The 70,014-nt window shown below is 32.9% G+C and overlaps 10 protein-coding genes across 11 annotated transcripts; 7 read left to right on the plus strand and 3 right to left on the minus strand.

Annotated features, from left to right (window-relative positions):
• Positions 1–3,230: 3,230 nt before the first annotated feature.
• LOC126674993 (uncharacterized) lies at positions 3,231–5,207 on the minus strand. Its single transcript, XM_050369556.2, has 7 exons — positions 4,719–5,207; positions 4,334–4,452; positions 4,171–4,259; positions 4,031–4,105; positions 3,841–3,948; positions 3,674–3,769; positions 3,231–3,594 (listed from the first exon to the last, which is right to left on the minus strand). Exons 1-7 carry the CDS (start codon positions 5,144–5,146, stop codon positions 3,334–3,336), a joined length of 1,176 nt encoding a protein of 391 aa, XP_050225513.1. The 5' UTR covers positions 5,147–5,207; the 3' UTR covers positions 3,231–3,333.
• A 4,885-nt stretch (positions 5,208–10,092) lies between these two features.
• LOC126674085 (ethylene-responsive transcription factor ERF027-like) lies at positions 10,093–11,258 on the plus strand. Its single transcript, XM_050368459.2, has one exon. It carries the CDS (start codon positions 10,162–10,164, stop codon positions 10,816–10,818), a length of 657 nt encoding a protein of 218 aa, XP_050224416.1. The 5' UTR covers positions 10,093–10,161; the 3' UTR covers positions 10,819–11,258.
• A 3,190-nt stretch (positions 11,259–14,448) lies between these two features.
• On the plus strand, positions 14,449–18,065 carry LOC126673025 (uncharacterized). Its single transcript, XM_056105113.1, has 7 exons — positions 14,449–14,855; positions 14,965–16,058; positions 16,176–16,368; positions 16,520–16,714; positions 16,785–17,102; positions 17,186–17,285; positions 17,361–18,065. The coding sequence occupies exons 1-7, from the start codon at positions 14,449–14,451 to the stop codon at positions 18,063–18,065; spliced, it is 3,012 nt and encodes a 1,003-aa protein (XP_055961088.1).
• A 155-nt stretch (positions 18,066–18,220) lies between these two features.
• Positions 18,221–19,067, plus strand: LOC130015303 (uncharacterized). Its single transcript, XM_056105114.1, has 3 exons — positions 18,221–18,462; positions 18,538–18,682; positions 18,762–19,067. Exons 1-3 carry the CDS (start codon positions 18,221–18,223, stop codon positions 19,065–19,067), a joined length of 693 nt encoding a protein of 230 aa, XP_055961089.1.
• A 9,228-nt stretch (positions 19,068–28,295) lies between these two features.
• LOC126674041 (dehydration-responsive element-binding protein 1B-like) lies at positions 28,296–29,236 on the plus strand. Its single transcript, XM_050368408.2, has one exon. It carries the CDS (start codon positions 28,335–28,337, stop codon positions 28,977–28,979), a length of 645 nt encoding a protein of 214 aa, XP_050224365.1. The 5' UTR covers positions 28,296–28,334; the 3' UTR covers positions 28,980–29,236.
• Positions 29,237–48,830: 19,594 nt separating this feature from the next.
• On the minus strand, positions 48,831–51,920 carry LOC126674442 (uncharacterized). Its single transcript, XM_050368884.2, has 5 exons — positions 51,575–51,920; positions 51,119–51,380; positions 50,844–51,040; positions 50,340–50,527; positions 48,831–49,523 (listed from the first exon to the last, which is right to left on the minus strand). The coding sequence occupies exons 1-5, from the start codon at positions 51,670–51,672 to the stop codon at positions 49,237–49,239; spliced, it is 1,032 nt and encodes a 343-aa protein (XP_050224841.1). The 5' UTR covers positions 51,673–51,920; the 3' UTR covers positions 48,831–49,236.
• Positions 51,921–55,625: 3,705 nt separating this feature from the next.
• On the plus strand, positions 55,626–60,852 carry LOC126674639 (ABC transporter B family member 28). Its single transcript, XM_050369122.2, has 16 exons — positions 55,626–56,074; positions 56,148–56,335; positions 56,410–56,535; positions 56,721–56,811; positions 57,225–57,325; positions 57,514–57,564; positions 57,687–57,815; positions 58,202–58,264; positions 58,338–58,617; positions 58,790–58,938; positions 59,045–59,134; positions 59,583–59,717; positions 59,802–59,858; positions 59,967–60,023; positions 60,175–60,460; positions 60,566–60,852. Exons 1-15 carry the CDS (start codon positions 55,696–55,698, stop codon positions 60,409–60,411), a joined length of 2,133 nt encoding a protein of 710 aa, XP_050225079.1. The 5' UTR covers positions 55,626–55,695; the 3' UTR covers positions 60,412–60,460; positions 60,566–60,852.
• LOC126674642 (uncharacterized) lies at positions 60,745–61,872 on the minus strand. Its single transcript, XM_050369124.2, has 2 exons — positions 61,313–61,872; positions 60,745–61,227 (listed from the first exon to the last, which is right to left on the minus strand). The coding sequence occupies exons 1-2, from the start codon at positions 61,856–61,858 to the stop codon at positions 60,952–60,954; spliced, it is 822 nt and encodes a 273-aa protein (XP_050225081.2). The 5' UTR covers positions 61,859–61,872; the 3' UTR covers positions 60,745–60,951.
• Positions 61,873–62,482: 610 nt separating this feature from the next.
• LOC126674643 (uncharacterized protein ycf20) lies at positions 62,483–63,712 on the plus strand. Of its 2 annotated transcripts, none has more exons than XM_050369125.2 (2): positions 62,483–62,705; positions 62,933–63,712. In XM_050369125.2, the coding sequence occupies exon 2, from the start codon at positions 62,960–62,962 to the stop codon at positions 63,407–63,409; it is 450 nt and encodes a 149-aa protein (XP_050225082.1). In that variant the 5' UTR covers positions 62,483–62,705; positions 62,933–62,959; the 3' UTR covers positions 63,410–63,712. The 2 variants fall into 2 exon arrangements, with proteins under 2 accessions (XP_050225082.1, XP_050225084.1); XM_050369127.2 differs by lacking the exon at positions 62,483–62,705 and adding an exon at positions 62,716–62,806.
• A 507-nt stretch (positions 63,713–64,219) lies between these two features.
• LOC126674641 (zinc finger CCCH domain-containing protein 48) lies at positions 64,220–67,483 on the plus strand. The gene is made up of 8 exons (XM_050369123.2): positions 64,220–65,021; positions 65,093–65,182; positions 65,292–65,393; positions 65,709–65,855; positions 65,999–66,118; positions 66,215–66,274; positions 66,873–66,970; positions 67,081–67,483. Exons 1-8 carry the CDS (start codon positions 64,497–64,499, stop codon positions 67,226–67,228), a joined length of 1,290 nt encoding a protein of 429 aa, XP_050225080.1. The 5' UTR covers positions 64,220–64,496; the 3' UTR covers positions 67,229–67,483.
• Positions 67,484–70,014: the final 2,531 nt, after the last annotated feature.

Raw genomic sequence — 70,014 nt, forward strand, 5'->3', positions numbered from 1 at the left:
ACCAAAACCACTAACTCAATTTGAATTTCACTCTCCATTTACTTAACATTTGAGTCAACCAGGAATATCAGATTTTAGCCTATTCACCAAAAATAACTTGCCATTTCTCCTTTAAGTCGTCCTTATCTCTTCTAAGTTCTATGTAATCATAAACCTAATACGTGTGCACGCCACATGATACACCTTTCTTGCTTTTAACATAACTTCAATTTTTATTTTCCTACAAATATACATATTTGTGTTAATTATTAAGCTAATTTCTCTGATTTAAAAAACGCAATAAATTTAATTATTTTTCAAACATTTCGATTTTATTCTGAAAATAAATATTTTTAATCTCATTTAAAAAATTCATTTGTTATGAATAATTATGGTTTAATAAATAATTATAAATTTATTTGAATTTTTAATAATTTTTTAAACCTTTTTAAAAAATAAATAGAATTGAAAGTCAAATTAAACTTTTATTTTTAGAGAAAACTTTTTAATTAAGTCAATTAACATAGTTAACCGATGGAATAAGATCGTAATAAATTTAATCAAATTTAAAAAGGTTATCTTTTTTAAATTAAGAGCTCCAGTATTTATCCCTACATATAACTTAAGTTAAGATAATATAGTTTTAAATTTAAATTTAATTAGAGTTGATTAAAAAAGGTAAAATATCTTAAGAATTAAACACCTACCTTTTAGTCTTTTTTCAATTATATTATTATCTCGTAAAATCATCAATTTTGCTCAAATCTCCACCTTTCACTTTCAATTGTACCCAATTTCGTAAATTAAATTTTTTTTCACTCAAAAATTTTTAAAAAAATCCCTTATAAATAATTTATTTGAATTTTTTCCATTTGAAAAATTTAAAATGAATGAATTGAACTTTTTTTGGATAGAAAAGATGTCAATTTAGTAGTTGTGGGTGCAATTAAAAGTGAAAATATGTACAAAATTGGTAAATTTACATATAAGGTCAGAAAATAATTAAAAATGGGTTAAAATGTTGGTGTTTTTCAAGATATTTTGTCTTGAAAAGGATATTTAGCTCTATTTGTGGTAATGTATATAATTGCAGCAAAATGCAAATATATCAAAATGAAAAATTAATGATATATTTTTACTAATGGTATTCTATTTTTTCTTTCTATAGCAAATATGTAATACATAAACTTCAATTTCTAATTATATAAATATGAGGATTATAAATTTTTAACTAATAAATTTTTTATTTTTATTAAAATAGGCTAACATGACTATCAAACGCTTGCATTATAGTAATAATTTAAATCCTCTGATGATGTATTTATAAGATTAAAAAATAAAAATAATATCTCTCAGAAAATATGAAAATAATTGTTAGGTAGATATAAATATTTTTGAGGAAATAAGATTTGTTCTAAAATTACTGTTTTAATTATAATTTTCAATACATTTTAGTTATAAATTAAATAAATTTTGCTATGGAAAAGTCGGGAAAATTGTGAGTGAATATTTTCTAAAATAAACACTTACAGATGGACCAAACAATTAAATTGAAGGTTATTGGTTAGAAGAATAATTAAATAGAAAAAATATTAAAATTTTCTTCAGCAGCAATTTAATACAGAATCTTCAGCTCATAACAATTAAACATAATTATTTCTCTAATTCTATCATTACTTCTTGAAAATTTATAGCAAATTTTAAATTTAGTTTTCGATCCGCTCGAATTTTTAATTCGTAATCAGATTGCTTCAAATTTTCCTTCGAATTCAGATCTAACGATCATAACTTTCTTCAAACGGAAAGAAAACTATAAACTATTAATTTATTTATTTTCTAATTGAAAATCTATTAAAAACGGTTTTAACAATCTCAAAAAAGTATTTTAAACATAGTTTTGCAATTGTTTTGTTTTTAGTTTATACAATGGTTTCAAACAATTTACAAAAAGGTTTCAAACAATTTACAAAAATTTCAAACAGTTTACAAAACTTTCAAACAGATTACAAAAATTTAAAAACTGTTTATAAAAGTTTTTAAAATATAATTTATAAAAGGATTTAAAACACTTTACAAAAGCATTTGAAATAGTTTCAAACAATTTATAAAAGTTTTCAAAGAGTTAAGAAAGATTTCAAATACTTTCTAAAAACAAACTTAAACAGTCTCTACAACATTCTCTAACAACAATTTCAAATAGTTTATAAAGGTTTTAAGCAGTTTACAAATATTTCAAACAGTTTAAAAAAAACAGTTTCAAACAAATTACAAAATGTTTAAAATAGTTTTTAAATGTTTTTAAAATACAGTTTGTAAAAGGGTTTCAAACAGTTTAAAATTTTCTTTGAAACAGTTTCAAACAGATTTTAAAACACACAATGTGCAACGTTTATCTAAAACACAGTTAAAAAACAGTTTCAACACAATGTATAATGATTGTAAACATACAAACAAAATTATCAATTAAAATTAACATATAAAAAATAAAAAGAGGAAGAAGAAGATCCGAAATAAGAGGATAAGGTGGTGGCGACGGCATAATCGTTACTTCAACTCCTTTGAGACAAATATGATCGATTTTTTAATCGCAATTTCTTATTAGTTTCAGATTTGAGATTGTTTGTTTATATATCGAAAGTATTAGATGAATTATAGAAAATATAAATAATATTATCTAAGAAATTTTATTGAGAAGAATAAGAAAAAAAAAGTTACCGAGAAAAGAATAAAAAAGAAGACGAAAAAAAAGAATGAAAAAAGAAGGAAAGAGAAAAAGAAGAAAGATGGAGGAAAAATGAGAGAAAAAAGAAAAAAAAAGAGATAAAAAATGTGCTGGTATTAGAATTAGATATTTTTATAGATAAAATTTAGACACAATTGAATATATTAAAAAGAAAATTCAGAATTGAAGTATTGAGTGCAAATTAATTTTTGATTAAAATTTTTCTATAAATTCCTCAAGATTATTCCAACATTGGTCCATAGGAAGAACAAAAACAAACCTGTTTTTTTTTTATAACGGAAAAAAAAAATTAAAAGTAACAATAAAAGAATTTTAAAAAAATATTTAAATAACCATTGCAATTATAAGGGTGACTGAATGACATTATTATGTGCTATGACCAGTCAATTCTAAAATATTACTATATTATATAAGAAATATGCATATTAGATATTGTTGTAAATTTATAGATAAATAATATTTCTTAATCCACGTCTTGCGTATTAATACTAAATAATGAAATAATTAATTATAAATTAAACAAATATTTGATATTTAAAATAAATATTTGATATTAAAATTTTGAAAGTGCAATTTGCATAGAGAGAGTAAATTTGGAATTTTGTTGTGTACTATAAAGCAGCTGTGATCTGTTGATATAATACCCACAAGACAACACCAATTACAGTGTCTCTGAGTAAGCTTTGAAGAAGACCATTAACAATTCTATTTCCAGACGATGGTCTGTTTCCAACCAGGTCTCGAAACCTCAGGTCCCCGGAATCTGAAACCAGTGCATATATTACGCCATTCATGTGCCCCTTCCCTATAACCCCCACCACTCTCTTGCTTTTGTTCACTGCTTTGCTCCGTTTCAGAGACCACGCCAGGTACTATTCAATTACACACTCAACATTAACTTCAATTCAACTCTTTCTTTTATTTTTCTTTGATTTCTCAGATAATACTTACAGTATCTCGTTCGTGTATAAGAGGCTGCAGTAGTGCTGGATATGAAACGCTGAGCTTCTCATAGAGTTGAAAAGTCCCATCATCGCTGCCTGATGCCTGCAAATCAGTGGAAAATGCATTAGTTATTTCATGTAATTTGTCTGATAATTGGCGAGACAAATTTATACCTTGAAGTCTTTCTTTGATGTATCAGATGATGAAGTGATTCCACCAACAACCGAGGTCAGTAAATTGAGCTTCTCATTCCATTTCAGTGCAATCCAGGCTCTTTCAAGCTGCAACACCATATTCATCACAAAAATGCTTACTTATTCTGCTGAGTATATATGAAGTTATTAATCAATCAGGTATACGTACCGTTATTTCGATGGGCCGATCCCCTAAGACTATTTGAGCACCAATTTCTTCAGACACTTTTCGAGCAGCTCGAAACTGTGAATTCAACAAAGTTTTATAAATTGTGAAAAGACTTATTGTCATTGAAATGAAGTACCTACCTCATCCCCAAAAGGGCGATTGACATCAGAAGACAGTTTGGATGAGAAAACTGCTAAAAGGAGTCGTAAGGCTAGAGCAGTTTGTCCCCCTGCGGAACACAAAAAACATGTCTACTCTTAGAAGGTGATTCAAGAAAATTAGCTACTGCTTGTCATTACCTACCCAAGTTTATGCTGCGACCGATGGCACCAAAAAATCCATTCCCACTCAAAGAAAACATGCTTGATCTTAATTGTTGGTTATCCTCACCATCTTCATTGCAAGTGTACATTATCCCAGCTCTGTAAATTAACTCTGCAATAAGTGAACATAAGATGCGGCTTCCTCATACACACACACACCCCTTTTGTTTCTCCTAAATCTATCAAAAAAACTGATGTTCAACCGATTCTGAAAATTGGTGTTCTATAGCTCTTCTTGCCGAAAACTATTAATTATTTTAGTTATTATGCTTTGTCCCAAAATTCATGCACAATAAATTTACAGAGCAACATTTTATAGACCAAAAAATTGAAACACCATCAAAAAAAGCGTAACTTTTACTTGCCTGCTTCTACATAGCTCAACGACTACATTGTCAGGCTTGACAGTCCGCACAACTCGCTCCACTTCAGCAGCGGATTCACTTGAAATATGAGTGGTGCCGACCAGCCATATTGCCTCTGGTTCAACAAACTCCGTCCTCCAGGCCGGTACGGGGCCAAACAGTGGCCTTTCGATCAGAATTAAACTGCCCGTATCGGCCAAGTGAAGCAATTCAGGGTGGATTTTGGCGATTGTGGCTCTGGATGCTTGCAATATCTCCGATCTGAAATCGAAGTCTGGTGGGGGGGCTTTTATTGAAACGTTGGAGGGTTTGATGTGTTTAGGTGTGGCAATATTTAGAAAGCCGGAAAAGATGGGGAATGTTGATTTTATCAGAGTCTCCATTGAAGAAGAGATTGGTTTTGTGTGCTTGGTCAAAATTTTGAGCATTGCTTGCCCTGCTTAGTGTTTTAGATAAGATAACTACTCTTAACGGCTACCAAATTCTTCCTTTTATTTTTTTCCTACAATACATTAATTTTACTAGTATTGTTTTGTATGTGGCTAATATAATCTCTAAATGAATATGTTTTAATAAAAAAAATTGGGACCAAACGCTAAAGGTGAGAATTTATAGTAACTAATCGTATATCCAATTGCGCGAAATCAATATGATGATACTTCTTAAAATATTTTTACCATAATAAATTTTATAGAATATATTAAGAATTTTTAGAAATTGAAAATAGATTAAAAAACTAAAAGAAAATAATTTTTTTAATGTAAATCAAGTTTATTATAATTAAATAGAATAAATAGTTCATACAATATAATCATATACATTAGAAAATTTATATAACAAAAATTATTAAAAAGTAAAATTAAGAATTAATCATTCAAATATACTTGACATTTTTTTACTTTTTATTTATATTTTAAATTTTTTAAAATTGTCAATATTATCTAATTCGATTTTGGATTTCAATCATACCCATTTTTCAAATTGAAGTGAAAACATATTAGAATATGCTTTTATGTTTGACATATAGTGCAGGTGAGTCTTTTTTTGATATAAAGAAACAAGACAAAGCCTAAACAACAAAAAAACTACATATACTACGGTTATAATATTTTAAGCGAGTTATTAATATTTTTAAAAAGTGCTAAACCTATAATACAACATAAATTTGATGATGAATTTTCTTTTTCGGTATAATTTGATTTTGAATATAAGAAATTAGTTAAATAATTTTAAATTCTCTATTTTAAACCGTAAATGAATCTTAAGTTGAAATCTAACAATATTTAATTGTAATTTTAATTTTAAATTTAATTTTATAATGTATATCATTAGCCATAAACTCTAATTTCCTTTTGATTACTTGTATCTTCTGAGATTGTACACTGAAATCGAAGACGAGATCAAGTGGCGAAAACACTGTGATATTCGATTATTGTTTGTATTTTTTTAAACTATGAATTCTATCTTTAATATTATTGTGTTTTCTTGGATTATGAGTTATGTTTATTTAACTGAATTATGTTATTGAGTATTTGATTAAACTGCGTGTTGATTGTTGTTCTTTATTGTTTGAATTTATTCACTATCATGGGTTTCGACTTTGACTTGAAAGATTTAAATTTAAATAGATCATAAATTAACAACGTATGAGTTAATTACGCGAGAGTGAATTAGCGAGGACGTGTTCTTCGGATTTGCTTAGTAAGCGCCAATTGGTAATTAATTAGGTTGATTATTGAGATATGTGTTTTCCAATAGTATGAACCGTGATTTATCGATATTATATTAATATTGAACAATTTGTTTTTTGGTGTAGATGAGGTTTTCTGAATGGATCTCAACTATGAGATGATACTTTTAAGTCAGAGACGAATCTGAGGTAGGGTCAGGCAGGGCCTGGACCCTACCTCAATTGTTTTGAATTTTTTTTATTAGCCGAGCATAAAAAATCCTTACTCACATAGTGATTGTATTCCAATTCCTTTTAACATTCAATTTCACACATAATGAAGAGCCACTGAATTCTTATTAAAAAGGTCAGTAATCTCCATCTTTCGTTACTTTAATAATAATATTAATATTTAATGACCATTTTAATTTATTGTATCCTAATTTTTTCAAAACAATTAAATTTTAGAACAAAATAAAATAACCTATTTGAAATTTACGTATGACAAATTTGATTTCTGTTCCTATGTTTAAGATTTAAATTTGACATGGAACGTGAATGAGTTCTTTTTAAATATGAAATTTAGTAGTATCAAAGCCAAATAATTTTTATATTAGCGTTTAAAAGTCAATTAATACAACTTTTTTTAATAATTAGGGAGAGGAGCGCTTGTGAAAAAAATTGAACCCACGACCTAGCAGTTAGCTGCCTGGCGCTTACACCGCTTAAGCTATAACTCATTAGAGTGCTATTAAAACTAATAGATGAAAAATGCCAAATTAAGTACAATTGCATTTTTAATGTTTTTGTAGTAATAAAAATCTATGTCTAGTTGTATTTTTGATATAATTACTAGATATGTAGTAATGTTATTCTATTTGGGTTATATTATAACATATGTGTTAAACTTTTAATTAGTAATATAGTATTGATTAATTATTGTGAAATTTTATAACTATGTAGATAATAGATAAATTTTTGATAAAAAGATTACGACCTCAATTGCGGAATCGTTAATATTTCTAATACGGATAATTGAAAAAAAAATCAGTATAGTTTAATGCCAATGATATAATTTACAATCCCGGTGAACAATTCCGGTGAACATAAACTTACTAATGCATATAAACCATGATATTAAAGATCAAGTTTGTATGAAGTGTTTGTTAATCCAAAATACATGAAAATCTTAAAAGACAATTTGAAAAAAAAAACAAATTTAATAGAAGGAAATATAATGCGTCCAAAAATAATTCATATATAGAGGTGTTATCTTTTCAAACAAGTTTAATTGGCAGGAATACGTTTGTTTTTTTATTATGTGATACGTTAGTTTTTTTATTTTTGGTGGAATTAATTTATATTAGAAAGTTTAATAATTATACTTTTTCGTGATATGATATTTTTATTTTATTGACTGAATTGTGCCCTACCTCAAATTTGAAGTTGGCTTCGTCACTGTTTTACGCCTTACACAATCAGACTAATTTCTACTCGAATAGTGTAGATCCTTTGCGAGAGACAGACTGTGGCTCCAAATTTTAAACGGCTGCATATATATGAGTACGGTTCGAACCCGCGACCTCATTTAAGTGAAAATAATGCTTTTTAACTTACATACCCTTTGGGGTTAAAAAGTTTTTTTAATTGATAGTGTTGTCTTTTTTAAATTGCTCAAATCATAAACACAATCAAACCAAACTATTATTACTCTATTCATTTTGCTTTAAAAAATGGGCTTTTTACATAAACATATATCTTGTGTAAAAATATAACTTTTATACGGGTCACAGTTTTCAATATGAAAACTATCATGAATGCTGAAGATTATTACTTTTTTACGGACATCATATATATACTGCTTCAAGTCAGACCCCTCATAAACCAAATAATTTTCTCTCTCCTCAAATTTCTCTCTCATTTCTCTCTCTCAACTCATCTTTTGTTCTTCGCACCAATCCGCCTCCGTCGTTCCATTTTCATCGTTTCTCTTCTATTTTCCACCTCTGCCATTCGACCGTTCCGTTTTCGTCTCGCTGTCATCTTTCTTTTATCGTTTTGATTTCAGATCTGGAATTTTTTGTTAATTTTTTCATTTTCAGATCTGTAATTTATTAATTTTTTACTGTTTTTTCACCATTAAACATGTATAAAGAGTATCTTTAAAGAATTTAATACTCATTTCATGTTATGTAGAATAATTTTGCGATTTTATGGAATAAAATTCTGTTATTTCTGCATTTTTCTTGTGTTTCTGCGTTTTTTTATATTCTGCAGAACGATGTGTTGATGATGATTGATTGCTGAATTATTGTAATGTCACAGTGTTGTAGATTTTATGTTGATTTTGTGTTGATATTATGTTGATATCAACCTTTTTTTTTTATTTTAACATTGGCAAATAAGATAATATTGCCTGTGAAATAAAGTAAAAAATTAAATTAAATTAAATTGAGACTAGATAATGATATGATAGTATCGGGGAAGAAGACAAATAATGAAGTTGAATTATTGTAATGTTACAGTGTTGACATTGTGTTGATTTTCGGTTGATATTTTGTTGATTTTAGTATTGGTGAAGAAGAAAATAATGATATGCAATGTTACAATGTTGATCTTATGTTGATATTGTGTTGATATTATGTTGATATTTAGTTGATTTTATCATTAACGAAAAAGAACACATTATATGTGAAATAAAATAAAAGAAATTGAAAAAATATTAAAAATAAAAATTAGTGTAAAAGAAGATTGAAAAATTTAAATTAGTTAGTTTATTATATATGTTGATTTCGTGTTGATTTCATGTTGATATTAAAACTGGCGAAAAACATCAATAGTAAAAAAAAGTCCAAATCCAAAAAAAATCTTAAAAATTAAAAAAATTAAATTTAAAATATGTGATAAATATTAAATACAGGAATATAATGGTGAACAAAAAATGATGAAAAAAAATGTTGGAAAATGGGAGTTAATTTAAAAAGTAAAGTTTTTTTTCAAAAAGTAGTATAAAAGAAAAGAAAGTTGGTATGAAATGTAAAGATTTAGAAGGGATGGTAAAAAAGTAAATGTTGGAGAAAAAACAGTATTTTATATAAAAAGCCCTTAAAAAATAGAGTCAAACGATTAACATAGAGGGATAGTGAAACTAGATATTTCAATACGCGAATCTGTATTTTGAACATTCAAAACTATAATCAAATTTAAATTTTGAAAATTTATTCTCAATAGTAAAATGCAATTAATTTTTTTAAAATATCAGTGAATAATATTGAATAGGGAAGGGAGTAATAAATAATATAAGTATGAATCTTTAATATTTTTTGTTTCTGTGTGTAATAAAATGACTTGTATGTAAAGGGAAGGGGGAGTGATAGCAGAAAACACACAAGAGTGGTAAGCATGATCGAGTAGGAAGAAGATGTCAAAATTAAATTAAAATAAATTTCATGTGCAGATAAGTTACAGCAAGGCTGCATACTAATACGTGTGCCCACTGTAACCTCATATCCTCCAATCACATCAACCTTTAAGCAAGCTCTTAAATATAACAATGTAACATTCAAATAAAAAAACATTAATAATTGTTTGCATTAGAAAAAGTCCTACGAATTCCCCACGCTTTATCCTCTCTAATACTGTTTCACTTTCTCCTTAATATAAACCTACACGTTCAACTTTTGCTATCATAATCATAATCAATTTTTAACTTTGTTTTATCCCCAATTAATTGTAGTATTATATATTACTATATAAAATTCCTATTTACATTTTATGGCCAGTCCAAATACGACCCCGCCCCAAGAATACCAACCACCACCACCACCAAATATTCAAATACCAAACTACCCACTTGTTGAGGAACCATCTCCACGCTCCACGTCACCGTATCCATCTCGTGGAGCGGCCCGATCACCAAGTCAGACAGGAAGGCACCCAGAGTATAGAGGGATACGCTGCCGGAGCGGGAAATGGGTGTCAGAGATCCGTGAGCCACGCAAAACAACGCGAATATGGTTAGGTACGTACACTACACCTGAAATGGCAGCCGCTGCATACGACGTCGCGGCGCTTGCTCTGAAAGGCCCCGGCACCGCTCTTAACTTTCCAGACTCTCTTTTTTCATACCCAATACCGGCATCCACTGCTGCTTCTGATATAAGAGCTGCTGCTGCTAGTGCAGCTGCTGCCAGACAGCTCAGGCAAGAAAGCGGGTCAAATCCGGACAGGGGTCAAAATGAACTGCAAGCTGTTGAGAATGCAGTTCCGGAAGATCATTTTATTGATGAAGAAGATATTTTAAACATGCCGAATTTGCTAGTGGATATGGCGGAAGGAATGATGATGACTCCACCCAGAATAAATGCGCCATCGTCTGATTATTCGCCTGAGAATTCTGATGCAGATGGACGTCTATGGTCTTATCAGTGACAAAACAACAACAACAAAAGTTGAATCCCCAGTTCTATAGAAAGACTGGGATCGAATTAAATGGAGCAATGTATATGCTTTTGTTGATTCTACGAACTGGGTTTTGCATTAGATTACAATATAATTAAAGTAGCAGAAAAACTGGTGGGAACTCCGTGGTTGCAGTGGCTGGTAGCTTGCAAGTGTCCATTTCATGTTTGTAATTTCTGTCGAAATGGACTTAGATGAGTCTTTCTTGAGCCATTATATTCTCCATTACCAAAAGGATGAAAAGAATGAGCTTTTATAATTTCTGTCGGGAATGACGGTTTTAGAAACTTGTATTATTTCTGTATAACTTATTAGTTCCTGTATGTAATCTTTTTAAGTTTTTTTTTTTTTGCTTTCCAATGCGAGCTCTGCAGTTGACCTAATGCTATCTATCTATTGATTTCTACGTACATTTCGGTGTGAATAACTTTTGTCTATCGATATATAACTTCTTTTTTGAAAATCATATCTATGTTTCATGTTTCTAATTTTTGACATTTTCGTTTTGGTGCTATAGGGTTTTAGTACACAAATTGACACTCTTGTAAGAGGCTGAGCTGACTGCTTACTCTATCTTGTTTGGCTTCAAATATCTTTGCTGTTAGCTTTTGAATCACATGTACAAAACCAACATATTAGTGGTCAGTTGATAAATCATAATCTGCCAAATAAAATTAGAAATTGGAAGCAACTCACATGCAGTATTATTAATTAGTTGCTGGTAGGGATGCTTTTTTGGATCTTCTATGGCTTTAATAGCTTAATGTGCAAAACCAGTTGGCTTCCTTCACTTCAAATCATTAATTTCCTTCTTGATGTTGTTGCAGTCGAGAAGAGGCTGCCAATTCTTTTTTGTTTCCTTGTGAGTAATTCAGACGAAGTTACGTTTACGCCAAAACCCAAGATTTTGAGTTGAAGAGTTTAACATCTTTTATAAATTATGCAGGAAAATGAATAGAGTAATTGAATACTTTTTTATAAGAATTTAAATCTCTGCAACGGTTTAATTAAGCGAGATCGTTAATCAAATTTCTTGTTCAAACCTAATATTTTTCATGATTATTGGCTCATATTGTACCTTCACAAAAAATACGGCTTGATTTATCTTCTCCGATTAATAATTTTATCGTATTTTTTGAATATTTAATTACTGAATTTGAATTTAAAAGTTCATGTATTAAACTATATATAAAGTAATATCAATGGTGTCTAAACTTTTTCAAATCGTTTATTTTAACGTCCAAACTTTTATCTCGCTTATAGTATTTTAATTTTTTTACACTACTAGAAATCCTTCATTTTGCGACGGAAATTAGCGACGGATTACATTTCCGTCGCTAATTTCCACATTTACGACCGACTTGGCGACAGGAACGGCAACCTGTCGCCAAATTGGAGGGAAAACGATTACCGACGGACTTTCCGTCGGTAATCCGTCGGGGTTTTGGCGGGCTGATGGAGGGAAGAAATGGCGCCTTATTATTTTGGGATTAGCGACGGATATGAATAATCCGTCGGTAAAATTACCGACGGATTGTGTAATCCGTCGGTAAAATTACCGACGGATTGTGTAATCCGTCGGTAAATCCTATGGAAACGGTACGCACCGTTTCATTTAAGAATTACCGACGGACACAATCCGTCGGTAAATCCTAACCTAAATCACTCAGCGCCGGTTTCTTTCTTTCACTTTTCTCCTTTCTTCAGCAGCCTTCTCTTCTCTTCCTTCTCCGGCGAATCATCCTCCCATTCCGGCGATTGGTCCTCCGCTCTCCCTCTCCGGCGATTGCTCCTCCCATTCCGGCGCCACTGCTCCTTCGCTTCTCCCACTCTTCTCCAGCGCGGCTGCTGCCCCCGGCGCCACTGCTCCTCCACCGTCCCCCTCCGGCGCCACTGCTCCTCCACCGTCCCCATCCGCTCTGCTCCGGTAAGTAAGTTTAGGGGTTTTTATTAATTTTTATTTGTTTTATTTATGTGTTTTTGTTATTTAATTATTTTATTTATTTAAAAAAAATGAATAGTTGCTGCCTGCTGCCACCTCTCCGGCCGCCGGCGCTGCTGCCCTTCTCCGGTCTCCGGACACCCTCCACTGCCATTCTCCGGTCAGGTCAGTATTTAATTTAATTAGTTTTGTTTATTTTATTAAATTTAGGTTTAAATTAGATTAGTTAATATTATTAAAAATTAGGTTTAAATTAGATTAGTTTTGTTAATTGATTAGGTGTTTTTTTTAAATTAGATTAATTGATATTATTATAGATTAGATTAGATTATTGTTTATTAAAATTTATAAGTTTATTTTAATTAGGTTGGTATTATTTAAATGAGTATATTTTATTTGAATTGATAACTTATTTTAATTTTAATTAGGTTGGTAAAATTTATAAGTTTATTTTAATTTTATTTAAATGAGTATATTTTATTAGATTATTATTTATTAAAAATTTTATAAGTTTATTTTAATTAGGTTGGTATTATTTAAATGAGTATATTTTATTTGTGTAAATCTATTAAAATTAGGTTAGTCAAGTAGACTAAATTATTAATTGAAAAGATTTGAATTAATTTTTTTTAATTTGCTTGGTAAAATTAGGCTATTTTATTAATGTATTTAGTTAATTAGGTTATGCATGAAAATAGGATAGTTAATTTTTTTAATAGTTAATTAATTTGGTTAAGTTTTATGTGTTTGATTTGAGAATTTAACGTATGTAGTTAATAATAACCGTAACTAATATAATATTATATGTCATATAAAATAATATAGATGAATGGTGTTGGTTATGTTCAAATGTGTATTGTTTGATTGCAGGATTTCCCTGAAAAATGGGTGATGCTCATTTTTAGGGGAAATGCTGCCGTATTTTTGTTAATAAGTAAAAAAATATTTCATTAGTACTCAAATTAAGTAGACATTCAATTTGTTAACTTGTAATCCTATAACAGACTTATTTCAAACTATTATTGTAGGTTTTGTCCTTATTACGGTTATTGCTTTTGTCGTCCGTTCGCACCGTTTTTACCATCCCTATTCTCTTCTCTCTTGCGGTTCTGCTCTTCAACAAGTAAGTGTTACTGTATTTTTGTATTTTATTTATAAGTTAGAGTAATTTTAATAACAGTCAAATTTAATTAACAAAGATTTTATTCCCACCGAATAAAATCTTACCTAGCCGTAGAAACCCGTCCCGTGAGTTCAAGCGATTGAACAACACGGGATTGTACGTGTGTACAGTTCGTAAAACTGCCGTCGTCTGCGTAATTTGATCACGAAAAAACATATATGTATGGATATGGTATAAAAATATTTGGTAGCTTTCTGGCGTATGTTCTCCGGGTGGCTATTTAATATAGGCTGTGTAACGCTTATTTCTTACGGAATATATAGTTAGCGTTACACACCCTATATTTTATAATGCACCTGGGGAACGACGCCGGAAGGCTGCCGAATATTTTTTCCGTATTCATGCATATATCGTGATCAAATTATGGGGCGCCAGTTTTGCGAATGGGATAGGACCCTACCCTTTTAGCAGTCAATTACATTGACTTTACTACGTTGAGTTTACGAACCATAACCTAATTGTACGTCCTCCAGAAATGAATGTAGACCGCAGTTGGATGTATACGAGGCATGACAGAGGCTTTCTGCCGCCGGATTTTTTCCCTAATCTTGAAGATTTTGTGAATTTTGCTATACAACATCCAGAGTGTATGAGTGGAGAAGAGATAAAATGCCCATGTTCTAGGATAAAGTGTAGAAATACGAATTTTCGAGATGTAGAAGTTGTAAAACTACATGTCTTGCAGTCTGGGTTTGTCCCAGATTACTATGTCTGGATTCACCACGGTGAGGTGAATGTCCCTCCTGTTGTTCAGGAGCCGGTTAATGAATACAATTACTATAATGAGGGAGGGGGAGATTTAAACTCCGGTCAGAGAATGGTTATTGATGCTGCTGGTCCTGAAGTTTTTGAGGAAGAGACCCCGAATGAAGAAGCTCAAAAGTTTTTTGATTTGATGAGTGCGGCAGAAGAAGAAATATGGCCCAGAAATAGCAGACACTCACCCCTGTCCGCATCTGTTGAAATTTTGGATATTAAGTGTCGACATCAGGGGGTCGATATCTTTAGTTGACGACACCTGCCGTTTATTACAAGAACTGCTTCCAGAGAACAACAAAATGCCGAAAAATTTTGCTAATATCAAGAAGCTGGTGAAAGGTCTCGGGTTGCCGGTTGAGGTTATTGATTGCTGTTTCCACAACTGTATGATTTACTGGGGGGCGGACGAGGATTTAACCCACTGCAAAGTTTGCACATTTCCTCGGTGGAAACCTGTTACGAAAAGCAATTCGTCCAAAAGAAGGGCTAATGTTCCTTATAAAAAAATGTTTTATTTCCCTTTAACTCCGAGGCTGCAAAGGTTGTACGCTTCCAAAGCCACGGCTAAACATATGACATGGCACGCTGAACATGAAATGGAAGACGAGAAGATGTGTCATCCTTCTGACTCTCCGGCGTGGAAACGGTTCAGTGAGTTGCATACAGATTTTGCATATGAAACAAGAAATATCAGGCTAGGATTATGTACTGACGGGTTTCAACCATTTGGTAGTTTTGGGAAAAATTATTCTTCCTGGCCAGTTATTGTGACGCCGTATAATCTGCCTCCTGGAATGTGCATGAAGGATGAGTTTATGTTTTTAACAATACTTGTCCCGGGACCTGGAAATCCAAAAGACCAGATGGATATTTTCCTACAACCGTTAATAGCAGAGTTGAATCAATTGTGGGAATCTGGAATTCAAACGTATGACATTCAAAAGAGGCAGAATTTTCAAATGAGGGCGGCGCTTATGTGGACAATTAATGACTTCCCCGCTTATTCAATGTTGTCTGGGTGGAGCACATCAGGAAGACTGGCATGTCCGCATTGTATGGAAAATACCGAGGCATTCACGTTGCCCGATAGTGGTAAACAGTCCTGGTTTGATTGTCACAGAAATTTTTTACCTACGGGCCATCATTTCCGTCGGAACGTTACTGAATTTCGAAAAGGCAAACAAGTAAAGCACAAATTTGGATGTGTGAGGACTGGAGATGAAGTATTAGCAGAGGTGGACGGTCTGGGGCTTAAGAGGGCTTATGAGACAGATGCTAAGGCTACGAATGATGAACTATCTAAAGGCCGTGGTTGGAATCGAAAGAGTATCTTTTGGGATTTACCATATTGGAAGACAAATGTAATCCGGCATAATCTCGATGTCATGCATATTTAGAAAAATGTATTTGACAACGTTTTTAATACCGTACTCAATGTACCAGGTAAGACGAAAGACACGGCAAAATCTAGGGCAGAGTTGAATAAGATTTGTGATCGTCCCGGCCTAGCGCAAGATCAGGAAACCGGTAGATATCCAAAGGCTTTGTATGCTTTGGACAGGGATTTAAAAAAGATTTTGCTCGAATGGATTCAAAAGTTAAAGTTTCCGGACGGTTACGTGTCCAACTTGTCAAGGTGTGTTGATTTAAACAGTTTGAAGATGATGGGCATGAAAAGTCATGACTGTCATGTCTTCATGCAACGACTTTTGCCAATTTCTCTTCGGGAGCTTCTTCCGCCCGAAGTGTGGGAGCCTTTAATTAACAGAGCTAAGTATCTTCTTCAGAGAATTAACTGCCACATCGTTGAAAAAGGCAGATCTTGAGAGATTGGATCTTGATATCCCGAAGATACTGTGCAAGTTGGAACGTATTTTTCCGCCGAGTTTTTTTAATTCGATGGAACATCTCCCCGTACACCTTCCGTATGAAGCTATGATGGCAGGACCTGTTCAGTATCGTTGGATGTATCCGTTTGAAAGGTACATTTACAGTTCTATTTCATCGCTCGAGCGGTTGGTACATGCGTGAACTAATTATTTGATTATGCAGATACCTGAGAAAACTTAAAAATAAGGTCTCGAATAAAGGCAGAGTGGAAGGAAGCATCAGCAGCGGATATTTATTAGAGGAAACAGCAAAATTTGCATCTTTCTATTTCAAGGATGGTGATCCGATGCTACCATGTCGGATGCAAAGAAATGAAGTTTGCGAAATGGACGTTGATGAAGATGTCGACAGATTATCTATTTTCGCACCGAAAGGGCGACCTATAGGTGCTTCTCGGAACAGATATCTGGATGATGCTGAATATAATGCTGCCCGAAGCTATATCCTTCTGAATTGCACTGAAATCGAACCTTTCAGAGAGTATGTCTTAATATACACATTTAAGTTCAATATTGAAGAATGTTATACAAATTGTCTTATTTCGCTCGTATTCTTGTAAATAGAGTTTTTGAATGCGAGTTGTATGAAATCAACCCCGAAATCACACAGACCGAAGTTGTAGTCAAGTTGGAGAGTGAATTCACCGTTTGGTTCGAGCAATATGTAAGTATTTCTGTTGTTTTATCGTCGTAGTTGTATATATTATCGTGTTGATCCGTATAAATAATTGTGCTACAGGTGAAAGACCCAACTGTCTGTACCAATCCCTATATTCTAAGTCTTGCAGAAGGACCGCTTAGATCGGTCAAAACATTTAAGGGGTACTGTGTGAACGGGTTTAAATTCAATACTGAAGAATATGGGGAGGATCGGGTTACAATGAATAGCGGAGTTTGTGTAAAAGGATCGCTCTACGGCCCGGCTGAAAGCGACTTTTATGGAGTGTTGACTGACATTATCGAGTTAGAGTATCCAGCTCTACCGATAAAAAGGACGGTCTTATTTAAATGTAATTGGTTTGATCCTACGAAGAAAGTTGGTATGTTAGCCCATCCTCGGTATAACATAGTGGATGTTAATCACAGAAAGAGGTACAACAAATATGAGCCTTTCATTTTAGCTGAACAGTCTGATCAAGTACATTACTTACCTTATCCTAGCAAAAGGCGAGACAAAAAAGACTGGTGGGCAGTATGCAAGATAAAAGCTCGCTCTGAGATAGACATGCCTGAAACAACTGTTCCAGCTTTCCAAGATGATAGTGCAGATCATCCGCTCAATGTTATAACAAATGAAGAACCGACAAATTTAGTTGATCCGAATGGCGAGGCGGACGAGGCGGCATTGCACAACCCTCCATTAGTAGAGACGGAAGATGATTATCCACCATCTTCATCCGACGATGATGACATTGAAGCGGCAGATAATATAGAAATTGCATGATTCGTTTAAGTGTCATTTCTGTAGAATTTTGACTTTTATTTACGTTTGTTGATGTGGTAACTTTATTTTGTTAATAAATTATGTGTTATGTTTTTTATAATAGCTGTGTTTATTTTTTTCTTGTCGAATATTTTTTTGTAATCTTTTTTGCAGATATGAGAGGTTCAGGTGGTTCTTCTGCCGGCCGAGGCCGGGGTAGGGATACAGGTCAGGGACGCGGACGTGGACGCGGCGACCCAGAGCAGGATCCCCCTGAGGACTCGGATCCAGGGGCTGAGCAGCAGGTGCTAGCTGCTAGACCTGCACCGCGGAGAGCGGCGAGACAGCCGCAACCACAGGGCCAGCCGCCAGCGAGGGACGAGACTGGGAGGGTTAGAGTTACACCAGATGCTGCAAGGTATGATCGACAACTTTTTTTTTTAAATAATTTTATTTAAAAAATGTGAAAACTAAGTGTTTTTGTAATGTGCAGAGAAAGATTACTGGATAGCAGGAACGACAGCGGGACAGCATCTAGGGCGATCTTGCCCATTTTCCGATCTAGATGGTTTCTTGAGGGTTCTTCGTGGAAGAATATTACAGCAGAGCATAAGGGCTTCTACTTCGAGGAGTTCAAGGTTGTTAAATTAAAATTTTAAATTTATGTTTAACTTTCTTTTTGATTTCTAATTATATTTATTTTTAAATAGTTTGCAGAAGGGTTTTTGCTGGGACTCGACCTACCCTGAGGATCTGATTAGAGGGGTCTTCTACCGACATGCGGGCAATCGGTATAAAGATACTCTCCACAACATGAAGCCGGATAAAAAAGAGGGCAGTGTTAGTGCTGATACTTGGGCGTCATGGAAGCGAGACTGGGATACTGCTGAGGCTAAGAAGAAGTCCGATATAGCACGAGCTAATCGGATGAGTGAGCCGTCTGGAGCTGGCACCGGACCTGTTCGACATACCGCAGGATCGCGATCGGCTACGAGACATAAGACAGTTATGGTATGTTTTTAATATTAATAATCGTGTTAAATATTCTATTTATTTACTAATTAATTTTTTCATTTCATATGATAGACTGAGGAGCTTGGTCGAGAGCCCACTTTGGTTGAGTTGCATGTACGGTTGCACCTGACCAAAGCTGATCGGACTGTCTTCGTTGACAAGAGATCAAAGGATAAAAATGTAAGTTTATTTTAACCTTACAAGTATTTAAACTTACATTTTTAATTACATAGACGTTTATAGGATGTTTACGTGTTTGTTGTGGGTGTTGTGATTGCTGTTACTTATAGTTGAACAGAGTGTCTGTAGTTTTTGCAGGATGTCCCTGAAAAATGGGTGATGATCAAATTATAGACAAAATGCTGCCCAATTTTAGTTACAAATGTAGGTTTAAATTATATTTGTTAAGTATTTTTAAAACGTTTCACTAAACTATGAAAATGTAAGTTTATTTTAACCTTAAGTGACTGTTGTGGTTGTTGTGATTGCTATTACGTATAGTTGAACAGAGTGGTTTGTTGTTTTTGCAGAATGTCCCTGAAAAATGGGTGATGATCAAATTTTAGAGAAAATGCTGCCGAATTATATTTAGAAATGTAGGTTTAACTAATCTATAAATTTGTATTTTTTTATTCTCAGGACCGTTTTCAGGCAGAGCTTGCTGCAGCGACACAGTCTCAGGCAGCTGGAGAAGGGAGTTCGTCGACTCCAGAGCCGATCGACGAGAACGAGCTGTTTTTGTCTCTCGAGGCAAGCAAGAAGCAGCGAGTCTACGGTATTGGATCGGCTTCAGCATCCTACGTCGGCCAGAGCAGCGCTAGCCGATTGCGCCGCGGCGGATCATCCCAGCAGGGGAACGTTAGTACTGAGGAGATAGAGCAACGTATTGCTAGGGAGGTTGAGGAGCGGCTCGAGCAGCGGATTCGTACTGTGGAGGCTGGTTTTGAAGAGCGGGTCGAGCAGCGGATCCGTACTGTGGAAGCGGGTTTCGACTCAATATATATTTAATTAAATATATCAAAAAAAGTATTTTTTTTCATTTCTCGGTCATTGATGTTCTAAAAGAAAAATAATTATAGTGTGCGCAGTTATAACGATTGTATATCTAGTGATACAGTTGTATACGTAGAACTAAAACGATAAATTATATCAGCAAATTAAAATTTATTTATGCCTTATTAGTGTTTCAAGTAGAAAACGACAAAAAAAACACTTGATTTGAAACTTAAATAAAATAAATAAGATACAAAAACTGAAATAAAAAAATTTGGAATTTAAACATCAATAATCATTGATGTAATTCATGTTACTTTGTCTTTGTCTATTTAGCCAAAATTATAAATATTAAAAAAGAGTTTTTTTGTTTTAAATTTGAAGAATAAGTACTAATATAACTCTATTAATTAATAAATATTTGACTTAAGTTGTAATTTATTGCCCTTTCAACTTGCAAATATTGGACAATTAACATATATATTAACTTTATAGACAAATTTGTCTTAAAATTGGTGATTATGGTAAATTACGGCAATTTTGTAATTTGTCCTCTCAAGTTGTTAGTTAATTGTCCCTTAATTAGCAATTTGCCGCCTTAACTTGTAAACTAATTTGCAAAAGTGGAGTGACCATAACCACAGACTGATTTGCCACAAAATGAATTTATGTACTAAATTGCTTCTGAATTGAGGAGGCAAATTGCTACTTATATTAAGTCATAAATGTTTATAAATATTGAGTCGTAAAGATACTCCGTCTCATAAAAATAGAAAAAGTGAACACTTTTTTTTATCTAAGTAAACATATTTATTGTTAATTTAAAATAAAATAAATAAACTACCTTCAAAATTTTATTATATGAGCATTTACTGTAATAGTTCTATAATGGTTCACTCTTAGAACTTTTAAAGGGTATTGTATGAATATTTTAATATAGTAACCATAATTAACGAGTTTCGTAATTATTGTAAAAACATTTTTTATGGGACGGAGAGAGTATTTATTAGAAAAGGATAAAATTAAAAAATAATAATTAAAATTATTCTAATAGCAAAAATAATCATAAATAAATACTGATATATAGTTAAATGGAGAAGTGAAATAAAACAGAGGAGTATTAAATTTGGTAGATTTGGATGATTGTACTATTTTGATGAATAATAAATTGTATGGTTTGGTTAAAAAGGAAAATAAGTGCTTTTGTTTCTGCTATATATTCTGACCCTCAAATTGGACCACATTGCTGAAACCTCAGGCTTTCTCAAACTTCTTCTACCGTTCACTACTTTCCTTACTTTGCTCTAACACCTACAATTCCAAAACTCAGGCTTACTTTTACCTCTCAAACGTTTGACCTATATAAAACATGTTTGGTTTACATTGGCTTTTCGTCATAGTTTCAAAACATAACTGTTAAAATCAGCCGTTGGATTTTATCTAATATATATAACTTCTTTCGTATTCTATGCCAAGTTGAGTGAGAAAACTAAAAGTAAGTACATTACAAGACAAAAACTGAAACATAAGTAAACGTACAAAAATAGAGCAAGTCGGTGAGGCTTTGAGTTCTGAATTCTGACGTTAGTCCGACCCCTACCTATACGCTGCCAAAGAAGAGAATTGACTTAGTATTGCTGAGGCAAAAGGTATCATAAACCCCGCCTTAGTACCAAGCTTTATTGATGCTGGTGTGGATTTAGTTTGGATGATTAAAGCATTTTTAAATGCATTAAAAAATTGTGGGTTTAAATTCTATTTCTGTAATTAATAATTAATAATTGAGATTTTAAGAGTCAATTACCATTTTTAACAAAAAAATCAGAAATATTTAAGCTTTTAAGATTATTATTTTCTTACTCAAAACTACCAGTCATAAAATGACTGTACAAATTAATTCCAAATACTCTATAATCTTTAAACTTTGCCAATTTAGTTCGTTATTTATTTGATGTTTGCCAAATATCCACAAGTCTTGGGTATATTTGGCAAAAAAAAAAGTCTTGGGTATGTTTGACAAATATTGAATAAATGACAAATTAAATTGGTAAAATTCATAGATTATGATATATTTGGCAAGAAAAAAACTATAACACCGTTTGGATCGAAGGATTTTGAAATTGATTTTTTGTGATAATAGCGGCATTAACTGGAATTCAGTTTGGAATTGGCCTGGGGCTCATCGAGTTAGGACCTTTCTGTGGCTGGCAGCAAAAAATAAGCTGCTCAAGAACCAGGAACGTCATAGACGCCACATGACTGACGACTCTTCTTGCGCTATTTGCGGTGCCTTTTCGGAAGATGGCGACCACATCCTTCGTTCTTGCATTTTTTCCAGGGAAGTGTGGCGTAAATTAGTTGACACTAACTTTAATCGTATCTTTTTTAGTTTGCCGTTTGCTAATTGGTTGTTTGGGAATTTGCAGGGATCAGTTGCGCAAGATTCAGATCAGTGGAGCATTACATTCGACATCACGTGTTGGAGTCTTTGGAACCACCGTAATTGTTTCATCTTTCAAGGAGACAGGAAGAGTTCCGGAGAAGTGGTGCAGTCAATTCTTTCAATGGTGGAATACACTTCTCAAGCTCAACATTTTTTTCAGCTCGCAAATCCTGGGCTCACTCCCAAGACCACCTCCTTTATAGGCTGGGATCTCCCTCCTCTTGGCTGGATCAAACTGAATTCTGATGGTGATGTCCGTTCGCCGGTGAATAATGCTACTTCAGGTGGTGTTGCAAGAGATAGAGATGGTACTTGGATGTTTGGCTATAGTAGAGCTATATGGAGGTGCTCAGTCTTGCAAACAGAATTATGGGGTGCTCTTGACGGGCAGAAGTTTGCTTGGAATAAAGGCTTTCAGAATGTGATTCTTGAAATGGATATCAAGGTTGCGATTGACACGCTTATGTAAGATGAAGTCCGGATCAATGTCAATGCACGCCTTTTTGGTGCTATTAAAAACCTGTTGAAAAGGAATTGGAACGTTCAACTTCGCCATACATTTAGAGAAGGAAATCGTTGTGCGGATTGGATGGCCAATTATGGTTTTTCTCACCTGCTTGGTTTGATTCTCTACGACGTTATGCCGAATAGAGTCTCTAGGATCATCATGGATTATTTAGCTGGTGTTTCTATTCCTAGATTGTGTAGAATTTGTTAATCTTTTGGCCTTGGCCTCTCCTTGGCAGCAAAAAAAATCAATGGATTTATAAGGATAATTTTGAAAGAATAAAATATTTTAATAGTCCATCATGTATAAAAAATGATGGATTTTAACTTTCCAACCTCCTAGGTGGGAAATCAAAATGAAGAATTTTAGAGGATGGTGGATTGTAACAATCCATCCATTCTAATCACTTTTTATTATACCAAACGATGGATTTTATTCAAATCCATGGATTGTGTAAAATTCTTGGATTTTGATCATCCGAATTCTCTCAATCCAAATGGTGCCTATAGTTGTGAGTAGGTAAGTTCATTTTGCGTAAATAAAAAGATAACACATATTTTCTATTTTCCATTTAAAAAATAATGCTATTTAGCTCTTTTTTGTATTTATTTATATTGTACCGCCTCAAGTGATAATAAAGAAAGAGAGCGATAACTTTTTTTAGCTATGCATTTTAAAAGAAAATTGGACAAAAAAAATTGTCACATTGGACAATATGAAGTGCTAAAAAAGGGTTAAATAAAATTTTTTCGTTCGAAAAGGGACTTTTTCCATTTTTACATGTCTCGATTAAGAACTTTTTTTAAAAAAAATTCACCAAACTTCATTAATCAAATATGAAACAGTTACATTTGTAAGAAATTCGGGAAAATTCAAAAATTAAACCCGATGACCTGACATGGAACAGACAACATGCTGTCTGATTCGCCGATCTACTTACAAAAATAAAAAATAAATTATCTAACTGTTTCGCCAATAAAGTGCCGTCTTCACTCAATCTTCACCATCACCTGCAAACTGATTTATGAAATCAAAAACTACAGCTATGACATCGCATACAACCAACACATGAACACCCTTCGTAAAAAAGGGACAACAACCTTTCACATAGAAAGGACAACAACCTTTCACATAGAAAGGACAACAACCTTTCACATAGAAAGGACAACAAACCCTTCATATAGAAAGGACAAAATAGAATTCTCAAAATAAAATACAATACTAAAACAATAAAGAAACTACTATAGCCCATGAACGATTTCATCTTTGTTGTTGAAAGATTTCCAATCTATCTTCGCTTCTTGATTTATGAAAATTTGAATTGGATTTACTCTTCGTCGATAAATGTTAATCCCTCAAGAAAAAAATGAAAAAAATTTGGCTATTTATTATACTATATGAAATTAAAATAACATAAAAGAAAAGATGGCTACCGTTAACGGCATTACCTAAACCATTGACGGCAGCCGAAGAAGAATCGAATAAAGAGCTATAGACGGCTAGGGTATTTTCAGAAAAAAGAGGAGAGAAAAGAGGCTAGGGTTAGAATTTTTTTGACTTCTTTGATTAAACTTCATATATCATTTTTAGTGTCAATTGATATAAACTTTCTCTTATCTCTCGTTCTCTTTTCAAAATCAATTACTATAATTCTAAATAATTTATAAGAACTTCATTAATAAAGGTAAAATGAAAAAATTAAATTAATATGGTCTTTTTAAACAATGGACATTAAACACCCTGGATTATTGGTGTTACCGGCAATTATAAAAAAAATTACTATATTTCATTTGTTACAAAAAGTTTATTGAATTTAGCATTTTGTTACAGCGGCAGGTCACCTGTATAAAATTCACCGTCACAATTAAACTCACCGTTTTTGCTTACGTGGCAAGTTGTAATTACAAAAACGAATATAACTCAGTGATCTTTTTTTAATTTACGATAAGTTCAATAATTTTTTTGTAATAAAATTTAATTGAATCTACCACAGTGACGTGTCCTAATATAATGCTAAGTTCGGTAATTTTTTTGTAACAAATAAAACTAATGAATTTTCTATAGCTACCGCTAATTCTGTTGATCCAGGGTGTTGATCGTGTTTGCTTACATATAAATTTATAAAAGGTGTTTTTTTTGTTAAACATAGTGAGAATAAAAGCTAATATAATCCTATTAATATTGATTAATTAATTAAAATTTGATTCATTATATGAGAAGATGTAACTATGAGCAGAGGTAAATTTAGAAAAACTTGTAAATGGAGAAACAAATTTATTCTAGTTTGGAATTTGAGACTTGTGTATTAGAGTGTTGGGAAGAGAAAAGGAAATCCGTAGAGTAGCGCTAACTTTTGCATTGCTGACTTGTGGAGTCCAATGAATTGAGTATGGGAGTTAGCGGTGGGACCCAATTCAGTAATAGTGAGTGCTGTGGTGGTGTGGCCTACTGTTACTAAAAGAGAGGGAGGGCATAAAAACGCACGTGGTCTACGCGGCTACACTCTAACTGCTGGGCAGTTGGATTAACTAACCGTGTTTTGGGATCGAGTGACGTCAGGCGCTATTTGGTTCTCTGTCACCTCACCCTAACAACTTTCCTGCCTTAATTATCTTCGAAGATTCATCGAAATCTTATAGTAGTATTAACATAACTTATCATAATTCTATTCATTATAATTATCTTTATTTTTAAACTACACAATTAAATGTTCCGTGTCGTAAAAATCAAATGGAGAGGCAATTTTTCATGAAACAGTTTCTTAAGGTTATTACTAGCATTCATTTTTTTTAGTAAGACAATTAAATGATTTGTCAAGTTAATCTTCAAAACTTAACAACTTAAGTCTGTCAATACATGTTCATAGAACCGGAAATATGTTAGCGCATAGTTTAGTTATAAATGAGATTACAACATGGTGTTGATTTTATTTCTCATAGAATTATTCATAAGGCTTAACCCATCTACAGGTCCCTGTACTTTACACCTTTTTTTTCGTAGGTCCTTATACTTCATTTTTGGATTATATGGTCCTTCTACTTACCTATTTTTGATTTTCAGGTCCTTTTTGAGTTTTTTCCAGTCCTTCTACTTACAATTATTTTTTCCTTCAATCCCTATACTTACAATCTTTTTTTCCTCCTGTCACACAAAATGATTGAAAAAAATTCAAAAAGGACCTGAAAAATAAAAATAGGTAAGTAGAGGGATCATATAATACAAAAATGAAGTATAAGGACCTACGGAAAAAAAAAAATGTAAAGTACAGGGATCTCTAGATGGGGTTGGCCTATTCATAACTTTAATTGCGTAGTTGTAATTTCTGATTTTATTGTAATGTAATAAAATCATCCCCGTTTCCTTTAAAAAAATTAAAGCCTGTTCATACATGTTTACTTTCAATTGCTAGTGACTAATAAATTGAGTAAATAATATTTCCAAAACGCTGGTGAATAGTTAATACGTTTTTCTAGCTTAAATGAGGTTGCATGTTCAAATCGTACTTATATATGCAGTTGCTTAGAGTTTGGAAATAAAACTCTGTCTTTCGCAAGAGACTTATCCGGCTCAAATTGAAATTAGTTTAAACATGGAAAATTTGAACGTGTCATCTCATAATTAATACAATCCAGAACATCTCATGGTTAAATTAAAAAATAAATAAATAAATTCCAAGATGTAGAGGAGTTGGTAAGGCACTCTTCTTACTTAAGTGAGTTCGCGGGTTCGAACCGTATTCATGTATGTAACCGTTTAAAATTTGGGGTCAGAGTTTTGCCTCCCGCAAGGGACCTATCCGGCTTGAGTGGGGATTAGTCTGAATATGGAAGGTTTAAAGGTCCCGTCTTATAGTTGGAACCTGTTCAGGACACCTTATATACCGTGTATCAAAAAAAAATTGGATAACTAATTATATTTTTTCATAAATTGTATTGAAAACTTATTTGATTATGTTTTACCTTTAAATAATAATTTTCTGTTTGCAATGGTCGCTATATCCAAGTCCAATCAGTTTCACATCTCCTCATTGATGATGGACTTCAATCCGAGCGCACGTAAACAATAGATAAATTTTGTAATAAATTTAAGAATTAAAAGAAAGTTAAATTATAACCTTTGAAAAATTGAAAGGTTAGAGATGAACTAAAAGTTAAACACATATATATTCGCCACTAGACCGCTTCTCTCAATGTTAAAAAGTTATGCTCCTAAGTTTTAAAGCTCTAGTCACTTATAAATTTCGACTTTTATAACAATTTTTAAATTTAGATTTGCAGTTTTTCAATTTTAACATAAGTTTTAAATTTCAACTATTAACCTTTCAAATATTATTTATGTTGAATTTACAAATCAATAAATTTTATATTTTATATTAAAAATAAATTATTTAAAATTTTAAAGTTCATTAACAAAATAAAATAAAAGAACTTCAAAATCAGAAATTATTACATCAACTTACTAAGTTCTCGGCATACACTTGATTTAAGTATTTTGATATCATCTTCGATCCATCATTAGTTATATATTTTAAACACAAATTCTTTCGTGGGATTAAAAAAAGAGAGGATTGAAATGAACCTTTACCATCCTCTATAAATGAACCGGACTTGGCTAATTATTCATTTAGCAGCTTTCAGTAAGAAAATTCAATTAATTTGTCATAATTTAGTTTGTTGATAAAAATCTAAGAATTTAAAATATTTAATTTTTGGCAGATATGAAGGTGTTCGAGTATATTAATTTTTCCAATCAGGATAAATAGTATACAAATAAAAAATTATTAATTTTAAATATTAAAATAGTGTCTCTTAAGTCTTAGTATGAATATGTAAGTTACTAAGTACTTAGTTACTTATATTTTAAGTGCAGAGACGTGCAGTTGGCCCTAATTCAATGTAAAAGTAGGATTGGGGAAAAAAAGGCCATGATTTGAGACATTTGAGGTGTTGTTACTCGTAATAGAAACGGAAAAAACTGAAATTGTGTGCTGACAAATGACAATGACTGTTGACCCGCAGCTAAAGACAGGTATTTTGTTTATAAATAAAATAAAGAACTGGTGTGAGAATAGTATAATTTGATGATTTTGACATATTTGAAAATGAATTTGGAAGTCAAATAGTAGAAGACAAAAGAGGAAGGTCAAGTAAGGCCATGAATGTTGTGTCCCCAGTGAAAACAGCTGGTATTGGTATTGGTATTGGTATGAGTAAATAGCGTGGGATAACCAGCCTGGCTCCTTATCACCACTCTTCTCCGTGTTTTCTCATCATATATATATATATATATATATGTATTTTCAAATTATCCATTCACCAACACCATATTCAAAATGGATATCTTCTCTGACCCACTTCCTTTCGAATTTCATTCTTTTTCATTTGACTTTCCTAATTTAGTATCCTCTCCACTTTCTCATCCTTCTTCATCTACTACTCCTCAGTTTTCTGATGAAGAACCCATCTTGGCTTCCAGCTATCCCAAGAAGCGTGCCGGCCGAAAGAAGTTTACCGAGACTAGACATCCTGTTTACCGCGGAGTCCGTCGCAGGAATTCCACGAAATGGGTTTGCGAAGTTAGAGAACCTAACAAGAAATCAAGGATTTGGTTAGGCACTTTCGCCACCGCCGAAATGGCTGCTCGGGCGCATGATGTTGCGGCTTTAGCACTTAGAGGACGGTCTGCTTGCTTGAATTTTGCCGACTCATTATGGCGGCTGCCAATCCCAGCTTCCAGCGATGCCAAAGATATTCAAAAGGCGGCGGCGGAAGCAGCAAAGGCGTTTGGGCCAGCGGCAGAGGATGGGTCGAAACATAACTCGGAAAATGTGTTTTATATGGACGAAGACGCAGTTTTTGGAATGCCACAACTGCTAACGGATATGGCCAAAGCAATGCTACTGTCTCCGCCTCCATGCCTTGCCGATAGCAGGGAAGAGGATGCGGAAGATGCGTCATTATGGAGTTTTTCCATATAAGTTATTACAAGCGTTCCGTACTTAATGTTTTTGACTAGTACGGCAAGAAAGGACAAAGCTTTGCCATTCTTGTAATATGAAAAAGTTAGCAGTTAGCAGTTAGTGCAGTTAGTTGTGAAGTGAAACCAAATTAGAGACTTAGTAGTTTCCTACTACTTACATATTTGATGTGGATGTTTCTTGCGCGTAATAATAGGATTGGATAATGTATGTACATATTTCATCATCCAATACTAACTCATTGCCACCAAAGCTCACTTTTAAGCCCATTCAAATCATGACATTTTGATGAGAGACTCATTTTTTTTGGTAAAAAATACCGAGATTATATTGAAAGCTCCAAATCAAAGAGCACTAATTACACAAAAATATCAAAACATGTGCCTATACTCAAAATCTGTATAATCAGTAAAAAATCAAACCAATTCCATGTTGGCCATCATCGCCTAATCCACATAATAATATCAGCACTCTTATCAAAATACTGTTAGAAGTGGGAAATCCCACATTAGTTGTGTGTGTGAATGGACATGTGTTTAAATATTAGTTGAGCACCTCCACTTAATACCAATTTGTTTTAAGATGGAATCTAACATGGTATCAGAGCCTTGTCCATTCACACAATTTGAATTTGGCCCGGCCCACGTGAGTTGCGCGTAAGGGGGGGATTGGTTACTTAGCTCATATTGGTTGTTTGTGTGAATGGACATGTGTTTAAATATTAGTTGGACACCTTCACTTAATACCAATTGGTTTTAAGATGGAATTTAACAAATACCACATAGCGACACAATTTTTAATACTCAACAAAAAAAGAATAGAATTTATTAAGTTTAGCCAATAATGCCTGATCTTACTTTTTACAAATGTTCCGCCATTTATCTTTCAGGTCTACAATTGTACAATATTCCAAAATACTAATCTGCCATATTCCAAAATTTCTGTCCACGGTATAGTTGAGGAGCCAAATATTTCTGAAAAGACTTGCAATCCATGTTGTAATTCATATGTAGAATTAGAAAAATTATTTGCTAGATAAAATTTATACAATGCTATAATTCTGAGCTGTTAAATAACTCTTAACACAATTTAGACAAGTGACACTCCTTAAATCAGACATGTGGACTCTTGAAACTAACGAAATTTAAATATTCGAAACGGTTGCTCAAAGAAATTACATCAAGTGGTTCTCTAAGTATTTTCTTTTTTTCATTTAAGTTTACATTTTAGTGTCATTAAACACATAAATGCAATGCCTTCATTTTTATGACTCTTTCTTCAGTTGCAGTCAATTTTTGTTTATCCTATTATTTTCATCATTTTATTTTAATTAATATTTCTATTTAATTGAACACACAAATATTATGCTTTCATTTTTGTGACTCTTTTTTCCATTGCCATTAGTTTTGTTTTCTCTTACTTCTGTTTTCCTTAAACGCTATTTCTGCTGTGAAAGCACTAAACTTATAGTCGACCCTCTAATAATTAATATATATGGTGGATTAAAAATTTATTAATTATTAGAATTATTAATTTATAGAATACTTTATAAGACGTAATATTGAAATTGGATTCTTGAAATTTGATTAATTATTAAAATTATTAATTTATTGAGTATTAATTATTAGAGAGTCGACTGTAGTTTAATAGTGTCCTGAAAATCAGTGACAAAATGGCGAAAGTAAACAATCAGCCTATACATTTGTTTTGTTTCAATCATACGGACCAATTGATTAAGTATTAACTTATAAATTGTACCCAAGTTACTTTCAAGATCTACGAAATATCAAATGCAAGCTCAATTCCTATTTCACCTTTCACAAGCTTGATATTAGAATCTACTTTATTTGAAGATATGTACAAGTAATAAAATGGCTTGGTATTGTCCTTGCATACCTACCTTAGTGGAGAAATGTTTTATTAAAACTTGAATTCTAAGTTCTTACAGGCCTGTTTTTTTTCCTGGTTAGTCCATCCGGTTTCTAATTAACTAGTTTCTGGAAATTTATTTCACTTATTCTAGTCTTTATTAGTTTATTGCTTTGTGAATCGAACCCTTTTTTAACCGCTAATTCTTACTTTCTCTCACGAAAAATATATACTTATATAATTAAGAGGACCAAATGAATGTTATCATGAATTTTAAACTTAGATAAAAAAAATCATTTAACTTTTAAAAATTGTTACTAACAGATACTCCTATTTAACTTAAATAAAATATTTAGACCAAATGGACATTCTTATAAATTTCAAATAACAAAATTAATAATAAATTTTGAGAAAATAACAAAAAAACCACAATATGAACTCTCTTTTTCACACTTTACAATTTCTTTTTAAAAGTTTACATGGATAACATAATTATCACTATTCTTTCATTAGCACCATTATAATAGAATAGGGACACGCATATCATTTATGATTTCCCCTTCCTTATCTGCAATTTTTTATATTCGTCCTTTTTACCCTCACTTCCTTCTTTCTTCTTCTTACATCTTAAATCCAAATTCCCACCATTAAAATCCTTTTCAATCACTGCATTAAAGAGAATTTCATGATGGAAATGGCTAGAGTCGGCATTCAAACCAGAGCTAAAGCTTTAGCCGTCGTCGCCGCCTCCGCAACAAGAAGCGGAAAAGAAAAAGTTATTATTGAATTCACAAGACGAAAACGACGAGTTTTAATTAGTAGTGCGCCGGAAAATTCAGTTTCAGCATCACCGGAGTTACTTAATCAATTTTAAAATAAATAATGTAGGAAGTTATTTGATTACTTTTGTACAACAAGAAGCGGAGAAACAGATCTAGCCTTTTTTTTTATCATTAATATACCCAGAACTTTTTAGATTTTTAGTGGGTTTGTTTTCATTGCCTATGTAGCTATGTAGGAAGTTTTTTGATTAATTCATATGATTAGAATTTTTTTGACTTCTCTGTTTGATTCTTGAAAATGAGGGAAAGAATGCATTTTTTAAAATTGAAAGAAAAAGATAAAAAAAACGAGTGATTGTTAGAAGAAGAGTTGAGGAAGAAGGTGGGTTATTACACTAATTAGAATTGGTACTTTAGTAGTAATTGATGTTTTAATTCACTGCAAGTATATTGAAACTTTCTAATGAAAGACCATTTATTACCCCTCAAATATATTGATACATAGTTGATACGTACGTGATACATTCTGATACATTATTTGATATATATTCAACCGTTTAATTTTTTTTCCTTGTTTTTTATACTTTTTATTTTTATTTTTATTACATATATTTTTATACATATTTATTACATCTCTGATACATCTTAGATATATTAAATAATTATTGATTTATTATTTAAAAATATAAATACTTAAACGACGCCTAAGTGGGTTAATTTCTCTTTTCCAAAATCTTGAATCGAGAAAGTTAATTAGATGCGGTAAAATTGGAGTTTAATTAACCGAATTAATTATTATCTTTTATTTTTATCGATTTAATTGAATCAATCGACTAATTCGATTAGTTTATTTTTATATTTATACATTTCTGATACATAATTTATACATTATAGATACATTGTTGATACATAATTTATACAAGTTAAATATATTTTTAACTACATAATTTATCCATGATAGATATATTTTTATTTTTTAAGTTGTATATAATATGTATCAAAGCTGTATATTAGATATATTTTCGGTATATTTTTGATACATCTCCAATACATAATTTTTATATTTTTAATAGACATTAGATACATATCCGATATATTTTTAATACACTTCCAATATATTTATGATTAGTTTGTAATTTATGCTATAAATAAATGATGTATATATATATATATATATATATATATATACACACACACACACACATTTAATAGACACATCTCTAATTATACATGATAAATAAATTATGTGTACTTCGGACCCATATTCGGTATGAGTAAATTATATATTTAATAAATAATTTATGAAATTGTATTTTTTAAAATTGTATCATTTGTATATTTGTAAAATATTTTTATGTTTTTAAAAATTAAAATTAACAATATTTTTAAGATTTATATAGATAAATTTTTGATATATTTTAAGTTAATAGTTATATAAATAAATTATTATTTTTATTAAAAAAAATAAAGACACAAGTGAGCAGGTGCACCACCCGGGTCATTCTTTTCAAATGAGCAGGTGCCTAACGCGTCAGCAATTGTAATGAAGGGCAAAAACATGGTATTGATGAAATTATTTTGAAAAACGTGGTACAGTTGTAATGAATGGCAAACAAATTGTATCTGATGAAAAAGGAGGTCTTTTTTGAGGTATTTTTGTTATCTTCTCATAAATTTTTCATATGTATGAAGTTTTTTTTAAAATTAATGTTTAAACAGATAGAGATAATTAGATATTTTTTAATTAATTAAATGCAACTCCCACTCTAAAATGAGATCTTTTTTTAAGTAGAGAATAAAGCGATAACTAGGTGCTATATTCATTGGTCGTGATCATTAAAATGTGTGTATAATTATAAAGCATTAGAGAATTATAGACTAATTTAAGAAATAATTCAAACAAATGATAGTACAATTGAAATATTAGTTTTTTTATTTGGAACCAATAGTGAAGAAGATAGTGTTTAGCTTTTTCTATTTTATCTGATATGTTTTATTATTTCATTTTAATTGGTTAAAATTGTTTTTAATTTTTATTTTAAATATTATATCATATTATTGATTTGTTAAATATTCAAAATAAAAAAAAATCGTCATAGAACACTTTAAAGAGATGAAAACTTATCACAAAAATGTTTTAAGATACTGAATACTTTAAGATAATTAGACTATGAAAAACTTATTATAAAAATGTTTCAGTTGGATTTGAACCAGAGACTTCCACTTATACTTCAAGGTTAGAAAATTTGTAAGAGAAAATGTTAGTTACAAGTTACAACGGAGGCTTTGGCTAGACTCTTACCAAGTCATACACTTTCATATTACCATCAATTGCAGGACAGTGAGCATATGCAACTAGCAGACTCTTAAAACGGGGCTCACTTAACAAACTAATAGATTTACAAGGATTATAACAACTAAAATAGATTTTCAAAGACTAATTAGTTACAAATGTATAGTATATGGATCCCAACATGAGTTTAGCCTAATTTTGCTCAAATAAACATGTAACATGTTGTTGTTCATTCATTGGATCTTAAACTTGATGAAGAGAAAAAAATAGGCAATTATTTTATAGTCAGAATTTACTAATGGAAACTGCAGCTTTAACTCTTCAATTGATTATGGCAAATCTAAGTAAACATCTGCTTATCTAAGAAAAGCTATACATATATAGAAATTAAAAAAGCGGTGAAAAAAGAGAAGAAATGATAAAAGAGGATGATTTGTAGAAAAAGGTCACATTTAAAAAAGTAATTTTAGGTCTAAAGCGGCACACATGGTCGTGATGAAATATATGAGTTTTCATGTTTGTTTTAAAAGTTCTGAACAACTAATCGGAATAGAAGACGTGCTCCATATTGTGAAAGGTTTGGTGAGAAAGTATTTATGTGAACAAAGATACTCCCACAACATTATCACATAGCATTAGATCTATTTCAGTGTTATATTTTATTTTTAATTGCATCCTTGAGTATAATAATCGACTCCCTAAGGCGTAAAAGAGATTCAATTTAAAAGTTCAAGCTATAATTATGTTCATGAATCTTAACTACACTAGTTGTTTTCAATGTCAAGTGCATATTAGCTTGCTACTTCAATGACTCAGATTGTCGTGAAGTATTTCATGTTATGAATATCGCAGGGTTTTTGATATTTGTATTCTACATTTCATTTTATATTTTTCATTTTGTGTCCCTAGATAAAATATTTTTCGTTTTATGTCTGGGGGCCACCAGCCCGCAACATTAAATTACGGCTTGATTATCACTAATCAGGGAGAAATTCTTGTATGAACCTAGTTCGTCACGTAAGATTATGAACTATCCATTAAATACATGACACGTGGCGTTATTAAATGTTGTATCCAATCGATAAAGTGTATTTAATTCTAATTAAAATATCATTAATTAATGTGATATTTATTGATTGGATACAACATTTAATAACGCCACGTGTCATGAGAATTTCTAGTAATTTGGTAAGCATTTCAATGCTAAAAAAATAACCATGCGCAAATCGTGTAATATCTTTCTGTTATTAAACATAATTTTTGCAAATACATTCTTAACATAAGTATTGTTTAGAAGTGGATAGCAAAAAGAATTCTCTCCTTCCTCTCTAAACAACTTCCTCTCTACTTCATCTCTTCAAGGGTGGGAGGAGGTGATTTTCCGATCTCAATCGGAAATCGCCTCCTCTCCGCCCATAAAAGTTTACTATTTTATGGACTTAAACTTTATTTCAATAAATTTATTCGTTTAATAGTTCTTACGGTATGGATTTTAGTGTTTTTTATGCTTGAAAGTTTATGTTTTTATGTTTTTATGGTGTGTTTTCTTAGATCTATCAAAAATCTCAAGTGATTGTTCAAGCTTCATAGTCAATTTTTTGTAGATCTAAGATTTTTGAATGGGTATTGTTCTAACTTTTTAGAACTTCTTTGAAAATGAGGATCGAAATACTTAGCTTCAACAGATCAAGCGGTTTATCGGTCAAATCGGAAGGACAAATCGAAGACCCGCTCCAACAGAACTTCGCTCTTAAGTTCTCGTTCGGTCCTTTTATGCGGAATCGATGTCTAGATTTGTCTAATTTCGATTTATTTTTTACTTGTATCTTGAGTTGTTTGTTAGTATTTTAGATCAAAATTGAAAGATCATATATTAACTTTATTATATGACTTTCCAATGTAATTTACTCTTCATCAATGAATTCTATCTTTGGTAAAAAAAAAAAAAAAAAGAAGTGGATAGCAGCAAAGCATAGCTGAAAGTAGTAATATAGTATAGCTTAAATGAAAGCTAGCGATAAGGTACAACTCGAAGAGGCTTAGTCTTATGCAACGTCAGACCAAAACTCTCGCTCATGTTCATACATAGGGTATCGATTTTCGCACTCCATGATTTCTTGATATTGACCACAATATCCTTAAATTTTATCCTTTTTCTGTCCTCTCCTTTTTAATATACTCTCTCTATTTCCGTTGGCAAAATTTGACAAAAATACACTATTTTACCTCTTGCTATGTCGTTACTTTCAAGTTTCAATATTATAATCTGTATGAGAACAAAAGCAATAATTAAAAAAGATATCAATTAGACTGTAAATTAACTAAAATGAATCTCTTTAATTAATTTTTTGAAATAAAATCTCTTTAATTAATTTTTTGAAATAAAATCTCTTTAATTGTTATCTGTATCATTTACCTCCTTATATTTTATTTTTAGTCAATTAAACTTTTTAATCTAAAAAATCTAAAATTATTATATAGGTCTAAAATTTTGAATAAATTTTATTTAATTAATATGGATATTATATAAATTTATATATATATATATATATATATATATTAAATATTTAATTGTTATATTAAATAGGTTGAATTGCTTTTGATTAGCTTCATTTTTTGTTAAAAAGGAACTTTCCCAACAATTATTATAGAATTTTAAACCTTTTATATGTTCATAAGTGTTTATAAAATCAATGTAAAATTTATTTTAAAAAATATATATTAGCAGTGTGTATATATATATATATATATATATATATATATATATATATATATATATATATATATATATATATATATATATATATATATATATATATATATAATTTAAATAAAAAACAGAAATTTCTTAATTTTTTGAACACTAAAAATTACCAAAATTATAAAATATTATTCTAATTAAAAAAAATAAACATATGTTTATAAATTAAATGGAGAATATCACAAAAATACAAGAAAGGAGCCTACCATTTTCAAACTTTACAAAAAAAAAAGACTTATTACACACGCACCACAAATATTTCATAAATACCACCTTGCTGACGTCAGCAGTGCGTCAAGCCCGCTGACGCGTGAACAATGCACCAATTGGTGCACTGTTATGCGCCATGAACAGTGCACTAGAATGACCTTATATATTTTTTTTGTTTTTTAAATAAGATAAATAATTTATATAGCAACTAATTTAAAATATATTTAAATTCATCTAAAATAATTTATCTAAAATATATATAAAATAATTTAAATTATTTATGCAGCAACTAATTAAATATAGTCTATTAAAGCACTAAAAAAATTTATTTTAATTAGTATACATATATATAATTAATTAACTATAATAAATAATTATGTATCAATGATGTAACAAACAAATATATGTAAAAAAATATACAGTGTATAATTTAGTAAAAATGTATCTATCATGTATCTATTTAAATACATTTAAAAATATATCTATCGTGTATAAATTATGTATCAGCAATGTATCTATTAAATACATGCCCTGGTTTATATCCCGGAGTACTCCTATGGCCGATCTGTCACCCAACCTCCTTAAACAACCTAAAGGCTTGGCCCCGTCCCGTTTGGAGTTGGAGAATGGGCCTTATGGCACGGCTTAGTCAGTTATTCTCGCAGTTCAGATAAGATTCGGACCGCAACTTCTCTGAAAGCATGGTTTTTGCCTCCCTCTCTCCTACCTCCTTTGAGCTCGTCTATTCGTTGGGTGATCCCTTGCTCTCACAAAAGAAGCTGATAGAGTCTTAAAGTGGCAACTACAGCCCTTTTGTAATAACTAAACTTATCAAAGCAATCGCTTGTTTTGTCACACTGGCGAAGGGCGGTCAAAAGAAAAGATAAGAGCCACCTAACTAACTTAACTTAAAAGATGAACTTGCTTAGACCGAGCATTGAAAATACGATGATCCATCGAGGTAGCATGGCCGCGGCGATGGAATCTGGGACGGAGGACTCGTAGTATCTCTCTAGATCTGGCAAAAGCGAAAGACCCCCGAAATTCGAATGGGGGCTGACTGCGGAGCCCACTCTGGCCTCGCAGGGCGGGCCCCTGTGGTTGCCAGCTGGAGCTGCCATAGCTTATGGCTAGAGCAATAGGGGGCCCCAGCAGAGAGAACAGTAAGGTTAACGAGCGCTCCGCAGAACCAACCTTTAGTCAATAGGAGCCCTACTTCCCTCTTTGCGACCTCATCACTTCAATTCAAGCGCAAACCCATTTCTTTCTTAGTCACCGGGCGGAGCGCACCTTTTCTACTTCAGTAGGGCAAGCTGCTTGATAGTGACTTCTTTCGTTTGGTAGGGCGACGAAAGGCCAACTTCAATCTAGGAAAGAGCCGGAAACTCGAAAGGGTCGCCTTTTGAAGCGTTCGCCGGTAACCAAAGCGTAAAATGTGTCCATCATGTTTATATTTTTTTTTTATAGAATTTGACGATGATGTATTTGAATATATCAGATTTGTATCCACTCTACAAATAATACTCCAATGATGGCAGTCCTTGAAACTATAGAACTTGACAAATCAAAAATGTGTCAGCGATGTATTAAATATGTATCGTATATGTATCAGAGATGTATCAAATTATATGTTTGATAATTTTTCAATTTCCAACGTAATTTGACAATAGTCTTTTTAAACACGTATAAATTATGTATCAGAAATGTATCACTGTAATATCCCGTAAAAACTTAAAATTTAAGTTGCGAGTTCCGATAACATTTTTAGTCGTTTACATAATTAAAATTTGTTTTGTGATTTAATTCGAGTTTGGTTTGATTCAAGTCCGGGTTGGGCGTGGTTCGACCAGTATTGGGTTGAACCAGGCCTCGTTTGAACCAAAGGTCTCAAACGAGACCTGGTTTGGTTCGGTGTTGGACGAGAATTGGAAGTCTCGTTCGAGACTTCACAATTTTGGCAGGTCTCGAACGAGACCTGCAAGTCTCGTTTGAAACCTGCTTTAGAATCGTGTAGAGGCTCGATTCTGAAGCCCCTTCCCCCTTGTATCTCGGCCCCAAAATCTCCAACTTCTAACTTCACGATCCAAACTCTATTTATTCCCTTGAATTCTCATAAACCCTAGCCGTATTTGTGTTCCTTACATCTCTGAAATTCATCAAAACTCCATCGCCCTCATCAGTAAGCTCATTCCTTCACAAACCCAGTTTTGTTCAATTACGTTGCTTCCATTTGAAATTAATATCTCTCTCGTTTCAGCACCAAATTGCGTTCCGTTTGATTCTAGAGATTGTAGACTCAGCCCTCTACAAGTCCGTGCTTAGTTTTCAGATAACAGTACGTTCTCTTTTCTGTTATAGATGCCGCCGTCTCACCGTTTGGTGTAAATTTCTGTTTTAATACAAAAATCGACAGTTTACTAATTCAACCCGTTCCACAGCCGTTTGAAGATCGAAATCAGTTTTGTTTATTTCCAGCGATAGAAGACTCACGTATCTACAAATCCTAACTTTTTTTCGTCAAACGGTACGTAAACGAACCCGTATCAATCGCCACCGTTTTACCGTTTTCAAGTTATTTTATATTTTGGCTCTAAAACGATACTTTCGTTTTTCAATCCGTTTCGCAGCCGTTCGGAGATCGAAATCAGTTCTGTTCATTCCCCGTGAAAGTAGACTCACGCCTCTACGATTCTACACTTTTCTTTCGTCAAACGGTACGTAAACGAACCCGTAGTAATCGCCGCCGCCTCACCATTTAGTTTTGTTATTAACAGTCAACGTGTAAATCGTTTTCTGCCGATTTCTTTTCTTTCTCTTGGATTGATTTTTGTTATTCAAGTGATTATAGACCTTTGGAAATGTTAACTGTCTACTGTCTAAACTCAGTTTGAAGTTGTCTCATCGTTTTAAGATTATGTGCGTTGTTCTTAAAATTCTCGGCAATGATCATTTAGTTGTTGTCAAGGTGTTGTGTTTCAGTTTATTGATTAGAAATTGTGATCTTATCAAATGTGGGATTATGTTGTTGCTTTGATTAGTTTGGATTTCATGGTTGATTAACAAATTTAAGTTCTGAATATAAGCTTAAGGGTTGACGGGTTTGCTATTTGAATTCTGTTCTGAAGTGAGGAAGATGGTTAATGTGCATGGTTGATCCTTAGGTTATTTTGCTTAAAACCTATAAATTCCTTAACTTATTTATTTACTTCTTTATAAATGAGTTTTGAATTTAATCAACGGATTTGATTTCGACTATTAATTAGCGATTTAAATAATAATATTATTTATAATTTGATATTTTCTTTGGGCACTAATATTTTAAATTTAAATTAATATTAAACTTATTATGGATTATATATATGATTTTATAATCGAATATATTAAATGAGAAATTGGAGATTCCATTTAATTTGAAAATTTGTCAAATTAGTATATTATTTTTAAGGCCTAAAAATAATATTTGAATATTTAAAAATTAAATTAATAATTATTATTAATTATTATTTAATCGATAATTTAAGATTTTTTGTCTAGACTGTCTTTGGGATTAAAGTTAAATTTTAGCTTTATTTTGTTGTTTAATTATTTGAGATATTTTGCCGGTAATATTTAATTACTTGGGTTTCAAGCTATTGAGTTCTATTTTAATATGGATTAATATTTTATTAAATATTAAATTATAAACTATGGTTTATAACTCTGGTTTATGGTTGGGTCGGGTTAGACTTGGGTCGCCCGACATGTGGGATTATTTTGATAGTTTTAAGAAACTCGGCTATCTCACTATTTGAGAAAATGATTTTATTTATTAATTAAATATTATTTAATTAATATTTCAGATGAATTTTAAATATGAATTCAATAGGCTTGATTTATTTACGGCATTATAATTTAAGTGAGATTGTATTTCTCTGTGATTCTATCTGACTTATTTTTTGTGCTAGTCCTACGTGGTGTCTAGTATTCTTAGAGTTAGGGGTTGGAGCGATTTTAACGTATGATTTATTTTTAGACTATTCAACTACTCGCGCTCCGGAGTCGAACCAGGGTTAGCTGTTTGCCGATCAAACCATGAAACCGATCCGATCAAACCATGAAACCATGGGCTTCTGATCAGACCATTAAATCGATCCGATCTACTCATTTTTTCCCTTTCTTCCACCTTGGGCTTCCGATCAAACCATGAAACCGATCCGATCAAATATAAACAAAACAACTCGTTTTTATATTTAAAAAAGCTTATAAACATATATGTATTTTATTTTAATTAGTATTATTACATATATGTTTATAAGCTTTTTTAAATATAAAAACGAACCAATCAAATTAGTCAGTTAATTCAATTAATGTATCAAATTTGTATCTATCATGTATAAATTATGTATGAGAAATGTATCATATATGTATCCGAGATGTATCAAATATTTATCTAATATTTTGCACTTCTACTCATTTTTTTTCCTTTCTTCCACCTTGGGCTTCCGGTCAAACCATGAAATTGAACCGATCAAATATATACAAAATATTAGTTCATTTTAATTAGTATTATTACATATATATTTATAAAAAAAATTTAAATATAAAAACGAATCAAATCAAATTAGTCGGTTAATTCAATAATGTATCAAATATGTATCTATCATGTATAAATTGTGTATCAGAGATGTATTAAAAATATATTAAAAAAATATTCGAATTTCAATTAAAAGTATTAGAGATGTATCTATTAAATAAATTTTAAAAATATACCTATAATGTATCGGAGATGTATCAAATATATATATAAAAATATATATAATATATATAAAAATATTTCGACACATCTCAAAAATGTATCAAATAAGTATAAAAAAATATATGTAATAAAATATATATAAAAAATAAGAAATAATTTCGAACAATCGAATAGTTATCAAATATATATATATATATATATATATATATATATATATATATATATATATATATATATATATATATATATAACGTGCCGCTCCGGCCACCTAAGCATGGTTCGGCTGCATTACGCAGAATGTGCGTGAAATTTGAGGCTAGATTAGCACGCGCCGCTCCATTTGCCTGAGCATGGTCACGCTTCGTTCAACATAATTGAAAGCAAAACATGCAATGCGAAGGGGAAGGTCGCCTCACCATCAAACGGGTATCCGCACAAGTCGTCCATCTAGGCCCACGGAAGAAATCACCGAGTCCCGCGGTTCGGTTCGTTTTGCGCAAATTGCTTCGTACGCAACAACTTCAATATATATATATATATATATATATATATATATATATATATATATATGTATATATATATATATATATATATATATATGTATATATATATATATATATATATATATATATGTATATATATATATATATATCGGTAAAAAATTTATTATATAATATATGAGAGACGTAATAAATATGTATCGAAAATATAAACAAAAAAAGTAATATATTTGTATTTTTAAAATTAAAATTAAAATTAATATTTTTATAATTTAAATATAATAAATAATTTTTCTGTATAATTTAAATGAATATATAAATATATTTTATATAGAAAAAAGAAAAAAAATGTATCAAGGTGCACCTGAAATTTGTTAAGTAGGTGCACCATTAACTTTACTAAGAATGACCCGCGCGTGATTCATTACAGCAGGTGCACATGCACCTGCTCAAATAGTAAGGGTATTTTTGGATTTTATATATTTAATATGGTGTATATTTGTTGGCTTGGAAGAAAGGTGGTGTTTGTTGAAAAGAAATAATGGAAGTTGGTATTTTATGAAAAGAAAATTGTAATAAAGTAAACAAACTAATTAATATTGTATTATGTGAAATAGCGAATCATTCTTGTTGTTTTCTTGTTATTTTCTCAATTGAATAAGGTTAATTATTATAAATCTGTATTTTTTTTGTAAAATTTTCAATGTAATTAAAGTTGTACAAAACTGAAGTTTTATTTTTAATATATTATATAAATTTTATATGTTATTATTTATATATTATATATAAATTATATTAATGAATGTGATTATTGAATGAGTGGTTTATAAAAATAAAAATATAGAGCCTTAATTAAATTTTGTATAGTAAATTATAACTATTTTCTTTGTATTTAGGTATAATCAATTTAATTTTTAAAATTTTGATGGGTACGAAAATGATAATTTGATGTAGTAATTTTGATTAAAAAATAATAACTAAAATTTAGTGATCAAATAGTAATGTTTTTATAGTTAAGCCGAGAACAGAGTATGGCGACAAAAGTAAAACTAGAAAGAAAAGGACCATAAGGAAGAGAGAAGAAATGTGAAGGTGCAAAATGTTTACTGACAGTGTATATTTAGCTGAGAGGGAATATGTATTGTTAGAAAAAAGAAAAAAGAACCAAAAGTTTGAAAGTTTTGAGGGTTTTATGGATAATTTAATGAATTTTGGAGTGCAGAAATAAACTCATGGAGCGCGAAAATCGCTACCCAATATTTACTGGCAGTGTATATTTAGCTGAGAGGGAATAGGTATTATTAGAAAAAAGAACCAAAAGCTTGAAAGTTTTGAGGGTATTATTGATAGTTTAATGAATTTTGGGGTGCAGAAATAAACTCGTGGAGCGCGAAAATTGCTACCCTAAAAAACATTCTACTCCAACCTGCAATTACATATTGCGGGCTAGTGTAATGCACCTATAATCATGTGTATTATAACACCAGCCCGCAATATGTAATTGCGGGTTGGTGATCCCCAGACATAAAACGAGAAATATTTTGTCTGGGGACATAAAATGGAAAATATTAAGTGAAATGGAGAATAATAATGTTAAAACCCTATTATGGCATTAGCTTTTAAGAGCCAAAATCAGAGTCTAAACCTGATCTACGTCCAATTCATTCGGCTAGCACGAATTTTTATATGATATCAATTATTTTCATACTAATTTATAATTGCAATTTAGTTGATTGACCATTACTATCTTTTACTTTAGTAATTAGCTTTGTAATATACATATGACTATTATATTAATTAATTTCGCTCGCACAACACGCTGATATCAACCTAGTTCTAATAGTAAATAAATAAATTGTGTGCTTATCGTACCTTAAGTATCTTTTCCTCCTCGACTGTCCATGGAACTCTTGTTCGCCTCAACTTATAAATTGCTGGGTATAAATTGCACATCATAATTTATGGACTATTAGTTGTTGCTCTAATAAATCCTACTTCCAATTAGAATGTAGGAATTTGTCGTAAAGGGAGAAAATTCTTACACAAAAAGAAAAAACAAGAATTGCAACAGATAAAACTGGAAAGGACGATAATTATGAATCTAGAAAAAAAAATAGAAATCAATGAAAAATGCCTATAAAGTCGCACTTTTTCTATCCCTCGTCTCTTTCCTTTGTAAACTCATGGAGTAATTTGGACATCACATTTTTTGGATTTTCTTTTGCAGAAGCTTCTCCTCCATCAAAACTACAATAACAAACATGTTTCTTTCCTTACACTGTACTTTATTGCTCCTGAACTCCCTTCTGAATTCCTCTTTCATGGTTAATGTTACTTGTTTGATCAGATATCATCTTACTCAAATCCCTGGCCTCATGCATTTTATGAGAAGTAACTGCTTCTACGTTGTGTTCTACGTTACAACGTTTAGGAATATGCATGTTTCTGTTAATTTAACTTCTCCCGTGCCTCTGCTAGTCCTATGAAATCCCGGCGGTCAACTGGGGCGGCCGCCATAGCCTGCCCTGGTCTAGATCCACCCCTGCCTGTTGATACTGATGTCTGAACATAGAGAACAAAGTATCTCAAGGCTGATACACAAGTACTATAATATAATAGAAAAATAGTCTATGATCTTCTTTTAGGCATTTCAGAGGAGTTGTGCTCCTTTTCATTAGTGATAATGTTGACAATAGAGGGAGTTTTCTCAACAGCCCTGAATTGTTTAACTTTTTTAACAACCCTATGAGGACCATTATTATTAAAGCTCCTTTTCCTAGTCCAATAAGTTAAGTACCTTGAGATTCTATCAATGTCATTGATTTTTAGAAAGGATTCTTGAGATAGATCCACCCTAAGATGTTCTAAATGAATTGTCAATAGAACATCATAGGGCAACCTCTTGTTGCACTAACCATTAAAGTCCTAATCAAATAGCACAGATCATATGGCTTCTCTTCGACTAGATGCCACATGAGACATAAGTGCACACTATTAACATATTTAAACCTGCCAACTGTTGGGGCAATGAATTTTGTAATAAATTTATGAACAATTTAAATTTACGAGTTAGTGAAAATAAACATACTGCATCGGATTTTTTTTCATCTCGTGGTTTTTGGTGACTAACTTTTTAAAGCTAAGTTCATCAAAATCTACAACGCTTTCCACTTCTGACTTCTTGGCAGCCATGGTTTCTTGAGTTTGGAATGTTGTAAGCTTTAGTCAAAGTTTTGAGAGAAATGTGGTAGAGTATGCCTCAGAGTCTCACTTTAAAGCTAAATATTGTTGGTGGCTTTAATGAACTATAAAATTGTGTAACCAGCCCTTCATACACTACAGTGTCAATTTGAATGAACTGTTTCCATGCTTGAATGTTGAACCATTTCTTAAAAGAAAATTGATCATCACCAAAGAAGTGCCAATCAATAGTTTTAGCACGAATGATATTATTGATGGCGAATTTCTTGTGGGTTTTTCTGGATTTCCTTGGTTTCGACTCGGAGGGGACTAATGAAGAATCCTTGTTCTTTTGGTTGGAGTTCTTGGCCATTTTGAGTGATGATTGTTTCGTTTAGAAATGAAGAAGAAATAAGATTTTTGGAGAAGTAGGGTGTTTGGTCTTTTAAATTTTTTAGGGTTTATGTGAGTTGAATATGTTGGGTATAGGGAAAGAAAAATAGACTTTCTAACAATATTGATTTGGAGAAGCTACACACGAAATCATATATTTCTAATACTAATATTAATTGAGGAAATTACATGTCTTATCCTTTTCTGCCTCTTTTTTGTAAAATTACTCTTTCTAAATTTATTTTTTCGAGCGTACATTATTTTAACTCTTTTTTTCATAAATACGTTTTTCTCTACCCACCTCTTATTATCTAACTACAAGCTTCTATTTTTTAATTTAACATTTTACTTTTAAGTTGTTTAAAAATTATTCCCTCAGTCTCAAAATAATATTCCACTTTCTACTTTTCACACAGTTGCAATTAATACTCTAAAATTTTACAACTTTATGTTCATTTTTTTTATCATACCCTTATTAAATGTTATAACTAATTTACTTTTTAAGCTAATGGCAATAAATGATAGATTTTAAATAAGGGGTAATATGGAAAACTCAACATTTTATATTGTGATTAATAAGGAATATGGACAACTATTTGGGACAAAAAAAATAAGAAAAGTGACCTATTATTTTGAGACGGAGGGAGTATATTTTTTAGTAATTTTTTTAAATCTTTTTAGTTGATTATTGGTTGCTCTTTAGTTGCTTATTGATAGTTCTTTTATTTTAGAAGCAATCCTATCACTTTCCCTGACCTGGAAGGGAATAACGAACAAACTCCGAACGTGGTCTTCCCGGAGGTCTACCATGAAATTCTGAAAAAGATGCTGGGAGCTTTCCAGGCTAACTTGGACAGAATGGCCGAGGAAGCCCAAATATCGAATGAGGCTCATGCTGAAACCATGAAGCTGTTAAGAGATCAATTCACCATTTCACCTAGTCGACGCCGACAGAGAACGAAGAATAAAAGGAGGAACCCCAATAACCAAGGAGCTACCAGAAGAAACAGCGACAATAATAGGAATAATGATGAACGCAGAACTCCTAAAAATCAAGACGAGAGGAACGAAGACAGAGAAGAGGAAAATCAAGGGAACACCACCAAGAACGGCGATAACCAAGATGAAGCCAGAAGTGGACTTAACTCACGGCGAGAGGAGCGAAGGGACAAACAGAAAGAAGACATTCCCGCGAAAAGTAAGTGCCAAGAAAAAGAAACTGAAAAAGCCGTCAAGAAAGAAAAATCGGGATGATGAATGCGAATCTGCCGAATCCTCATAAAAAAGAAAACTCGTACTTAGCCGAGGAAGACTTAGAGGAAAAAATTGCCAAACTCCTAAAGAAGCTGAAAGCCGAAAAGCTGGATATAGATGATCTAAGATTGAAGGGTTCTCCCTTATAAATATTATGAACCGATACTTGTGGGATTCGCCCACCGAGGCGAACCTCGGGACTCATTGAAGAATCTAAATATAATTCATTATCAACGACAAAGGAGATTAGAGAAGACATAAATTTTTTACAAGAACATGAATCACATTTCTTATCAAGATAGTATAATCATATTTAAAAGACTCATTCCTAAATAGACTTACATGCCAAATTAGAATCCTTTTCCTATTTGGATTCATACGCTAAATATGAATCTCTTTCCTATTTAAACTCTACAGGGTATTCACTCACTACTAATATATAAAGAAGCTTGAGGTATACATAAACACACAATTACAATTCATAAATAATTTCCCCTTAAGTCTAAATTAACTTAAGTATCAGGGAGCTAATCGGATAACTATTGTCCGATCAGCCATCTACCTTCTTTTTCAGGTTAAACTCTGCCGAGATGACTGGATTCATCATTTACTTATAAAATGTAAAACAATATAACACGCATGCTATATAAAATAATACTCTTAAAAAATTAAACTAAAAACAATCAAATTAGTATTCTCTCATTGTAAGAATTTACATGGTCTCCAACTTTTGAACTTTCGATCCAAATCCCATGAATTTCAATCTCGATCAGTAAACCTTTCGAGTATTGATTTTATTGATTTTGAGGCTAGTAAAGCTCATACGTCCATTTGAGTCTAACACTGTTAAACATCGTTGATGTGTCACTTTAAAAATATACACACAATCAGCTAACACATTATTAAAAGAACTCTAAAATTTTAAAAAACCCTAAATAGCCTTATAAAATCTAAGGCTAAAAATCTTAAAATTTATTAAATATTTACTAAAAAAATAAAAACATAAATTTAATTAAATAATTAAATAAAAAATCAACTCATGCCGTCTTCGCCTCCCTCCACTACTTTAGCCACCGCCAATTCGTCCTTCTCCTGGATTCATCCTACAAAGGACGAACTGAGAAAGATGAATTTGTCTGTCCTATGAGGAGACAAATTTAGGAAGATAAATCAGTTCGTCCTATGAATAGGACGAATTTAGAAAGACGAACCCAGTTCATCCTCTTAGCAGAGGCGGTTGAAGTGGGTTGCAGCGGCGTTTGCTAAAAGGGTGGCGGCATGTGGAAGGGGAGCAGCCGAAATGGGTGATGACGACGGCAGGCGGAGGGCTGGGTATAGTTTTAGAATTTTTTAATTTTTAATATTGGATTTCTAATATTGCTGAGCTGGTTGTGTATTTATTATTATTTGTAAATGCCACATCAACAATGTTTAATTATGTTAGTCTAAAATGAACAGTAGAAATCCCAAGATGTAGATGAGTTGGTAAGGCGTTCTTCTAACTTTAAGTGAGGTCACGTGTTCGATCCGTACTAATGTATGCAGCCGTTTAAAACTTAGAGCCAGAGTTTGCTTCCCGCAAGGGACCTACACAGCTCGAATGGAGAATAGTCTGAATATGGAAGGCTTAAAGGCGCTGTCTCATAATTAAGATCCGTTCAGAAAACCTAATGGACTTTGTACCTAAAAAAATGAACAATAGAAAATTTAGGACCAAAACTGGAATTCGAGGGATTTAAGGAGGGTCCAAAAATCTGAAACTACGAGTGATTATCAGCCTAAATTTAAATATTTTCTATCGAAGCCAGCACGAACCTATTTGGCGTTCAATAAATAAATCAAAGCTCCTCGATTGGATTAAAAAACAAAATAAGTAAACTAAAATAAATCAAAGATTGAAGATAATTAAAAGGAATACACCACCTGTAATTTTGTTACAGCATACAGAAAGACATTACAAAGAACAAAGGATAATTTATGTGCATGATACAAACAGTCTCTCATCCATGAGCAAGAGCACACTTTACACCAAAAACATTTTGCAACCCTGATGTCTTAATATGGGAAAAAACGCCAGGTCATCTCAAGAATTATGAGTCCCACTACAGAATGAGTTTACCACATACTTCAGGGAAAATAACAGATCAAAGTGCAAAGTGAAAGGACCTGCTGTCTGTGACCATCTGGAAAAAAGAGTACACTGGAAATATAACGGGAAGTGGTTATCCCACACGTAGTTCAGCCTGACAAGAAAATATGCAAAGATTGGCTAGAGAGGTGCTACTTGGTTTTCTTGAGCAGACTCGATGTCCTAAACTCGGCATCGTCCCTGACAAAGCTCCACCAAAGATATGCAAGTGGGATGGTACTAGCATGCCAAAGAGCATGAGAATCAACGTATCCATGGTATGGTGGGAAGTCGTATACCTCCAAGAGCATGGCAAAACCTCCTCCCACAACCACCACCCATAGCTTCCACCGAGATGGATGGCGAGCGACTCCTGCCCACACTGCCCAAATTAGTAGCTGAGCTACACCAATAGCGGCACAAACCTTAAAGTTGAGGCCTGCAAAAGAGTTGAACCATGTAAACTATATAGCAACAGAGAACATAATGCTACCAGCATCCACAATTTTATGTCCCTAGATTCCCAACATATAGTACAACTGCTTTCAATCTCCAACAAACATAATTACCATTCTCGGCAACTTCTACTTTTACTTTTTCTGTGGCGTGAAAGTTTTATGAAGAGTGTGGGGAGGTTCAACCAGAATACGCTCAAGTAATGTGATAATTTTGCAGGAAGTCTAACTTGTCCATGAAAAGTAATTGCTTAGTCAAGAACCAAGCAGTAAGTCCAATCGTAAATGTCAGCAAACAAATAGAAGGCCAACAGTTATACAACATGTCAAGGCATTTTGAGAAAAGAATGGGCATAATAATATATTGCAATTGCATTGTGAGGGACATAGATCATAGCAGCACAATTGAGAGAAGGCCATTCATTATTAAAACTGCAAACATATTGGAAAGTAAGTACTTCATAAAGTCAAATATAGAATTTTTTAAATTTAGTATAATAGTGGGTTGTTAGCATAGAACAAATTATGGGGCAGTCAGGCAGGGGTTCAGAGCTAACTATGATGTGAGTTTATAACTAAGTCTAACACCATGTCTAAGGATAGAACACTGATCAAGACATAATGGCAAATGAACATTAACAGGGAAGTGCAAAATAGCTGAAATGAAATTAATCAAACAAAATCATGTACAATGACATATGATGCTACTTGTAAACAGAAAGCCACTTGCATCATGAATTTTTAACAAGGACTAAACTTGGTTCATCATACAGAGTGATGGTTAGTGGTGAAAGAATTACCATAATCAAGATCATAGAAGTTCAGATACATGATATGTGTTATAAGAAACGCAAACAAGGGAGCTGCAACCATGACCCTTGTAGCCTCATCTCTCAGGCTGAAAGCTCGTAGTATTGCTAGAATAAAGGTAAACCCAAGTAATGCAACAGCAGAGGAATAATCTAGCCTCTCTGTCAGCTCAACATCTCTGCGGTGAATTTAAAAAGACAAAAAACTTAGCACACAGCAGCAGAATACGAGTAACATGATGACTGCAAAACAAAAGAGGTAATGTACATACAAAGAAGCCGTTGCGAAGTGCAAAGTTACAGGCATTAGAGGCATTCAATGAGAGGAGCACAAGTTGAAGTCATATGAAGAGCCATTATATGTGAAAATGTTAAGGGCAATGGAAACAGTGAATTACAAGATATACAGCAATTATAAACCTCACTAACATGGAATGAATAAAATATTTGTCATGATTTTTGCTTTCAGTATGTTTAACTAGGAAGAGCACTTACCTAGTGTGAAAAACAGCACTCCAGAACCAGGAGTTCATTGATAGTAGGGCGTAGAAGTGCCAGAGGCCAGTGTATTCATAATAAGTCTTCTTATTTGGCCTCAAAGGAAGCTTGTAGTATACAAGGATGAAGAAAGATACCCAGCCATGGAACTGGATAGCAAGATTGAGTGCAGAGAGAGCAACAGAAATAGGTTCCTATGAAGAGAGAGAGCAGTTGGTTCAGATATTGAAGTAGCTAGGTTGTAGAGGAGTATAGAAGAAGAAATGAAGAACCTGGATTCCATGGAGGCGTTGAAATGGCCATTTGCCATGGTACTTGACAGGCTTGTCACCAAGTTTATGTCTCTCCTCCTCCCTGGTAAGCATGCAGTGGTATTGACAATCACTGAGGCAGTCCCAGTGTTTCCACTGAAGATAGAGTGGTTCTTGCACATACCAGGGGCCGTCAATAGGTTTTCCATCAGATGAGAATTTACAATGTTGGAAGCATTTTCCGCCGACGCATCCTGTTTTCTCACAATGCCTCAAGCAATCCCTGATAAATTAACCACAGGCTAAAATGATGATAACAGAATCAAACAGCATATAATAAGGTATTCGGATCTTTTATTCTTTCATTCAAATCAATAAGCATTCAAAACGTACTGAATCCAATTCACAGACATTTCAATTATGTAGCTAACTTAAAAAAGGAACTAACAAGAAAATTAGAAAGAGAGAAAGGTTTACTGATAAATGGGATCAGCATCACCAGCACTCGCGTCAAGAGCACGCACTAAACAGAGCAGAGCTATAGAAACCACCGCAATCCATTGAAGCCAAGCCATCCAACTATGAGTGAGGCTAATTTAAGTGTCCAACGGATGTGATACACACATTAATTCCGATCCAACTGACCCACTTCAGACTTCAGCTTCCACGCAAAGAGACGAGCTACAGTCACAGATATCGAAGACTCCAGTAATTATCATATACAACCCTTGTACGTCTCACACATTGATGCACACCGTTGATCAACTCACACCTACGTGGACCTCCAAATCATCGGTTCACACAAATCTGGTCTACATGTAATTTCACACAGTCCACAATCTCGTGACAATGAGGACGATTCACAAACTGACACCTCCAAAATATTTCTGTCAGTTGATGTGACTAAACTGCCCCCTTGCCTCGCCAGAATGTCTATCAACACGATGTCGTTTCTTCTATTTCCTTTCCTTTCTTAAAAGGAATTCTGTTTGGGGTTAGATACCGGTAAGATAATTTACCAAGTGCTTCTCAATTTTTCTTTTCCAAATCATCTCAACGCTATTAATAACTCAAATCTAAAGTAATTATATTTATAAATTTTTCAATTTGACAACTACTCTTTATCCTACTAAGGCCTAATGCCTCAAAAAACCCTGACCTTTTCACCCCTTTTCAATTCTACCCTAATGTTAAAAACTGGTCAATTTTACCCTACTTTGCATTTTTGTGTTTTAATTGTACTCTAAAATATTAAATTGACGTTTTTCTCGTTTGTAAAATAATAAAAAACGTTCTTCATGTCTAGTATATATTAATTGTATATGTTGAAAATTTATTTAGATTTAGTTAAATTAATTTTAATTTGATTATAGGTTTTAGCTAGTTTTTAAAAATAAAAGACTTATTTGTACTTTTTTGAATGAAAATAAATTTAATTTTATCTTTAAACTTAGTTAATTAAACGATTTCATCATTTAAATAAAAAATTGTGAAAAAATAAAAATTTAGATTACAATTGAAACGAAAAAATGCGAAATGGGATAAAATTGTCAAGTTTTCAACGTCAGAGTAGAATTGAAAAGGAGCTAAAAGGTCGGTTTTTTTTTTTGAGGTATTAGGCTTTCTACTAATAATTTTGTACTATAATGATTCAAATTTGTCAACTCAATTTCATTTTACTCCATATATTTTAGAAATGCGGAACAATTCATACTTGATTACCAAAAAAAATTCGTTGGTATTTTTGGTTTTCCAACCGAGAGCTATGCCTCAAATCCAAATGAATTTAATGGTTCTTAATTTTTTCGTCACAATCGTCGTTCGACTAATTCTTAGTCGAATGGCAATCAGAGTGCGATCTGCCAACTTGGTATTTTTATCACATTTTCATTTATTCTATTTCCGCTTGCAGAAAATCAAATGAGAGAATGAGCCGCTTGAATTGTTTTTATGTGGTGTCCGGTTAAACACGTTTTTCCTTTGTCGATCGCTTCGAAAAAGAAGTTAGGAGAAGGCTGGAAAATTCACACTCGACTGATATTGAGGGAGAAGATTTTCGTGAAATAAATATCGGCCGGTTTATCACTCGAATAGCGGCTCAACATGGTGTCAGCGGCGTATAGCCACATAGAGGGTAACAGAGTTATTTGCCCCTCTTATTTTTTTTAAAAAAATACTAATTCTTTAAATAATTTTTTTAAAACTTGTCATATTAGTTAAAAAAAATTACTACATATTGACCCCCTTACAACAAATTCTCAGATTTTGTATATTATATGAAAATTTTCTATCTTACCCTCCTTAATTTTGATTCTTGGCTACGCCCCTGGATGCAAGGAAAATGCTCCTCGTGATGAGAGTATTCAAGCCGAATTTCCTCCTATATCTCCTACCCCTTCCTCTTCTTCGCACCCTTTTTGAAGCGTCGTCCTCTCATTCACAAAACGATGTTTTCAACTTCAGTTTTCGGGCTTTAACTCTTTGAGGTTCCCTGTTGATTCTCAACTGTCTTTAGTGGAACCACATCTCGAGTCATTAAGTACTAGTGTGATCTCGATAGGTGTTCATATGGATTCCCAATTTGCATCGATGGATGCTCACAATTCCTTGGAGTATGCACGATTAACGGGTTGCTTTGATTCATTTAATTGGGACAATACGACAGCTATATCTTTACCATCGCATTGATCCTACTTTTGGAGCGCTGACTAAAACCGTTGAGCTGAGAGCTGAGGATAACACACATCTTGATAATCCTCGATAATTTCTTTTTTGCTCTTTATTGCTCATATTATAATATCATTTATTTGAGCATTTTGGACACATTTATCAGTATCACTGTATCATCTTTCTGTTTTTATTGTTGCTCATACTTGTAAGCACATGTGATTTTGATGTATGCTTTTATCTTTGGATAAGGGCATTGGTTTTGTTCCTTTTTAAACGTTAGTATTTTAGCCTTTTGTGTGTCTTTGTTTTCCTTTGTGTTATTAACTCTTTATGGCAAGCATATGCCTTGTATAGCTTGCGGCATCTTCACTTTAATGTATAATGTTTGAATGATTATGACCAGTTTTTTTTTCCTTCGACATATTTAGCTATTGGCAACATTTGTACCTTTTTGCTTCTAGTTATTTCCTTTATACTTTTTTTTGCCACCGTCGACTTGATTTGTGATTTACTTTTACTTTTGTTTTGCACATAGTCAATTGTGGGAGAAATTTTTAACTCATAAATGTTAAAACAATTGTCTAAATTAAATTATAATCAATTAGCAAAATTTAAGTTGTTGATAAATGAGGAAAGTCACTATTAAAAACGTACGGACATTTACCGGTTGACGTAGTTTTGTCATCGCTAAATATGCAGCGACGGAAAAAACCAAGCCGTCGGTAATTTGGTGACGGAAAATTTGCTTTGCTAAATTGCCGAGTCATCGTTGAGGAAGCCACATTGTGACGATGCTTTAGCGACGATTGTTAACGAGTATTATTGTCGATAAATTGCCGACAGATTGGCTACGGCCAGTCCGTCCATTAACTCTAAAATTACATAGGTTTAACAAAACTGCGTTGTTTTAATATAAGAAACCAACGTATTTGTGTGCTCGCGAGTTCTATATTTTTTAGTTGTTAAACAAACGGACTCGCGAACGGGCTCGTTTATCGAGCTTCTTTACGAGTTTGTTCGCGAGCTCGTTCGCAAACTTGTTCGTTTAGTAGCTAAATGAACAAACACGAGCTAAACATGAATAATATAAAATTTAAATAAACGTAACATCCTGTTCAAAACTCGAACGAACATAAACACCTTGTTCACTAAATGAGCTGAACATGAACACTCAAAAGCTAAGCGCGGTTCAATTCATTTACACCCTAAGCAATGGTAACTAAAGTGCATATTAGGAGAAATATGGGGTGGTATTGTGTAATTAATCCCACATATAGAATGCTGGCAGTGCTAGGGGTGAGAAAAAACCGAACCAAACCATTAATCCGATCAAAACCAACCCGAAATTAATTTTGGTTTGGTTAAATAGTTAAAATGGATTGATTTGGTTTCAAATTATAAAAAAATATGGTTTATGGTTTATGGTTTTGGTTTGCTTTAAAGTAGTGGTTAACCGAACCGACCGAAAAACCGAAGTTTATAATAATATTATTTTTATTAATATTTATATATGTATAAATAATTATAAAATTTATTTATTGAAATATTTATATATAAATATAATATGTGTATAAATATATATATGAAAATAAAATATATAAACTAATACACACGTATAAATAAAAAATATTATGTATAATTTTAATTATTTTATATAATTAAATATAATTTTTATTTAAATTTATATTAACTAAACCAAATAAAACCGAACCAAAACCAATGTTAATAATTAACTGAACCAAAATTTTATATAAATATTTGGTGTAGTTTGATTTTTATATTTTCCTTTAAAATATGGTTTGGTTTTAGAGTATATTAAACCAAACCGAACCATGCTCAACCCTAGGCAGTGGCACTATTATCTTGCTCGCTGGTCCCTCGTTTCGTTCTATGCTTACTGACCAACAAAGCAAATAAAAAAACAAACAATGGCCTCTGCAACTGCAACTACCCTTCTACTACCCCAAACAAGCTCCTCTCGCCTTCCCCTTCGCTACCCTCACGCGCCTCCATTCAAGCAGAGGCGACGGAATGCCAATATCCAATTATATCATTTCCCGCCTCTTCAGTCCAGAGCCAAAAAAATTAACACAATTTCTTGCGCGTATGTGTCAGGACCTCCGATTGTGAGCGAGCCTGAACCGAAAGTGGAAGCGACGCGCGGGAAAGCGGAGGAGGAATCGGAAAAATTGATAAGCTGGGGGCTTTTATGGAGTCTTTTGCTGAAGCATAAGCTAAGACTTGGTGTGTGTGGGGTGTCTCTTGCTGCTTGCACTGTGTGCACTCTGTCTCAGCCTATTTTCTCAGGTAAATGAATGAAGATTAAGTGAGTTATTTTATGAGACTGAGAGTTTATAGTATTATTTTTATTGGATGTTAGGCCGATTTTTTGAAGTGCTGATAGGAGCAAGGCCAGATCCGTTGTGGAGGTTACTTAGTAAAGTTGCAGTTGTTTACTCATTGGAACCCATTTTTACTGTTATTTTCATTGTAAATATGAACACTATTTGGGAAAAAGTAATGTCAACTTTACGAGCTCATACTTTCAGAAGAGTTTTGATACAAAAGGTACCCACTTTTTTCCATGCTGATTCCCAAATTAAATGCTTGTTTTGTTTAAAAACATTTTTGTTGTGTGTCAGGTGGAATTTTTTGATCGGTACAAGGTTGGGGAACTGAGTGGTTTGTTAACAACTGAATTGGGTTCTCTGAAAGATATTGTGGGGGAAAATGTCTCAAGGGATCGCGGATTTAGGGCACTTTCTGAGGCAAGCCACTCTATATTAGAGTAAATGTGAGCTTAATTTTAAGCTGTATCGCACTTCATGTAGCTTGTCTTATCTTCTTTAGACACCTACCTCTGAATAACATTTGTTGCTTTCTTTCCAAGTTTCCATCCATGGGTTGTGCTGCCCGGAACTGCTCATGTCTTACATACTTTGTTTTCCTGCAGGTCATTGGGACTATCTGCATTCTATTTGCGCTGGCCCCCCAACTGGCACCCATTCTTGGCATATTGATGCTTACTATTTCTGCTTTAGTCGGTAAGTACTTCTTCCTTGGAATTATTAAAGGAGCTACTTCATTAAGTCTATAAGTATAAAATTTCGAAATGATAAATGATTTTTCCTTGAGAATTTTGTTTTTTTTTTTTTTAAATCTTTCTTGCCCTCTTAAATCTCTGGTTCTCTATTACAATTATCTGAAGTCCAACAAATTTCCAGGATGCAGTGAGGCCTAAAATTATGCATCCACACTTATTTCCTCTTTGTCAATGTTTTGCCAACAGTTATAAATTGTTGATGTGGATAAGTACTTGAAAACATTCATGCCAAAGAACCCTGCTTCTTTTAATATAATAGGCATTGCAATTTGAAACATCTGTGATGTATGCTCTGTTGTGATTTTAGTGTCTTGAGTTCTTTTATGTAGTTCTAACTAGAACACTATTGTCAAGCCATATACAAGCGGTCAACTATACCTGTTTTCAAAGCTCATGGAATGGCCCAAGCATCCATGTCTGATTGTGTGACAGAAACGTTTTCTGCTATTCGCACTGTAAGTCCTTGAAATGGTCTACCATTTATGTTTTCAACATTAGCATAAAATGCAGTTTAATTTTCTTTTGGAAACATGCATCTTTTATGAACCGTGAGGCTACTTGTTCCCCAGTTGAGTGAGGCTGTAATGTAAAGGGGGAAGTATGTATGCATGATAATTAATATATTGTGCTTTTCTCGTTGTAGGTAAGATCCTTTGGCGGTGAAAAGCGCCAAATGTCAATGTTTGGAAGCCAGGTAAGAGTGATCTTGGTTACATCTTGACATTTCAATCACTACCATTGCTGTTTTCACATCATATATGTAGTCACAGGGTTATATAGGTGATTTACGCACTTAGATTACATATGTTTTGGCAGGTTCTTGCTTATGAGAATAGCGGCATAAGGCTTGGAGCCTTCAAATCAGTGAATGAATCAGTGACAAGAGTTGCTGTTTATATTTCACTAATGGCTTTATATTGTCTTGGAGGAAGCAAAGTGAAGGCGGTAAGCCCTTATAATTTGTGGTTTCCATGGCAGCTCTGATGAAAATGATATTCTCTGGTTGTGAACTTGTGATGTCACCGGGCTGCAATATTTGGGTGGGGGTGGGGGGGAATGGACCTACTTTTCAGCGGGTCTTTTTATGTGTTGATGTTCCCTACAGAAATGTATTCATTTCGTTACTTTTCATTAGTTCTGATATTCAAAGCAAAAGCAAACGTGAGCACATAGAAATTCCACTTCATGTGGTCTCTTCAAGATGGATTTTCTGGTGTCATTTCTTATTTGTTTTTCCCATTGTCTTTGTGATTCCACATGCAGACGTTTCTACCTAATCCAAATTCATATAACTTATTTTCTGCTATTTCTATTCAAAATAATTCTTGCAGGGGGAACTCTCTGTTGGAATTCTTGCTTCTTTTATTGGATATACTTTCACTTTAACATTTGGTGTAAGTCCATTTTTACTTTACATTGTAATGCTTTCTCACTTCAATATACTGCATAAAGCAATAAAGTTTTCAGGTTCAAGGACTGGTTAATACATTTGGGGATCTTCGTGGAGCATTTGCAGCTGTTGAGCGAATTAATTCTGTTGTATCTGGAGTGGAAATTGATGAGGCCCTTGCCTATGGATTGGAAAGACAAATTCAAGAAAAAGAAAAGCAAGATGAGATAATTAAATTATTTCTCATTACTGGTTTCAGTGAGAATAATAATAATACGAAGACGCATTACATGTCAGCACTGAAATCAGCTAGTAACCTGAGTACTTATGCTTGGTCCGGGGATGTTAATCTTGAGGGTATCACTAATGCTCTTCAATTTATTTTCTTCACATATGTAGATGCAAATTTATCTTTAGCTTTTCCTTATTTTGGTTTGGTTGCTTGTCATTATCTACAATATGAGCTTTTTTATCCCACTTCATAAGCTTCCTTTATTATGCCAAATGATGCCCTCACTTTCTACTGCAGACGTGCATTTTTCATATCCTTTGAGACCTGACGTGAAAATTCTGAATGGTCTTAATTTGACATTGAAGTGTGGAACCGTGACTGCACTTGTTGGTTCAAGTGGTGCAGGCAAGAGTACAATAGTTCAGTTACTGTCACGGTTTTATGAGGTTTCTTTCTTTTCAACATCATAAACTGGAATTCTGGTTGAAAGTGGCTTTTCATTTTCTCTTTTGTAATTACTGCTGAAAACTGTAAGCAACTTCATTCTTGCAGCCAACTAGAGGTCGAATAACAGTTGCTGGGGAGGATGTCCGGACATTTGAAAAAACTGAATGGGCCCGATCAGTATCCATTGTCAATCAAGTATGTACTTTGGATTTCTTTACTTTTTGATCTTCTTTTTGAACACATCAATGCACAGCTTCCGAGGAAATAGGATTTGCAACCTGACAATCATTTATTTCTGGAGGACAATTTGATTTAGCTCCTGCCGTTCAACTTGCAGCTAGTTAACTTACATTGCAATGTCACTACTGTTTTTTTATATGCTATTGTCTTGGCTTATAGTTGAGAAACTTTGTAACAATTGATTGTCGATTGCCGATTTATCAAAAAGCCTACTTGGATAACCAATTACAATAGAAATATTTAATCTTTATGCATTTGTTTCCTAATCAGAGTTAATTGAATTTATTCTGCTTGCTGAGGCCTGAAATTGATGTGGCATTAAATGCCATGTCCGCCCGTCTGATGTGTATAAATGCTGAGGGAATCACTCAATGTCTGATTTGAGTTTTGTGTAAATGTACAGGAACCAGTTCTTTTCTCGGTATCTGTTGCAGAAAACATTGCATATGGTCTCCCAGATGATAATGTATCCAAGGATGACATCATAAAGGCTGCAAAAGCTGCAAATGCTCATGAATTTATAATCTCACTTCCACAAGTTCGTTGTCTTTAATATATGTCTTTCATGTCAAATTTGCTTGCTCTCCATTTAGTTTGCTGAAACTTTATTTGGATTTCAAAGGGTTATGACACTCTGGTTGGTGAGCGTGGGGGCTTACTAAGCGGTGGGCAAAGGCAGGTATGTAACAGTGATTAAATGATAGGGAGAGAAGGATGGGGGTGTCTGTTTGGAGAAAAAGGATTGAAAGATAAGTGTCAAATTTTATTTTGCATCTTTTGTTTTCAGAGAATTGCAATTGCAAGAGCCCTACTCAAGAATTCCCCACTTTTAATTCTCGATGAGGTAAATTCCTTGTTAGCTTCTCTATGCTTACATCTGACCTCTGATGCCTTGCTTCAACAGTATAATCATTCTCTAATGTCTACCTAATTATATATGTGAGAATTTTCGATGCTATCTTGCTTCAAGTCTGCATGGTTTATATTTACTTTAGGCAACTAGTGCATTGGATGCAGTCAGTGAACGCCTGGTTCAGGATGCCCTTGACCATCTGATGAAGGGCAGGACAACATTGGTGATTGCTCATAGATTAAGCACAGTTCAGAATGCTCATCAGATTGCAGTTTGTTCTGATGGGAAGATTGCTGAACTCGGAACCCATTTTGAGCTGTTGGCTAAGAAGGGTCAATATGCATCATTAGTTGGCACTCAAAGATTGGCATTTGAGTGACAGAATTGCTAAATCATTGCCAGTATTGGAAGACAAAAACATCATTTTGGTACTTGGTTTTCTAACTCAAATTCATAGTGCCTCTTAATTAATACAGCTCTTTAGCCTGCTTTTTTCCGTGCCTGATTTTTATGTTATTCTCTTTGTGCCACAGCCTGAACGTTCCATTTCATAAGTGAGAAATGAGTAGAGTTGCTGAACGACGTATAGTGAAACCAAAGCGAGCAAAAAAGTTATTGTTGATTTTAAGTGACAAAATTGTCTTCTAAGTTACAGGCATTATTTAACACAAGGGGCGCATGCAATGCTGCCTATTTTCTGTTGAAGAAAGAATTTTAGATATAAGCGATTGCTATAATTCAAAGCTGCAAACAGATATTGTAAAGGAATAATTTCAATGGTTAACAGCTCATTGTCAACTGTTACCTTGATTCCCACTCATTTTGGGTGTTCTTCTCGTTACATTTATATTTTGTTGTTAATCTCAATGTTTTAACCTATAATATACATAGGATGATTGTGAAGTAGTATCTGACACGATCAAGAAGATTCAGAAAAGGAAACAAAAGCATTAAGATCGGCAAGGCATTCAGTAGGAAGGCCAAGGAAAGTATTGATGAAAAGATCATCAATTGGTTGAACAGTTGCCACACCAACCAGTCTGCATTTTCCTTCTCCATCCAACCTTTCACCTCGTCCACTGCGAATTACTCCGTTTGACTCATCTGAAGTCAACACTGTCTTCACAAGAAGAGGAGGAGCTTTATAGATGCTCCCAACAGAAAACCAGAACTGGGCCATGAATTCAAGATCAACCTATCAAACCAGACAGGGAAAACAGGAAGTTAGTGATGGCCTTTTTGAATCAAAGTAGTTTCTTCTTGTATTACAGAAGCATTACCTTTCCAGAATCTGTGTCGATGGTGCCTTGAAAGAGTTCAGGGGCTATGTCGATCTTCAGTAGTGGTGGCATTGGCAATCCTAAAAACTTGGTGGTTGCACTTGTTAATGGTGGAATATAGAGCGTTTTCACGTCAAAAGAAACTGAAATCTCATTGCTCTTTTTTATACGAGTAGCGATCCCGGTCCCTGTTCCGCCCTGAGCATTGTATTGGAAGTCGGGATATCTTGAGATGCCCAGCTTGCAAGCTCCCAAAGTTTTGAAGTTTACAGTATAAACATCAGCTTTTGGAAATGTAGTGGAGGAAATAGATTCTAGTCGGTTTGAAGTAGAAGAAGATAGAGCAATAACTTTACTTGCAAAATATACTTGTCTTGAGGAAAATTTGCGCAGAATCGGAGGGTTTGAAGAGCTTATTCTGCAATCCATTTTTTTCCGGAAGTTTTGTAAATGAGTATCTAACAGGAAAAGGAAAAACAATACGAAGAAGAAGTTAGCTTGTGGTATTAGAGTTGAAGTAATAGATGTGGACAACCAAAAGCACATGAAATCTACAATTTTCATGAAATGTAGGGCATAAAAATATGAGGCTTAAATTTGAAGCTTATCTGGAAATGGGATTATATATTGATTAGACCAAACTGACCTTTTAGGTTATGGGGCAGTCTTGTGTTTCAAGTTTCAGCATGGAGAAATTTTTAGGTAGACTCGGTCTATCACGTCATCCGTAGACTAGGCCTATTATATAGTGACACGTCAATAAAATGATAGCAATTTTGTAATATTACTATTCAAATGTGTAAATAAGTAATAAACAAATTTACAAGATTGCCATCATTTTAATGACGTGTCATTATGTTATAAGTTTAGTCCACGGATGACGTGGTGGACTGAGTCTACCTAAGAATTTCTCTTTAGGATGATATGAAGTTGCTCAAATCCACCATTTTAGATCAAGAATAAGTCAAGTTGTGGGTTAAATTTAGTGCCTTGGAATCTAATTCTGTACATCGCATCAACTCAGATACCTCTGTTATAAATTGTTAATACAGATTTCGAATGCAGCAACCAAAGCAAATAGTTACATTAATTCTTATTTTATTTTTAAATTATAGTAGTATATACAACATAGATAATGGTTCCAATTGAGATAACGGGAGGTTTACATATTCCTGTTTATCCGGGGGTTCAAATTATCAGTTTTGACAACATAGGGGTCATTTTTGAGATAACAATAACATGAAGGTCATATCTGAGATGCAGCCAAAATATTAAGGGTATTTTCCTACTTATTCTTTTACAATAGGTGTCCTTCTTCTTTTGTTTTCACTCTCGCTCTCTCGCACAGCTGCTGTTTCTGAAGAGATTTTATGAAAAATGGAACCTCAAGCAGGTGATTATTAATGCCCTCTTTCACTCTATTTAATGCTATCCAGTTCCCCACAAAATGTAAGATTTTGAAGGGATTTAATTGCTCTGGGCAACACCTAATAGGTATAATGTTACTTAAAATTTGAAACATTTTGCCAAAATGACCTAATCTGCTAAACTTAGTATAATTACCCTTCTTATCATATGATTTGTTTGTTTACATCTATCCATTCTGTTTTGCTTTTCCAGTCTAGGTAAGGGATATTGTTTCCTCAAATGGCATTGTCCATACGTTTGATCCCAATAGTCCCTTCGGAATTACATTTTGGTTCTCAAACAAGACTTTCAGCTGCAACATTTTCATCGCAAGGGCTCCTTAGAGTTCGAGCTGTGCAGGACAATGGAGGGCCTAGAAGATTAGTTGACATTATCAGACGCGTTCCTGAAATATCGAGGAGCTACTTTCGAAGTCCTTCGAGGAGAGCTCTTTTTGGTGGAATCTCACTGTTGGGTGGATTTTATGTGGCACAGACTATTTCTCTATCATTTGGAGCTTTAGGAGTAAATGATGTGATAGCTGCAGTGATATGTGTTCTCTTGACAGAGTATGTGACCAGATTTTATTACAGTCGCCCCAAGGTAACATTCCCTGTTGCTCTTCTCAACAATTTCAAGATGGGGTTCACTTATGGTCTATTCATTGACGCGTTTAAGCTTGCTAGTTAACAACATTTCTGATTAGTAGCATTCAATTTTGTTGCCTGGTACTTCATCTTTCCATGTTCTTTACCTTTCACTTTGACGACTTCCTCTATTGGTTTTGTAAACATACATAGCAAATACTATCCTTATGAATGATAATTTACCAATGTTGAAAGTGAAACAGCTGGTAGCTTGAAAGGATTTGCTTCGCTCGTAACTTGCTTCTTGCATTTTCAAATTGGAATAGATGTAGTGCAATTTGCTTGTAATAATGGAGTTTTGAAAGGTATTTTTGTGGGATAGTGCAGTCCTCCTTTTACTGACCTATTTTGGCACCAAGCAGTTCTGCTATATTTGCATCATTTACTGCAGTGCAGTTTGATGGATGCATTGCTATTTCTCACCCTTCTCTTTTAGCCAGAAGCAGCACACATAGTTATCGGGTTGTGCAACTATGCAATATTCCAAAATTAGATTTTCCACTTTACTTCGGTTTTGGATGTACAAATTGAACCTCAGAATTAATAAAACATGAGCCAGAAAATCAAACTCCACTGAACGGTTTGTTCGGTTTGAAAAGAATTTACATTCTTGTAAATTCAATTTTAATCAATTCTGAAAAAACCAAATTAAATGTTTTTTGTTTTTGTCCTTTCATTGAATGAAATGTGAAAAATAACTCCTCAACAATTTTAAGTGAGCCAATGAGAATTTCTATAAGTTTTTTTTATGAGAATATTTATAAGTTTCTTTTAATAAAGGTATCTGAATTTGGGTTGTGATGGGCTGGGCTCTGATAATTGAATAAGAGTAAAGCTAGTGACATGGGTCGTCCAGCAGTGGTGGAGGGAGAGGGGCAATAGGGTAAAAAGGTAAGATCGTCGTGAAGGTGACGCATAGAGGCTGAGCTCGTAATCCCAGTCCCGACTTCTCCTCCTCCCCCGTCGCTTCTACTGCTACTACTGCTTCCTGCAGTCACAGCAATTAATTCATTTATTTGTAGTATTAATTTTTAGGCCTATTTCTATAATCCCTAGACCTTGATCCACCGATAGAAATTGATGGTCCATTTGTACTCGAATTTGTTGGAGTTGGTGTTGAATTTAAATCAATGGATTTAGACGGTCAAGGAGGCAACAGTCGCGTGTTTCAGCGACTCGGTGGTAGTCAATCATTAACCGACCCTCGGCAGCAAAAGGTGTGTCACCATTGGAAGGCGGGTCGGTGCACCCGCATCCCTTGCCCGTATCTCCACAGAGAATTGCCCCCTCCGCCCCTTCATAACGGTCATACAAAACGTGGGTTTTCCAACGATTCGGGGTTTTCTGGTCCCTCTGGAAGCCGCAGAAGCGGGAACTTCAACAGCGCCTCATCATGGGGAAGAGGGGGGAATAACAGTAAAGTATTGAGGAAAACAGATAAAGTTTGTAACTTTTGGGTTGACGGTAAATGCAGCTATGGTGAGAAATGCAGGTACTTGCATTCTTGGAGTTTGGGTGATTCTTTTTCTTTATTGACTCAGCTCGACGGCCACCAGAAGGTTGTAACTGGAATTGCTTTGCCAGCTGCCTCTGATAAGCTTTACACTGGCAGTAAGGACGAGACTGTCAGAGTCTGGGATTGCCAATCTGGCCAGGTTTCTTTCTTTCCTCCTTTTCTTTTCTTTTCTTAACTTTTACTCAATGCTTCTAATCCATTGGTTTGCAGTGTATGGGTGTCATTCAGCTTGGTGGTGAGGTTGGTTGCATGATCAGTGAAGGCCCTTGGATTTTTGTTGGTATCCCCAATCTTGTTAAGGTTGCTTCCTACAATACCTTCACTTATATTATCATCACATCTTTCTTGCTTCTTCTGCAGATCGATTTTTATGTTTTAGCTCATTCCATATATATGAAAATTTTCGCAGGCATGGAATACGCAAACTAACACTGATCTTACTCTTACTGGGCCTGTTGGACAAGTTTATGCCATGGTCGTGGGAAATGATTTGCTATTTGCCGGTACACAGGTATTATATTCGTGTCTAAATCAATTGCTCTTCATATTTTTGTTCACTTCCAAACTCTTAGTATTCTTCTTTATTTCCTTGGTTATTCATTCTACACTTTCCTATAACTTATCCAATTACAAAATGCATCTTTTTTAAAAGTCCTGTCTCTCGATGAAATTGTGTAGGGAAACATTTGACGACTCCTTCATATTATGTATATGTATTGTACAAGATGCACCCACATTCACTTTGTATTTGAAAAATTGTCATGCTGGAATTGCCTGCCATGAACCCGTTAATGTAGTCCTCACCTGTATTATTTCCATTATGCAGGATGGTGCAATATTGGCTTGGAAGTATAATGCAGCGACGTTAAATTTTGATCCAGTTGCATCGCTTCCAGGACATACTGTTGCAGTTGTTTCATTAGTTGTTGGAGCCAATAGACTATATTCGGGTTCCATGGACCACTCTATAAGGGTAGGTTGCTTAGCATCATATCTACTGCCATTTAAATATGTGAGAAGTCTTCGGTGCTTGACGGAAAATTCTTAAACTAAGCTAAATATTTCCTGTAGGCTCATTAATTTCTAACATATGCATCTCGCCGTCCTTCCTGCTAGGTCTGGAATCTTGAAACCTTACAGTGTGTGCAAACACTAACGCAGCATACTTCAGTTGTTATGTCGGTTCTTTGTTGGGACCAGTATCTTTTGTCATGTTCATTAGACCAAACGATAAAGGTTTGTAAACATTTTAGTTCACATATGCTATTCCTTTTTATTGGCATTGCTATCATGTAATTCAGCTCCTGTTTGTTTGTTTATTTATCTGTTCAGGTGTGGGCGGCTACAGAAAGCGGGAACTTGGAAGTGACATACACTCACAAAGAAGAGCATGTAGGTTATTCAATATCCTGTTATCTGTTGTGCACGTCAAATTTTTGTTTTTCATGTCAATTGAAATTGACACTTAGCAGTTAGTCCTTTTTTTATCCATGTCAATTTGGGGAAGTACAGGATTTTGGATGTAATTAATGTTCTGTTTCAATCAATTCTAATTGAATTAATTGATTTTTTTTTTATTAGAACAAAAATTTAAGATGAACGAATTGGATACAAAGTGCACATTTGGATTAGTGTGAAGCATGAATTTGGATGCTTTAATAGCCTCAAATTATTCGATGTTCTTTCTTCGTCTTTTAAATTATTTTTGTTACAGAGTGATTGATGGAAATGCTTTAGTCTTATATTTGCATTAGTTCCATAGCGGTTGGAGGTAACTAACTAGTGTTATAGGGTTCAAATTTAATTTCAAATTTCATGCTGCTGCTTTGGACTCTACTCATGCTAGCCTCATGTTGATGTTATAGTTGGCGTCTTAATGACTGCTGTTGGTTGCTAAAACATAAAACTTAGCATTGTGATTAGATGGATTAAATAGGATGTCACGTTTTAGACTTTTAGTTACTTATGCATTATGAATTTTCTGATGTAGGGACTGCTTACCCTCTGTGGGATGCATGATTTAGAAGGCAAGCCAATCTTGTTATGCTCTTGTAATGATAATTCTGTGCGCGTCTTAGATTTACCTTCGTAAGTTGAGCAATTTCCCTTTAATGTAAATATGAAGTGTTATTCGTTCTTTAATATTTGGTCTCGTTTCAAATGATTCGCCATTCTGACATGATCTTTAAATCCATTAGCTTTTCAGAGAAGGGGAAAATTTTCGCTAAACAAGAGATTCGTGCCATTCAGACTGGTCCGGGGGGCTTATTTTTCACTGGTGACGGAACGGGTCAAGTGAGAGTATGGAAGTGTGCAGCTGAAGCAACAGCGACAGCCACTGCCTGATGATATAGGCGTGTATTTTGTGTTGTTTGGCGGTTTCAATTTATTATTTCTTGTCTGAGGGGGAGTAGCAAGCAGAATGCGGGTTTTGTGGTTTTAGAGTTAGCATGTGCCATAGTTATTTGTTAAAGAAAGTAGTGTTCCATGGCTTGGATCAATAAAGTGCACTGATTTCTTGGTTGTATTACTAGGCACTAAATTATTGTCAGTCTTAAAACTTGATTTTAAGAAAAGAGAACCGATGGCTTTTCAATCTTAGTTAAGTCTGTCTAATGGCATTGACTGCTTCATAATTTCATGAGGAATACATGCATAAAGGTAAGAATTATAGAATAAAAACCCAGAACTGCACTTTTGGATATCCAACATAGTATGGAAATGATCAAACTTTTAGTATTATTTTATTGGCTAATAGGCTGAAAAACCCTTCACCTTTTAACCCCTTTTTAATTGCACCCTGACGTTGTAAAATTATTGATTACACCCAAATTTGCACCTTTCATGTTCAATTGCACCCTTAAATATCAAAATCTACACCTTTTAATTTCAATTACACCCTCGAGCATCAAATTGACCTCTTTTTCAGTACTTTATATTTAAATAGTCCTCAATGTTATAATTAAAACAAAAAAACCCTTTTTCCTAATATTTAAAAAATTAATAACATCCAATTAACTAATAAAATTCACTAGCCCTAAAACAATACCATCCACAAAATTAGAACTAACCCAGTAAAATTCAGCTAGAAACAAGACTGATCATTTCAAAACAAAATCAATAACCATTAAACAATCAACGAATTAAAGTTATTAACCATTCTAATTAAACAAAAATAATAAACCGAAAACCCAATTAAAGAAATGAAAAGATGACGACGATGATGATGGATTCAAGACTCTAGAATATTTGTATGAAGATCACGACGACGATGAACACGTAGAAAAAAGAAAAATAAGAAATTGGTTTCATGAATTAAAGTAACCAAAGAAAGAATCCTATGAAGAAAATGCTGCGATGATGAACAGACGTGCTGCAATGATGACCCATACTACGCATTTAATACACTACTAATAATGATCAAGCTCATCAAGATAGCAACAAAATTGAAAACGAGAGCCATTTTTTTTTATTTTAAATTGTGATCTTCAGGTATTTAATGATAATAAAACACTCTTCCGCGTTCGTTTCTTGAGTTCCAGCTCTTTTCTATTCTGGGTTTTAATGGAACAATTAGATCAAAATCTTGAAAACCCAGATGACGATAATTAAAAAAGAAACGATTTTTCTTAATAAAAAAAGCTCTGTTGGTTTTTCTCCCATGAAAAAGGAACAGCCCCTTCTTAGATTTTATTGGGTTTTAAAAATCTTGAAAACCCCTGATGATTATTATTGGGTTTTAAAAAAATTTGAAAAGAAGAGTTTTTTCATTTTTAAATATAATATTAAGTATTACTATTTAAAAATATATTAAAATATAAATTACTATTAATTTGAATTTTTTTCAAGTGAAAAGATGTCAATTTGATGTTTGAAGGTAGAATTGAAAGTGATAGGTGTGAATTTGGATATAATTAGTGATTTTACAACGTCAGAGTGCAAATGGAAATAAGCTAAAAGGTGAAGGTTTTTTCAGACCATTACCCTATTTTATTTCGGTAAGAGAAATTTAATTTTTTTCAAATTTAGACATTCAACTTTCAAATTAGACAAAAATACTTAAAAAAACCCCACCTTTGAATGTTTTCAATTGCACCACCAAGTAGTAGAATTTTCAATTACACTCTATTTAGGGTTTTCAGTTTTCGTCTGTACCCCAATTGACTAAAATGACCTCTTTTTATTTAAAAAAAGTTTAAATTAATCCTTCATATACTAATTTATTTGTCTTTTTTCAAATGGAAAAAATAATAATACAATCCCTCTAATAATTTTATCATTAAATTAATTAAATTATCAATTTTTTTTATTTTGGGGTATAGATGAAAAACTGAAAACCCTAAATAGGGTGTAATTGAGAATTCTCCTAGGTGGTGGTGGAATTGAAAAAAAGTTCAAAAGCGGGTCAAATTACAGTCGACCCTCTAATAATTAATATTCTATAAATTAATAATTCTAATAATTAATAGAAAATTGAAAGAACCAACTCCGTTCCACGTCGGATAATTAATAATTCTATTATTTAATAATTAATAATATTTAAAATATATTCTATATGAATATTAATTATTAGAGAGATTTTTTTAAAGAAATATATAACAATTGATGATTTATTTGAGACAATACTAACCTTAATTCATAAAGTGGAAGTTAAAATACTATCAAATTATGGCTTTCTTATTCTTTTAAGAAATTTTAAAAGAAGTTATTAGATAAACAAATTAAAGTAAGTAAAATATCTCTAGTATAAAAAATATTAAAAATTATTTTAGTTTATGAATACAACTTCTTAATAATTATTTTTTAGTTTGATATCAATTGATATTTTTTAAATTGAATATAAAATTATTTCTTTTAAATTAAGTGATTGTAAAGTGTATTTAGTTAGTTTTTTTAATATCATATTAATATTAGGTCTATTAATGTCGATGTTTTAAAATATCTTTTATAATTTTTTTATACAAATTTAATAAATTAATAATTCTAATAATTAATAAATTTTTGATCCACCATATGTATTAATTATCAGAGGGTCCACTGTATAACGAAAATTGAGTCTGTATGGCGTTCATATCTTGCTGTCATTTTTTATCATCAATAATAATGCTTATTAAACTCTTACTGCCATTTTA

Source organism: Mercurialis annua, linkage group LG3, assembly GCF_937616625.2.
Source record: "Mercurialis annua linkage group LG3, ddMerAnnu1.2, whole genome shotgun sequence".
Lineage (NCBI taxonomy): Eukaryota > Viridiplantae > Streptophyta > Magnoliopsida > Malpighiales > Euphorbiaceae > Mercurialis > Mercurialis annua.

What these genes read in the sequence shown, in the direction of transcription:
- LOC126674993 (XM_050369556.2), bottom strand. Translation starts at nt 5,146, where the DNA reads ATGCTCAAAATTTTGACCAAGCACACAAAACCAATCTCTTCTTCAATG. An exon ending in ATCGCCCTTTTGGGGATGAG is followed by an intron (nt 4,106 to 4,170) that starts GTAGGTACTTCA and finishes TTGAATTCACAG; the next exon opens with TTTCGAGCTGCTCGAAAAGT. An exon ending in ATCGGCCCATCGAAATAACG is followed by an intron (nt 3,949 to 4,030) that starts GTACGTATACCT and finishes ATGGTGTTGCAG; the next exon opens with CTTGAAAGAGCCTGGATTGC.
- LOC126674085 (XM_050368459.2), top strand. Translation starts at nt 10,162, where the DNA reads ATGGCCAGTCCAAATACGACCCCGCCCCAAGAATACCAACCACCACCA.
- LOC126673025 (XM_056105113.1), top strand. Translation starts at nt 14,449, where the DNA reads ATGAATGTAGACCGCAGTTGGATGTATACGAGGCATGACAGAGGCTTT. An exon ending in CCGTGGTTGGAATCGAAAGA is followed by an intron (nt 16,059 to 16,175) that starts GTATCTTTTGGG and finishes TCAATGTACCAG; the next exon opens with GTAAGACGAAAGACACGGCA. An exon ending in CCGTTTGGTTCGAGCAATAT is followed by an intron (nt 17,286 to 17,360) that starts GTAAGTATTTCT and finishes ATTGTGCTACAG; the next exon opens with GTGAAAGACCCAACTGTCTG.
- LOC130015303 (XM_056105114.1), top strand. Translation starts at nt 18,221, where the DNA reads ATGAGAGGTTCAGGTGGTTCTTCTGCCGGCCGAGGCCGGGGTAGGGAT. An exon ending in GTTACACCAGATGCTGCAAG is followed by an intron (nt 18,463 to 18,537) that starts GTATGATCGACA and finishes TGTAATGTGCAG; the next exon opens with AGAAAGATTACTGGATAGCA. An exon ending in TCTACTTCGAGGAGTTCAAG is followed by an intron (nt 18,683 to 18,761) that starts GTTGTTAAATTA and finishes AATAGTTTGCAG; the next exon opens with AAGGGTTTTTGCTGGGACTC.
- LOC126674041 (XM_050368408.2), top strand. Translation starts at nt 28,335, where the DNA reads ATGGATATCTTCTCTGACCCACTTCCTTTCGAATTTCATTCTTTTTCA.
- LOC126674442 (XM_050368884.2), bottom strand. Translation starts at nt 51,672, where the DNA reads ATGGCTTGGCTTCAATGGATTGCGGTGGTTTCTATAGCTCTGCTCTGT. An exon ending in GATGCTGATCCCATTTATCA is followed by an intron (nt 51,381 to 51,574) that starts GTAAACCTTTCT and finishes TTAATTTATCAG; the next exon opens with GGATTGCTTGAGGCATTGTG. An exon ending in CTTCTATGATCTTGATTATG is followed by an intron (nt 49,524 to 50,339) that starts GTAATTCTTTCA and finishes ACTCTTTTGCAG; the next exon opens with GCCTCAACTTTAAGGTTTGT.
- LOC126674639 (XM_050369122.2), top strand. Translation starts at nt 55,696, where the DNA reads ATGGCCTCTGCAACTGCAACTACCCTTCTACTACCCCAAACAAGCTCC. An exon ending in CGTTTTCTGCTATTCGCACT is followed by an intron (nt 57,326 to 57,513) that starts GTAAGTCCTTGA and finishes TTCTCGTTGTAG; the next exon opens with GTAAGATCCTTTGGCGGTGA. An exon ending in CTTTCACTTTAACATTTGGT is followed by an intron (nt 58,265 to 58,337) that starts GTAAGTCCATTT and finishes TAAAGTTTTCAG; the next exon opens with GTTCAAGGACTGGTTAATAC.
- LOC126674642 (XM_050369124.2), bottom strand. Translation starts at nt 61,858, where the DNA reads ATGTGCTTTTGGTTGTCCACATCTATTACTTCAACTCTAATACCACAA. An exon ending in TCGACACAGATTCTGGAAAG is followed by an intron (nt 61,228 to 61,312) that starts GTAATGCTTCTG and finishes CTGGTTTGATAG; the next exon opens with GTTGATCTTGAATTCATGGC.
- LOC126674643 (XM_050369125.2), top strand. Translation starts at nt 62,960, where the DNA reads ATGGCATTGTCCATACGTTTGATCCCAATAGTCCCTTCGGAATTACAT.
- LOC126674641 (XM_050369123.2), top strand. Translation starts at nt 64,497, where the DNA reads ATGGATTTAGACGGTCAAGGAGGCAACAGTCGCGTGTTTCAGCGACTC. An exon ending in GTATCCCCAATCTTGTTAAG is followed by an intron (nt 65,183 to 65,291) that starts GTTGCTTCCTAC and finishes AAATTTTCGCAG; the next exon opens with GCATGGAATACGCAAACTAA. An exon ending in ACACTCACAAAGAAGAGCAT is followed by an intron (nt 66,275 to 66,872) that starts GTAGGTTATTCA and finishes TTTCTGATGTAG; the next exon opens with GGACTGCTTACCCTCTGTGG.